Source organism: Alexandromys fortis, unplaced genomic scaffold (assembly GCF_014885135.2).
Source record: "Alexandromys fortis isolate MF-2015 unplaced genomic scaffold, M_Fortis_MF-2015_v1.1 scaffold_144, whole genome shotgun sequence".
Taxonomy (NCBI): domain Eukaryota; kingdom Metazoa; phylum Chordata; class Mammalia; order Rodentia; family Cricetidae; genus Alexandromys; species Alexandromys fortis.
Genome location: NW_026068021.1, coordinates 3153315 through 3221316, shown reverse-complemented (window position 1 = coordinate 3221316; position 68002 = coordinate 3153315). Strand labels below are relative to the sequence as shown.

Genomic DNA, 68002 nt, shown 5'->3' with positions numbered 1-68002 from the left:
AGAGCTTTTCTCTTTGGTGCTAGTGATGGAATAGAGAGCCTGAGCCTCAGCCCAGTGTCCTGTAAGACCCTTCTAGATATGGCAAACCGCAGTCTGTCCAACCACTCTCAGAGTATGTCCATCCAGGGAAAGCCACAGGCGAGAGACCAAGGGCTCCAGTTCTTGCAGACTAGACTAGCAGCACCCATACCTTCTGCCCAGGCAGATTAAGAAATAGGTGTGGGGGAGCCACTGGTTATCTAACACATACTCAGAGACAGGCTATGACTCAGCAGTAGAGCACCTGCCTAGAATTCCCCAGTGAGGGGCTGGGGTGTGGCTCAGTGGTAGAGCACCTGCCTAGAATCCCCCAGTGAGGGGCTGGGGACAAGGCTTAATGGTAGAACACTTACCTAGCATGCGTAGCTGTTAATCCCCAGGACCCACTGCCACTACAGCAAGTCTCTCATACACTAGGTCACACTCACCTTCATGGCCAGCACCCGGGAGGCCACCTGTGAGGAACCCAGACGCCGGAGGAAGTAGTCGAGAACCTCACATGTGGTCTGCTCATCTGCTTTAGGGCCCAGCAGCAGATCCTGCAGGCGGCCCAGAAGCTGCCGCTGTTTCTGCTGCCTCTGTGGACCAAGAAGAGCTGTCAGGGCCAGTGCTTGGCTAGATCCGGTAGGGTAGAGAGCTGCACACCCATACCTGTCGCTTCTTGGCCTTCTGTTCCCGGCTTTCACCCTCCTCATCCTCCTCCCCAGAGGCAGTGGCATCAGCTGCATCGTGTAGCAGGAACTCACACAGGCACTGCACAGGCAGCACATCCAGCGAGCCTTCGCTGGACTGCACCAGATCCGCCAGCCATGGCATGGACTGAGAGGAGGCCTGTGTGGGCAGCAGAGAGACAGCTTATCAACGAGGCCCAGGTACTAGACCCTGAATCCTCCAGCCTGCGGGTGCTCAAGTGTGCCCTCTGTAGGGCAAGTGGCAACCTGCAGCAGTCAGTGTGCATCTGAACCACCCATGGTGTCTGTGCACCAGCAGCATGAATGAACACACTCTGCCTTCCTGGCCTGTGGCCCCCTCCACCATTCTCAAGGCAGGACCTACCTGGCGCTGGATGATGTGCAGGAGGAAATCGGGGTTACGGCTGCGGCACAACAGGTGTCCAAGGCGCAGGGACTGGTTGAGGGCCTTCACCTGGTCCAGGATGTGAGGGGGTGGCCTCCGAGGAGGGCCTCTGTGTGTGATGGGGGACATGAGAGTCAGAAGGCCACACATAGAAAACCAGAGTGCAAGTACAGGAGAGCCATACTTGTCTCCGCCCAGTACGGAAGAGCCATACTGGTCCCCACCTGGCAGCCCAGGGGTGGACACCTCAGATAACCCTAGCACCCTAAGGCCTAACCCCAGAGATCCACACCATGTGGGTAGCTCTGCCTGCTTGCCATCTGTCTTCCCTTACACCTGGGACTGGGACAAGGAGGGCGGCTTACTGGGGGTCCAGGCTAGTGAGCTGGGACAGGAGGAGGCTGCTGCTCTCGGTGATGGTCTGCTTGGTGGAGGCGGCAGCCAGGTGGCCCTCAAAGGCCAGGATCTCCTGCTTCTCCCTCTGAGAGATCTGCAGCTCACGGTTGATCATCTCGGTCCGTGTCTCCTCATCCGTCAGCGTGCACGGTGGGTATGAGTAGTTACTGGAGACCAAACATGCAGGCCTAGTACCCACCCCTGCACATGGGCACCCACAGGCAATGTTCAGGGTCAGGCACGCAAGGCTGCTATTGCAGGAGCACAGTCCGAGCACTAGGCCAGCAATAACACTGTCCAATAACTCCCCAGCAGCCCCAGGCTCCGGGAACTAAGCATAGAAACTTCACACAGCATGACAGCCACCTTCAGCATGGAATCTAGCTAGTGTCAGATTTCCAGCGTCAAGGACACCTGCTCTGCCACACTATGTGACACCATATCACACCTCATGGGACCCTTGTTCATTATGACAGCCTCACAGAGACACAGAGGTTTCTGTGAGGCAAACACTTCCCTTTCTTTTACATGCTCAAAAATTTATCTCCTTGAAGAATCCCTTCCACAAGTTCCCATGCCCCATGTCTCCCAAGCATAAACTACACATCTAGTATCCTACACCATAGCCAGACATCTGTTCCTCAATGCCATGGCCATACACACACCCAGTCCCCAATGTCACAGTCAAACACCTAGGCCTCAACATCACGGCCACACACAAGTCTGACCCCTAGAATGTCACATCCTTAGGCTGAGACCTAACGCCCCTGCTCTGTGTGGTGCCTGCCCGACTGGGCTGGACCAACTGCAGCAATAATCATCACCTTGACTCACACGGGCTTCGGCGCAAGAAGCTCTGTCAACTGTGCTAACCACTGTGCAGGTCAGCATGGCTGTGGACCTGCTGCATTCCCCATGGGCCAAGCCCACATCCATTTTGCTCCCACTGTCTGCCTGGTTTGTCCTCTTCTCAGTGAGCGGTATGCGAGCTGCCCAGCTCGTGTGCACAGGGTTCCCATGGTGATGAACCACATTGCCCAGCCCCAGGGAAGGAACTGAGACCAATGAACAACAGACTTGGCTGCAGAAACTGCACACAAGGAGGCAGACACCAGGGAGGCGGAATAAATAATATTCCTCTGTGCAGCCCACCCTAGGATGAAGAATGCTCACCCACTTACTTGGTCATCACCATCTCCATGAGCATCTTTAGGGTGGGATACTCCTCCCATGCAGCCAGGCCTAGTGAAGGAAAAACAGGAGGCTGCCTACAGCATTTTCTCTGGCCTCACATGTATGCTAGCCGGCACCTTGCTAGGCTCTGGCCCATGATCTATCTCCCATGGCCAGGACAACTTACCGATGTTCTCTGGGTTGAAGGCGGCAACAACCAGTAGTAGTGGCCAGGCCTTCCAGTAGAGGGTAGAGATGGCAAGGTTTGGGGGCTGATACCTGGAAGGCAGGGGCATCAAAAGTGTGAGCTCAGTGCCAGGGCAGTTCTGTTCCCTAGAACCCAAGTAAAAAAAGCCAGACATGCTGAGCAGTGGTGGTGCATGCCTTTAATCCTAGCACCTGGGAGGCAGAGGCAGACAGATTCCTGTGAGTTCAAGGTCAGCCTGGTCTACAGAAAAGTTCCAGGAAAGCCAGGGCTATGCAGAGAAACCCTGTCTTAGAAAAGAAAAAAAAAAGCTAGACATGGCTGTACATGGTTGTAAATCCTAGTGTTAGGATGTGGACACAGAAGGAGCCCTGGGGCCCACTGGCCAGCCAAACCAATGAGTTCCAAGTAAAAAGGTTAAGAGACTTCGGCTCAAGAGGCAGGGAGGAAGATGTAGGAAGCAAGACTGAAGGCCTGAGGCCAATCCCCAGGATACAAATGGTGGAGAGAACTGGTTCCCACAAGTGGTCCTGACTTCCACACACGGCCTTGGCACGTGTATTTTTACATGTACACACACACACAAAATAAGTTAACTGAAATGAAACAGAAACAGAAAAAGACCAGAGTGCATACACACACACACATATACCTTAAAACATACAAACAAAAGCTAGAGAGATGACTCAGCAGGCCTGAGGATCTGCAGTCGAATCTATACACACACACACACACACACACACACGCACGCACGCACGCGCACACACACACACACACTCTTTCTCTCATAAGTAAAACAAAAATGTTAAGTTTAAAGAAAGTCTGGGAATATAGCTGAGTAGCAGTGTTTGTCTAGTACATGCAAAGCCCTGGGTGCTACTGCTTGTTCTGAAAAAATAATTTAAAGAAGCCAGACATGGATGTGTATGCCTTTAGTCCCAGTACTCAGGAAGCAGAGGCAGGTAGAGAGAAACCATCCAAAAGAAAAAAAAAGAAAAGGCCCCAAAGTCAGAGACCCCAAAAAGAAGCAACAGAAGGAATGGCTCACACAGGAATAGTGGCTAGCAGCTGTGGGCCCTGGAAGCCAGCTCCGCCTCAGTGGGGAACAGAGCTACAGTCTTACCCAGGTGGCAGCTGGATATTCTCAGGGTGGTGGTAGGTGCACAAGTTCAAAACCGCATCTATCAACTGGATCCTCTCCACCTTCAGAACTTCCACATCTGAAACCCAAAGGCACTGGATTCTAGAGTCTGGCCCAGCCCTCGGTGGGCAGCGGGGAATAAGTAGGAAGAGAGACTGGGACTTTGCTCCAGGTAAGGTATGAGTGCGACTGGTACCACAGCATGGTGGGCCAAACCAGGGGGAGAACGGACAGGCAAGGCACTGGCCGTGCAGGTGGCAGAACCCTGACAGCAGCCCACCCTGGGGTCTGAGGAGCGGTGCTGTGAGAACCCAGAACAGGAAGCTCCATGCTCAGGGTCCTTTCACCTCCATGCCAGGGTTGTGGGAACACGGGTGAACTGCAGCACCTGCCAGGGCACGGGAGGTGGGGGGGGGGGGGGGTCGGACCCTCTAGATCCTCAATCTGGGCCCCTGACCTCCTGGAGAACAGTCACAGAGGGTGTGAGGCCCAGCTGAGGTGGTGGCACCTCAGACTCGTGTGGAGCGAGGGGCAGAGAGCCAGGAGTGTTACCGTCAGCTTGCACAGCTGCGGCTCGCTTCACAAGGTGGTCAGCCAGTTCCATGGCGTCGGCGGGGCCAAGAGGCAGCTCTCGGGACAGTCCGATGACCAGGATTCTCATCAGGGTGTCCTCCAGAATGGGAACCTCTGAGCAGAGGCGCAGGAAAAAACTACAAGTGATGTTGGGAGACGGCCGGTGAGGGCCACGGCGTCTCCGTGGCCAGTGGCCAGATTCCAGGCCACCTTTCCACAAATGCAATTTTCTTCAGTCGAGGGGCCCATGCGAGGAATGCACACTAGGTCCTGGCCTTTAACGGCTAGACAGCCGGTGGGAGACCACTGCTCCTCTACTCATGGTCACTCATCCATGAGTGGATGGTCAGGCTGTATATAACCCATGGAAAGCAGCTGGGAAATGTAGCAGCTAGGGTAGGAAGAGAGCTTGGGGAACAAGAGGACAGCAGTGTCTACTAGCTGGACTGGATAGTGGGGGGCAGGGCAGATATGCAGGTGACCAGTGGGTCAGAAGGGATAGCCAGTCAGCCAAGGCAGTGCAGAGTGGAAGGGGCTGCCTCAGGCTGTGACCAGGGAATGATGGGAAAGAGGCAGGAATTGGGGCAGACAGCACTGTAGGTGAAGAACAGTACAGGGCTGGCAGGGTGGGCTAAGCAGGTGCCCACAGGCTGCACCCTCTGGCTGCCCTGCCCACCCCAGCTCTCACTTGCGGTCGCTCTCCGGTGGCCAGTTATCCCACTTGTAGTAGGTCTCGGGCTGCTCGGTGAAGAGCACCTTGTGGAGGCTGCGGGGAAAGAGTAGGTGTCGATCAGGATGAGGCTGGGAACCACACGGACAACCCTGGCAAAAGCCAGTGGTGGAAAAGTGCTCGGGGCTTCCTAACTCCAAAGCCACCCGCCCACAGTGGCCACTAGTGAATGAGTGACATTGATGGGGCTCTGTGAGAAAGAGAGCCCCACACGTGGTCTCATGCTCAGGGCCCTTCTGCTGTCGACCCGTGTCGGGGCTCTCAGGTCCACAGTCAGCGGCTGCAGCAGAGGTAACAAAGAGGCACCAAGCAGGTAGCACTGTGAGGCTGACAGGTGACCTGACTCTTACCAATGCACGTAGTCCTTGGGTGCAAGCTTGCTGATGGAGGGGACAACAGTGTGAAGCCACCATACTGCGTCACGCTGGATGGCTGCGATCTGGTTCTGGAATGTGCGTAGCACCTCAAGGTCTAGGAAGGTGAGAGGCTCGTGGGTGCCCTTTGGCCATGGCTTCAAGCAGGCCAAACCACAACGGAAACCACTCCTGTCCCTGTTATGGACATCCCATCCCACTCTGAGCCTCAAAAATCAACAGGATGCCTGCAGTGAGCAGGTCCCAAGCACAGAGTCCTCCCAGCCAGATGGCAGGAGGGCACCGCTGCTGCTGGAAGCCCCTCCACCCCCGCCAGAAGCCGTGCTGAGGCAGGCACCCCGCCCCCCACCCCCATGCTGTCTCCAAGAGTCAGCTCAGCTTCAGGAATGTGCAATTACTCAAGGCTTCCTTCTTTTTTGTTTGTTGTTTGCTTGTTTGTTTGAGATAGGGTTTCTCTGTGTAGCTTTGGAGCCTATCCTGGAACTCGCTCTGTAGTTCAGGCTGGCTTTGAACTCACAGAGATCCACCTGCCTCTGCCTCCTGAGAGCTGGGATTAAAGGCACGCACCGCCACCACCCGGCATGGCTTGGTTCTCATGTCCTTGCCTGAAGACCCCCAGCCCAGCAGGTCTTACTTCTCTTCTCTCCTTTGTCCCAGGCGATGCCAGCCTCTTTCACCTGGGCTGTAATACCCAGCATCATGGACACAGCCAGCACATCCGTGATGTGAACCACAAACCGCTCCTACAGGCAGACGGAGTGGCAAGGCTGGCATGACCAAGGGGCCCTCCCACAGGACCCACATGGCATAGAGATGCATGTGTGCATGTGCATAGCAGACACGAACACACAGACAACATAGAGGCCAGCATGTCTGCACATCTAGAGACCACCATGCTCAGATAACAGCTAGCAGAAGCAGGCCTTGGGGTCGAGGAGTTGGCCAGGCTGACAAAACCCTCTCCCAACAGCAGACTGCCACCAGGGTGGACTGCCAGCCTCCCTGCTTCATCTGCTCAGCAACACCTCCTCCTTCTCTTGCTCTGCACCCCTAGTCAAGCAGACCTCTTACTAGGGTGCCCTGTTCATCCTCCTAGTCATTCCATAGTCCTGCCAACAGCAATGTCCATATCCATGTTGGGGTCACCAGCTCCCCAGCTTGGTCAGCCCCTCCCCATCCTTATGAGGGATGGAGCAACACTTCACACACGGAGCCCGTGTCTGCACACAAGCCTGGCATGTGGCCATCCCTACAACAGGGTAAGCCTGTCAAGGCCAGAAAAGTGCAAAGTGGGCAGTGGTGAGCAGGGACCCCAAGGCACCTTAAATTCCATCTCCAGATACTGTGGCTCCTTGCGCTCCTGCATGAGTCCCAGGCAGAAAGCTTGGAAGTTGATCTCATGCTTGGTCTGTTTGATGATCTCGCGCAGCAGGGCCCTGGAGGCACGGAGGTAGTCGTCCTTGTTGGTTAGCAGATCCTGGAACACCATGGCTAGAAACTGAGGCAGAAAGGAACCACAGAGAGCTGGAGGGTCAATGGCTATCCAGGTCCCTTTGCCATACCCCACATCAACCTGCCAGGACCTCACTGGGACCTGCAGAAAGCCTCCCCCAGGAGAAAGACTCTCCAAAAAACTAGGCAGTTAATGTGGTAAGATTGGGCAGGTTCCCACAGCACATCTTGGGCTGCCTGTCCTGAGAAGAGGGCCAGCCTTCCCTTCATGGATGTGAACTCTTAGGGGAGGATGAACATGTTGTATTTTACTCTCCTGGTAGTTGGCAAGAGAGGGCCAGTCCTCTTCTGATCTGGGAAAGGGTTAACTGGCAGACACAGGGATGGGGACACCACACTGACCAGAAACTTCAGCTCACCCCACCTAACCAACCTGGACTCCAAGAATACCAAACACCAAAGATGCCGACTAGATATGCAACTATCCAATCAATTATCTTAAAACACTAGGAGGGCAGCCTCAGGTGTAGCCGGATGCCAGCATGGTACCACCACAGCCTGGCTCCTTGGCTTCTTGGGTCCGGAGAGATGCCAGACCTGTCACCCATGAGTCAGGACTCCAGACCAGGGCTGAAGATCTGTGGAGATGTCTGTTTGGTTTAGGAAGATCCCAACCAAGGAGGCTGCACCAGGCTGGAGCAGGGGCAGTTGAGAGGCTCACTCAACACCAAGCGCTTCCTCCTCCACAGTGTTAGCTCACAAGGATGGTTCAGAAACCAGGAGCCAGTGGGTCTTCCCACACGAAGCCAGGAGTTCCTCCCTGTGCAGCTCCACAAGTTCCCAGCCTCAGCTGGACATAAACCCATGGGCTGGCCCATGCTAAGTGTCCGCACCTTGGGCGCCAGCTCAGAGCTGTGTTGTAGCACAGTGTAGAGAATCTGCATGTTGTTAGGGTTGCGAGCATTGGAGAGCTCGTTGAAGATCACAAACTTGATGGTTGTGCCCAGGTTGTCCTTGTGTGCATTCAGTAGCTCCCTGGACACAAGAGCCGAGCAGGTGAGAGGCACAGGCCAGGCTCCCCCGCTCCCCACTGGCCTGTCTCCCCAGCTGCTGCCCCAGCTGGCCACACACCTGATGCAGAGCATATAGTGATTGAGGAGCACCTTGGGCTTGAGGCGGATCTTGATCAGGTGGGAGATGGCATCCATGTCTTCTGGCCCATGCGAGTTGCAGTTCATGCACACAGACATCAACAGGTCCTGCGCTGGCCTGGTCAACTGCAGGGAGGCCAGGAAGACCATTGAACACACCACCATGACAGTCCGGACCCCCACGAACTCTGTTTCACCAACACAGCGCACCTTGGGGTTCTGCAGCCACATCTCCAGCCGCTGCACGGCCAGCAGTCGCACCTCCTTGTAGCCACAGGTGGCTGTGAGCAGCCGCAGGAGGTTTCTGGACACGTTGTCGATGGGCTGGCGACGGTTCAGCTGGTCACGAAGCATGTCCAGAACATACTCTTCTACGCTCTCTGTGAGTTCATCGTACCTAGGCCAGAGGGGGGAAAGGGAGGCCAGGAAGGATGCCAGCTCCAGGGCCCCCACTTTGGTCTCCTGAGACTGAGGCTGTCAGCCCACCTACCTTGGCATGAGCTGCCCCTCCTGCTCAGGACTTAGTTTCTCCTCAGCAATCAGCAATTCTGTCTGACTGTCCTCCTCTTCCGTCAATGAGGGATGGGGGCTGCTGCCTGCAGGCACCATGGGAGCCAATGGGTAGCTTCTCCAAGGGATGTGGAAGGCGGTACCCTTGGCACCCACCCAACACCTGACATCTCTTACCGGCGCCAAGGTCACCTCCACCGCGTGCCCCCTCTCCCTGTAGCAGCACACTCTTGGGGGGCATCTTGGTGTTGAAGGCTGTCTGGATGTTATCCACGAAGGTGCGGCAGTGAGGGCTGTCCACCCAGATGCGCTCACCCAGTGAGTCCTCAATGTACACCTGCAGTTGAGTTACGTTGAGTTACGTTTGGACCACACCTGATGTTGGCCAGGTACCCAGAGCAGGGGCAGCTAAGAGGCCCTCATCAACACCCAGGGAGGAGGGCTAGCACACTAGGGGCCTCCATTCGCTTCCCTCGCTTGTATGGGTCTCCAGCATCCTCCTTTCCACAATGCTCTGCCTCCCTGAGTCCCTAGAGGGACGACTCACCTTCACGAAGATCTCAGGCCAGTTCTCATCCTCCTCGTAGGCGGCCATGAGAAGGTTGCAGGCTAGTACAGACACTAGGCTGTTCCCTTTGGCCTTGAAATTAACAGAGGCATCTCTCCGCAAGAGGCTGCACAGGGCCTAAAAGGACGGTAAAGTCATAGCTGTCATGAGATGCTCACACCACACAGAGACAGCAGCAGGTCCAGGGAGGGTGGGGAGAGCAGGCTGCCAGTCTTACCTCAATGACACCTTCGGTGGCAAAGATGTTGGGCTTGATCTTGGCCAGGTACATGAGGCTCAGGTAGAGCGTGCTGTCAGGCTTGGCCCGCGTCACCTTCAGCTGCTTCACCGCCCCACACAGCACTCCCTCTATCCTGTCGTCATTGCCCTCCAGCTCAGCAGCTTCGATCTCATCGAGCAGTACGGTGGGAAGAACTGACCACACGGGAGGTTCAAGTTAGAGCAGGGGTGGGGGCAGAGATCACACCCAGAGCCACAGGGATGAGCAGACAACTAGAGGCAACACAGATGAATCTCACCAGCACATGAGTTCACAGAAGCCACACACCCAGGGTTAGAGTTAGTGCCTTTCTTCCCAACCCACGTCCTCACAAACACTATGCAGGCGCTTTATCATTGAGTCACACCCCAGCCCCTCACCGGGGGATTCTAGGCAGGGGCTCTACCACTGAGCCACACCCCAGCCTCTCACTGGGGGATTCTAGGCAGGTGCTCTACCACTAAGTAGCTGAGGTTGGCCTTGAACTTTCAAGTTACCTGCCTCAGCCTGCTAAGCAGTTTGAGGTCCACCACACCTGGCTACTCTCTGAGCCTTTGAAATGACATCTCAGTAACAAGGGGTAGTGTAGCTTTATGAGACACAGCTTCAAACACCTGCAGGACAGGATGCTTGTCCTTTGGGCTCTCACAGGGAAGTCTCCTAGAAAGTGCTCTGAGCAGGCATGCAGACAGTGGTGCCTGTTACTGGAGTGCTAGGTGCTTAGAGGCTGGCAGAGCTAGTGGGTGACAGGTCTATGCTACAGGCATCATGGACCTGTTATGAGTCCCCGAGCAGGACTGGGCTGTAGTTCAGAGGTAAAACACTTGCCTTGCATGCACCAGGACCTAGGTTCAATCCTGACACCATCAAAGAAGTCACTGGATAAGTGACAAGAAGCAGGGAACAATTAAACAGCTACACATTTACAAGTGTTAGTAGGAACAGGGCAGTGGGCACAGTTATCTCCCTCTAAGGTCTCTTTGGTGCTATCAGGAAATGTTTTCCTGTCCCCGAGGGAGAAACTGTGGGGAAAAGATCTCCTCCCACTTGAGGACCAGGCTAGAACCACCTGCTGGTGCACCCGCCCCCAGCAGGGCTCAGGACAGTGTTGCTAAAGAGGGACATGCCACACACATGCCAGAAAAACATTGGAATGATGAGGCCAGAGCAGTGCGGGGTTGGGAGGCACATCTGTGTGCAATGTCAAGAAGCAAGCCCACAGGAAGCCAAGAGCTCATCACACCCACTCCTGCAGAAGACCCCACCGTGCTAACAGACCCAGGCTTGAAGTGGCCCCAGTGGGCACTTGGGTGATGGACAGGATGAGGGAAGCTCTCTGGGCAAGTTAGCCGTCTCACCTTACCTTCAATGGGTACCACGGACGGCTCTTTAATCGAGGGAGAAATGGCTCGTTTTTCTGCAACCGCAGCCTCAGCCAGACGTCCCAGGGCACTCAGTGGGGGAGTGGAGGACAGTTTGGGGCGCTTGGTGAGGCCAGTCAGTGCGGAGGCACTAGTCAGAGAGGCTGAAGCATCTCTCTTACGCTCTGAAGGCAGCCCCGAAGGGGCTGGCTTCAGCAGCGTGGATGCTGTCTTTGATTCGTTGGCCTGGCCCTTGGATCCCAGAGCGATAAAGTCTCCAGGGGGAGGATGCCCTGCAGAAGAAAAGAACACCCACTTTTGTAATACCCACTCTCAGAGAGGATAAACAAGACCCAGAGGAGACAAAAGTAGAGCTCAAGATTACTCAGCAAGACCACGCCAGGGCCAGCAGTGGCTGAGAGTTATCCAGTGCTGACCACAAGCTAAGCCATCTCTAACTCACAAGTACCAGGACAGGCTCCAAAGCTACAGAGAACCCTTGTCTTGAAAAACCAAACCTGCCCAAAGCAAAACAAAACAAATAAGACCCGGAGGTTAGGTAATGAATCCACTGTCACACAGTGAGCAAGGAGCAGCTCCAGGACCCCAATCAAGATCATCTGGCTTCAGGGTCTGTGATTCTGGTCAAGGCACCCTGTTTTTTTCCAGATGTTCAGCAGAACATGGATGGCCTTGTCCTTCAAGAGCCCCCAGAGTAGCTATCCTGTAGGAATCCTGGGTTGGGTGACCATGTCCTGCAGGAATGCTGTGTTGGATAACCATGCCCTTCAGTACTCTTAGGTTAACTGTGCCCCGCCGCGCGTGGGAACGCACCTGAGGGCTTGGCGGCAGCGCTGGGCCTCCGTACGGTGGTAGGCTTGGCTCGGTTCATCCTGCCCGCGGCCCTGGCGCCTCTCGCCGAAGCGCCGTCACCTGGGAGGAGGCGACGGGAGTCACTCGCTCGCTCAGTCATTCATCCCTCGCGCCGTGGCCACTGAGCTGAGTGCCCAGGGCCGCTCGCTGGAGTCACAGAACGGGACCGGGTGCAGGGCACACGCGGCCGGGCGCGGAGACGGATGTCACCGCAGGGAGTGGAGTTCACTTGGGTGCACGGACCTCTCACCTCCTGCACATCATATTGCAGGACCGCAGTACGGTCGCTCCGGAAGTGGAAGCTGATCGGAGCGCGCTCCCAGCGCCGATTTTTTCACATAACCGGAAGTAAAACAGACCCGAAGGAGAAGAAGAGACAAGAGAGAACCGCAGAACGTGCACAGTGTGTGCACCGCCCTCTGGTGGTAGGAGGCTGGATAGACCGTCCCCGCGCCATTCTGAAAGCGCCGCTAGAGGGCCGTAAATTCTCCCGCTTCTTTTGGAAGGTGAGGCTGGTCCTAGATCAAAAAGTCAGGATCCTACTTTCCTATTGATCCATCAATGACATGCTCTGAAGTCAGAGATGCTAAAGGCCTCCTGCAATGGCCTCTGGATTTGACCTACTTTGGGCACCTCCCTCTACATGGAGACCAGAGCCCAAAATCTCCCTTAAAATAGCTACTTCCAGCCGGGCGGTAGTGGCGCACGCCTTTAATCCCAGCACTCGGGAGGCAGAGGCAGGCGGATCTCTGTGAGTTTGAGACCAGCCTGGTCTACAAGAGCTAGTTCCAGGACAGGCTCCAAAACCACAGAGAAACCCTGTCTCGAAAAAACAAACAAAAAAAAATAGCTACTTCCAGCTTTCCACCTCCATGGAAGTCCCAAGGTCTGACCATGTTTTATTCCCTTGGGCAGGTACTTGGGCAGGCTGCCTAGATACTGAGACAAGGACAAAATTCCAGATCTTTCTTTGGGATCAACATGGTTCTGAGATCATGTTTATATATGTATATGTGTACATTTATATGTATACATATATATGTATATGTGTTGCATGCCTGTGTGTATGTATGTATATACACTCATATAGATAGATAGACGGACAGACAGACAGATAGATAGATAGATAGGTGGATGAATGGATAGGTATTCCAAGGTAGTAGAATTAGGATTGGGAGTCCAAGACCAGGCACCCTTAGTAAGTTGTCCCCATGTTGGCCAGCCTCCTTAGTGCCAACAGGCCCAGAGATGTATAGTCAATATTTGTGGGTGGGGCCGGAGAGATGGCTCAGAGATTAAGAGCATTGACTGCTCTTCCAGAGGTCCTGGGTTCAATTACCAACAATCACATGGCAGCTCACAACCATATATAGTGAGATCTGGTGCCCTCTTCTGATATGCATGCATATGTGCTGGTAGAATTCTGCAATAACAATAAGTAAATAAATAAAATTTTTAACAAAAAAATGTTTGTGGGCAAAGTGAAGAATGTATGTGAACACCCTGGCACTGCCGCAGAGAGCCCGGTTCAGCCGCAGGAACATGCCTCCTGATGCCAGGCAATGCCCACAGTTTGGGGGCTTACTGTCATGTCAGAGCTGCTGTAACCACCGAAGGCCAGCAAGATGGCTCAGTGGGTGAAGGAGCTTGCACAGCCAGCCTGGTGACTTGAGCTGATTCTCCAAACAGACGTGAAAATGGAAGGAAAAAACCAACTCTACAAAGTTATCCTCTGACCTACATATGTGTACCATGCCATGCTTGCCCACACAGACATACCTTGCACACACATACACACAATAACAATTAATAAAATTTAGATAAAAAAGATAAACCAGTGTGGTGGCACAGGCTTTTAATCCCAGCACTCAGGAAGCAGAAGCAGGTGGATCTCTGTGAGTTCAAGGTCAGCCTGGTCTACACGGTGAGCTCTAGGATAGCTGAGGCTGCGAAGAGAAACCTTGACTCAAAACAAAAACAAACAAAATGAAAAAATGAAAGGTCTGTTTACTCTACTAGACCCGAGTGATAATGTGGCTCAGTTCAACCTCTGAGTCCTTCTGAGGACTTCCTTGGGGGAAGGTTGGACAGAGGGGCCCCAGAACCTAGGTAAGGGTGCTGGAAACAACACAGAGAAGACCAGCAGCTGCTGCGGTCTAACTGCCCCAGTGGCAGGAAGCAGCTGTCCCCATCAGCCAGCCTGGGCCTCATACTGCTGGCCTGGCAATGGACAGTGTCCCCAGGGCTCTGTGGCTCCCTGCATGAGCCTAGTGTCTCCAGCCAGCTCTGCCCGCATTACTTACAGTTACTCCGCTCTCCGTGATGCCAGCTTCAATGCCCGCAGTCTTCCTTTCCTCTCATCCCTGCTGGAACTCCTTACCATGTGAGGTTCCATATGGCAATGCCAAGATAGGCCCTGTCAGAAGCCCTCCTAGCAGGGCCAGGGTGCCTAGGAAGCTCTGGCATGTAAGGAGCAGACGTCAGGCCCTATCATCCATGAGAAAATGGGGACATGAGAAGTAGGGACACCTGAAGATGAGGAAAGAATTCAGGAAGTACAGACTTATGTGCTCAGCACCTCACTGAGGGCTTGAACTTCATCCTTTCCATCAAAAGTTAAGCTAATCTCCTCCATCAGGACCACAGGTGATTCCTAACCACGCCTATAGTCTCCCCTTCCTTGCTGGACAGCCAACTCTCTCTCCAAAAAACTTTGGGCAAGTTGGTACATCTCTGCCAATGCAAACCCAACCTTTCAAGGGACCACTAACCCTCATACATCAATCAGCCTTCCCCTGTGAGCTGTGACCATCATCCATCAAACAACCATCTCTTGTGACCTGTGACCATAATCCACCAGGAATGAAGAATTTTCCTTTTTTGTTGTTTTGAGGCAGGGTTTCTCTGTGTAGTTCTGCCTGTCCTGAAAGTCACTCTGTAGACCAGGCTAGCCTCGACCTCACAGAGATCTGTCTGCCTCTGCCTCATGAGTCCTGGGATTAAAGGAGTGTGCCCCCATGCCCAGCTAAAAGAAGACATTTTAAGGAGACTTGTGGCCTTCCTGTTGACTATCAGACTGTTGAAATAACGGGCCCTAAGAAGTTGGAGTTCTTAGGGAGTGATGGATCAGGGATGGGCAGGGACCATGCCTTGATTGGGACTGTTTAGCTACACATAGCCCTGCCCTCTGTTTAAATGTAAACCTCATGGCTGAGGAGATGGCTCAGCCACTAAAATACCTACATGGCAAGTCCGAGGACCTGAGTTCAGATCCCCGGCACCTGGGTAAAAGCCAGAGCAAGAGCAGGGTATGGTGAAGCATGTCTTTAATCCCAGCACTCAGGAGGTAGACACAGAGGCAGAAGTAGGCTGATCTCTGTGTTTGAAGCCAGCCTGGTCTACATAGTAAGTTCCAGGCCAACCAGTGAGATGAAACAAGATGGAGGAGTTAGAGAGATGAAGGATGATCTTAATTTAATCCCAGGACCCACATAGTAGGAGGAGAGAATTGTCTCTAGAGAACTCTCTTCTGGGGCTAGAGATATGGCTCAGTGGTTAAGAGCACCAGCTGTTCTTACAGAGGACCTGGGTTCAATTTCCAGCACCTACATGGCATCTTGCAATCGTATGCAAATCCAGTTCCAAGAAATCTGATGCCCTCTTCTGATTTCTGCAAGCACCAGGCACATGTGATACACAGCCATCCATCCAGGCAATCATTCATACACATAACAAAAATAAATAAATAAATAAATCTTGGAAAAATAAAATTGTCTTCTGATTGCCACATGCCTGTTGTGGCAGCCATTCACAAACACACACATACACACACAATAAATAAGTGTAATGGTAGAGGGGCTGGAGAGATGGCTCTGTGGCTAAGATCACTGGCTTCACTTCTGGAGGCCCCGAGTTTGATTCTCAGCACCTACATGGCTGAGTCACAACTGTTTGTAACTCCAGTTACAAAACAAACACCAAGCAGGAATGTGTTGCATAGACACAAACGCAGGCAAAAAAACAAAAAACAACCCAAAAAAACCACACACACACAAAAAAAACAAAAACACTAAAAATTATTCTAAAAAAAAAGTAGAAAAGTGGGGGCTGGAGAGATTAAGAGCTCAGAGTTTAAGAGCACTGATTGCTCTTCCAAAGGTCCTGAATTCAATTCCTAGCAAGCACATGGTGGCTCACAACCATCTATAACGAGATCCGGTGCCCTCTTCTGGCCTGCAGGCAAACATGCAGACTGAGCACTGTGTATATAATAAATAATTTTTTAAAAAAAGTAGAAAAGTGGAGCTGGAGAGATGGCTTGGGGGTTAAATGCCTGTGCTGCTCTTTCAGAGGACCAGAGTTCAATCCCCAGCACCCACATCAGGCGGCTGATAATCTCCTGTAACTCCAGCTCCTGGGACATCTGACACCCCATGGTGTCTGTTAGCCTCCGCACTCACGTGTACATACCGACACATATGAAAAAATATATATATTTAAAATAATAAAAATTTAAAAATTAAAAGGTAGATGAGCCAGGTGTGGTGACACACGCCTTTAATACTAGTACTCCACAGGAAGAGGCAGGAGGATCTTTGTGAGTTGGGGGTTACTATGGTCTACATAGCAAGTTCCAGGACAGCCAAGACTACATGTTTTGAAAGACACAGATTTAAAAAAAAAAAAAGGTAGAAAAGCAACTGGAGAAGGCACCTAACATGGATCTCTACCTGGCCCCCAACACGCACGTGTACCCACACCTATATGTGCCCATGCTTTTAACCACTGAGCCATTTCTCTAGCCCTTCTAGATTTGCTCTTGAGATAGAATCTCACACCGTATGCTCAACCTTAGAATTCTTTTGCCTTAGCTTCCTATGGCTGGTGGAACACAAGTATGCCAGCACAGCCAGTTTGAAACAATCATCATGTTACTGTCCCCAGGCTACTGGGTCGGTGCAATCGCTATTCTTGGTTGTCAACTTGACTGCATCTGGAACTAACTAAAGTCTGAATGGCTTGGGTATATCAGTGAGGGATTTTTTTTTTCTTAATTAAATCGTTCAATGTGGGAAGAGACACTTTTAATCCAGATCTTTTCTTTTCTCTTTCTTTCTTTCTTTCTTTCTTTCTTTCTTTCTTTCTTTCTTTCTTTCTTTCTTTCTTTCTTTCTTCATTCTTTTTTTGGCAGGGTTTCTGTGTGTAGCTGTCCTGGAACTCACTCTGTAGACCAGGCTGGCCTAGAAGGCAGAGATGCCTCCCTCTGCCTCCCAAGTGCTGGGATTAAAGGCGTGCACCAGCTGGGCGGTGATGGCGCACACCTTTTATCCCAGCACTCGGGAGGCAGAGGCAGGCGGATCTCTGTGAGTTTGAGACCAGCCTGGTCTACAGAGCTAGTTCCAGGACAGGCCCCAAAGCCACAGAGAAACCTTGTCTCGAAAAATCCAAAAAAAAAAAAAAAAAAGGCGTGCACCACCTCTACCACCCCTACCATCCCACCACCACCCTGGCCAGCCAGGATTCTTATAGAACCCAGAACCAGCAGCCCAGGGATGGCACCACCCACAATGGCTGGGCTCTCTCCCACTGATCACTAAATGAGAAAATGCCCTACAGCTGGGTCTCATGGAGGCCTTTCCTCAACTGAGGCTCCTTCTTCTCTGATGACTCCAGCTTGTGTCAAGTTGACACACAACCAGCCAAAAACATTCAAGTTTCATCTTTGGCCTCAGTTTACTGACGTGTCAAATGGATACTCAGGAGTGTTGCTGAGAGGCCCTGGGGGAAACTTCATAGTGGAGAGACCTGGAATCGTGCCCTGGATGTGTGGATCCTTCTCCAGCCTCTCTGTCCATTAAATTTAGAATCGGCTTCTCTGTCTAGGAAGCCTCCTGCTGGCTGGGTCTCAGAGCCTTAATCCAGCAACATGTCTGCGTCCCCCAAGAGAGCAGCTTGGTGCCCATCTGCAGTCCAGGGAAGTGTCCAGGATTTCCTCTGCGGAAGAATGTTCCTAACAGGGGCTAATTAAATTCCCTGCTGCAATGTTCCAGCAGCAGCAGCAGCAGCAGCAGCAGCAGCAGCAGCAGCAGCAGCAGCAGCAGCAGCAGCAGCAGCTTCAGGAAGCCCATAAGCGAGGCATAATGGTGCATGCCTGATATCTCAGCACTGAAGGGGCCGTGGAAGGAAGATTTTGAGTTCTGGTCCAGCCTGGGCTACAGAGCAGGATCTTGTCTCAAAAATCCAAGGGCTGGGATAAAGAGATGGCTCAGTTAGTAAAGTGTTTGTCATGGCCTCAGGGTTCATATTTTTTTCAAAGTATTTGTTAAATGATAAATATGCTCCCAATTCTTCATGATTCTAAAAGTAGAGGAGGCTAGGGGGTGTGACTCAGTGGTAGAACAGCTGCCTAGAATCCCCCAGTGAGGGGCTGGGGTGTGGCTCAGTGGTAGAGCACCTGCCTAGAATCCCCCAGTGAGGGGCTAGGGTGTAGCTCAGTGGTAGAGCCCCTGCCTAGAATCCCCCAGTGAGGGGCTGGGGTGTGGCTCAGCGGTAGAGCACTTCCCTAGAATATGCACAATCCTAGGTTTCTATCCCTAGGACCAGAGGCGGGGGCCAGGCAGCCATGGTCCAGCAGCCTCTGCACTTGACACCTGAGACCTGTCGTGCCGGTAGCCTCCAGCACTGGGCAAACTCTGCCTGACAAGCAGAAGCCCAGAGAGCAACTCTGGCCAGGGACTGAGACCTGCTTTTCAACAATTGTCTGAAAATAGCCCAGGCAGCTCACGAGGAAATGAATCCTCGTCATGATTGTGGGGAGGGACAGTGGGACAGGAAGAGTTATTGACACTGGCAGCACGCAGAGGAGGTACCTCCAGGCCTCCTGACCTCAAAAGAATCTTGTGCACTGGTTTGTCAGCCCTGGATCCCGAATGCTTGGGGGAAAACAACTAAGAAATCAGAGATGGGAGGGAGCGGGCAGTGGTCACCCGGGGAGCCTCTAGGGATGACAGACAATGTGTGACAGGACAGGTAGGCTGGGGGACATTTGGTCCTACCTGACAATGTGTCTATCTTAACTCACCTCTTCCAGGCCTCAGGCTCCCTTTCTGTTTGAGTGTTTGGCCTGCATGTCTGTCTGTGCACACGTGTGCCTGGTGCTCTCAAAGGCCAGAAGGGGGCATCAGATATTCTGGAACTGGAATTATAGACAGTTGTAAGGTTCCATGTGGGTGTTGGGTACCGAAGCTGGGTCCTCTGAAAGAGCAACAAGTGCTCTTAACTGCTGAGCCATTTCTCTACAGCATTCTTTGATTGTCATTGTCATGTATGTGTATACATGTTCACATGTACAGGTGCATGTGTGTACATATGAATGTAGAGACCAGAGATCAACTTCAGGGTCATTCCTCAGGCTTCATATGTATGTATGTATGTATGTATGTACATATACATATATATGTATGTGTTAAGATTTTGTTATTCATGTATTTTATGTATCTGAGTGCTCTGTCTTCATTCACACCAGAAGAAGGAATCTGATCCAATTATAGGTGGTTGTGAGCCACCCTCTGGTTGCTGGGAATTGAACTCAGGACCTCTGGAAGAGAGCCAGGTGCTCTTAACCACTGAACTCCAGCCCCATCCTCCCTTTAAGAAAAAACAAAGGCTTGTTTTGCCGGGTAGTGACAGTGCACACTTTTAATGCCAGCACTCAGGAGGCAGAGGCAGGCTGATCTCTGAGTTTGAGGTCAGCATGATCTACAGAGCGAATTCCAGGACAGCCAGGCCTACAGAAAGAAACCCTGTCTCAGAAACCACTGAGCCATCTCTCCAGCCCTGAGGGATTTTTTTTAAAGTAAATCATTTGAAGTGGGGAGACCCACATTTTTCTCAGGGAGGAGTTCATGACAGATTTTCTCTCTGTAGCCCTGGCTATCCTGGAACTCAATCTGTAGACCAGGCTGGTCTTGAACTCAGAGATCCTGCCTCTACCTCCAGAATGCTGGGATTAAAGGCATGTGCCATCGTGGCCTGGCCTGGGAAGACCCACTTCTTTTTTTTTGTTTTGTTTGTTTTGTTTTTTTTCGAGACAGGGTTTCTCTGTGGCTTTGGAGCTTGTCCTGGAACTAGCTCTGTAGACCAGGCTGGTCTCGAACTCACAGAGATCCGCCTGCCTCTGCCTCCCGAGTGCTGGGATTAAAGGCGTGCGCCACCATTGCCCGGCGGAAGACCCACTTCTAATGCAGATCCTTGAGGTGGGAGGATCCACCTTTAATCTGGACACTTTCTACTGGCAACCTATATAAAGGACGTGTAAGCATACCCCCATTTTACATGCACACACACACACACTCTATAGGCTCTGTTGCCGGAATGACAGGCCTGGCCCATCACACTGAGCACAGGCTCTTTCATCTACTAATAGCTCCAAGGCCACATCACAAGGGCAAACAGAGGTTCAGGTCTCAACATGTGGCTCTGGAAGGTGGAAGACATCAACATTTAGACCGTAGAAAGCCGTGGGAGAGATTCCTGCCAAACTGGACCGTGCAGACCCTAGCACAGCACCCCGGAAGTCAGAGCCAAGTCGAAGAGTTCAGAGGATCTTGACTAGAGTCAGACTGGGAATAGTGGGCATTGGAGGAGCATGTCTGTCATCCCAGCATACAGGAAGCTGAGGAAGGACTGTCTCAAAGAAAAGGACTGGGACTGGGGACATAGCCCAGTCAGTAGAGTGCTGTAGCATACACAGGATTCTGGGTTCTAGTCCCAGCACTGCATAGACCTAGGGTGGTGGCACACACCTGTAATCCCAGAGCTTGGGAGGTAGAGGCAGGGGGATCAGAAGTTCAAGACCGTCCGAGGCTACGTAGTGGATATGAGGTCAGCTACTCGACCTTGTGTGCATGTAGGAAAGATCCGGCTAGGAAAATTGTCTGCCCACCTACCAATCAATCACCCCATAAATGAAATATACTATGCTAGAACTCTCTACATCTTTGACCCTTTGCGGAGTTTTCAGCACTGGCGGCTTCCTGTGTCACCTAGGTAAGGGGAATGTACCTCCCTGGCAGGTACCCATTCCAGATACACTGCTGAGCTACCCAGGGTGAGGAATGTGGTCTCATAATTGTGACCACCTCTGGTCCACCTCCTCTGTGACTCACAAGAGTTGGGCCACAGGTCCTGATAGAAATGAATTTGGACACTTTGACCTCGGTCACTAAGAAGGCGGTGGCCCTGAATAAGTGGCTTTGCCACTAAGATAGGGAAACAGGGCTGGGCATGTGGCTCCACTGTAGAGTGCGTGCCTGACAACCATGAAGCTCTGGGAGCCACCTCAGCACCATGCAAGTCAAACATGATGGGTGGCTCGCACCCATACTTCCAGCTCTCAGAGGAAGAGGCAGGAGGTTCAGGAGTTCAAGCCCCTCCTCAACTGCACGGAAGTTCCAGCTGGCCCTACAATAGACCAAAGTAACGATTGCACCGAAGTCCAACTTGGTAAACTAATCAGTTTTTCGTGGCAGTACTAATGGAAGTGTGTGTGTGTGTGTGTGTGTGTGGCGGAGGAGGGGTTTACTTATGGAGCAGGGATGACCCAAAAGTGGTTGCATCATGGAAAAGTTCACCCCAAACGAAGGAGACAATGCAGGAAAGCTGCAACCCTGGTGCTCTCTGCAAGATGCACAGGCAACTTGACAGCCTGAGAATCTGTCCCCTCCCTAGGGCAGCTGGTCACGTCACCTCACCCAGCAATTATTCCTTTTATAGAACTGGGGAGGGGTCTTCGAGAGCCTTCCAAGTTTCACATTCCTGGACACAGTGGCCCTTTGTTTACCTCCATGAGTCTCCTGGAGGGAATGTCTTAATGCCCAGGAAGCTGCCATACAATGGGTGCAGTGGCTCCCACTCAGCAGGCTGAGGCAGGAGGATTACCTGGAATCACAGGAGAATCGAAGGGATTGTCGTCTTAAAGTGGAGGATGAGGGCACAGAGGTGGGGACTACGTGCCCAAGGCCACACAGCTGGACAAAGGCCAAGGTACTTTTGATAACTAAACTCTCCCCACCCCCTTCAAGCCCGCCATGCTCCCATTTGTCTCGTATATAGCGCTAAGACCCCGTCTGCCGGCAGTCGTAGCCGGTCTGCCTTCCTTACCCCAGAAGCCATCATAGATCCCTGTAGCTCTCCTCCTAGCCTCAGGGAATGCCAGGGATAGGAGCTTACAACCCCTACCCTCCCCGGGAAGGAACTGGACTCAGAGTTCATCCCTGAGGGCACGGCTGTGGCTAGACAAGTGGGTTGTATCGCTCACAGTCTCCATCTGTCCATTCATTGATTCCATCCTCACGAAGATAAAGAGGGCAATCCTGGCTAAACACTACATCCATCATTCGAGCAGGAGGCAGCCGCTGTATTGGCATGAACTTCCGTCTGCCATGACATCCATCTCACAGGCCTCGGCAGCAGACACTGCCCTATCAGCACTGGGAGGGCCATGCTCCCATGTCTAAGGGGAAACCACAGAATGTCCTGGGGTCTGGCCTCTCCAAGGATCTAGTCTCTCTTTTCAGGAAGTCTGGGCTCCTGGGAAAGGGGTGTTTAGGGTCACCAATGTCAGTAGAACCGCTACCCTTTTCCATCAGGCTGGTGCTAGCCCACTCCTGTCTGTAGCTTTATTACTTAATGACCTCTGATGCTAGTAGCTTCATCCCTTTTTCTAGCTTTGCCGGGGCCATCTGAGTTCTTCCCATCTCTTGCTCTCTGTAGGTGGGTTGGAGGGCATTTAATCCTCCCAGGATGCCCAGCCTCCCTACGGAGGTGGATTTCCCTCCCACTAGTACCAGCCCAGGACAGCTGGGATGAAGGGCGTGCCCTGCTTTAGCCTTGGGCACCGGTGGTGGTTACAGGACCCTTCCCAGGGCAACAAGGGATAGATTACCAGGGTGTAACCCACATCACCTCTACCATAAAAGCCATCATAAAAAGGAGCATTTATCTGGGCAAGCCAAGCCATGGCCACCGGTCTCCACAACCACTCAGCAACTGAACCCACGTGACATGGGTCGGGTGGGGCATCCGATGCCCACCATCCCAGCACTCAGGAGGTAAAGATGGGAATCCCAAGTTTAAGGCACATAGCCTCAGGTCGTTCAACTCACGACCCTCCTGCCTCAGCCTTCCAGGAGTTGTTATAACAGGTGCACACCACCACAGCCAGCTGTGACTCTGTGTTTGTGTGTGCATGCGTGTGCGTGCGGGGCGCGTGCACGCACACTAGCATGTTGAGGCCAGAGGGAAAGTTCAGGTATTGTGTCTGAAGTGCTACCCAACTTGTTTCTTCTGACAGGGTCTCTCGCTGGCTTGTCAAGGAAGCCCCAGAGCCTCATCTATCTCCCTCTCTCAGAATAACACAACATGCACACCACCACACTTGCTGTGGTTGTTTTTTTTTTTTGGCCCAATATTTATTTATTTATTTTAAAATATTTATCTATTTATTTATTATGTATACAATATTCTGTCTGTATGTATGTCTGCAGGCCAGAAGAGGGCACCAGATCCCATTACAGATGGTTGTAAGCCACCATGTGGTTGCTGGGAATTGAACTCAGGACCTTTGGTAGAGCAGGCAATTCTCTTAACCTCTGAGACATCTCTCCAGCCCCCTTTATTTATTTATTTTTAATGTGTATGGTGTTTCGCCTTCATGTATGTCTGTGTACTACATGTGTGCCTAATACCTTCGAAGGCCAGGAAAGGGTTTGTGATCCTCTTCGGAATTATAGGCAGCTAAGAGCTGCCATGTAAGAACTGGAAACTGAAGCCAAGTCCTTTGCAAAAATAGCAAATGCTCTTAACCATTGAGTCATCTCTCCAACACCCCACCTTTTTATTTGGGTTTTGGGGTCAAGCTCAAGTCCTCATGTTTGCCCTGCCCATTTTTCTGGATTTTTATTTTTGAAACAGGATCTCCATATGTAGCCCTGGCTGTCTTGGAGCTCTCTGTATAGACTAAGTTTAGCTTTGAACTCACCTCTGCCTCTGCCTTCCCAATGCTGGGGTTAAAGGTGTGAGTCACCATGCCTGGCTTTTCTAGATCTCTTGCTTTGAAGGAACTAAGGAGAATAAATTATCCTAACAAAATCTCCATGAGAACAGAGTTGTGGAGTCAGATAAAGGACAGCGAAACCATCCGACCCCTGGGAGAGTCCTTCAGAGAGGACCAACTGGGACAGGTCCAGCTGTGCATGGGGTCGTGGGAGCACCGGTGAGAATGAAGGGAAGCATCCTCCTGATCTTAGGGGATAGCTTTGAAAATATCTTCGCCAGATGGGCGCTTGTGGTCACTGCTGCTGTAGGCAGATTTGGATGGCTCCCTCTAGTGGTCGGTGCCGGAGGACATTTAGGAGCAAGATTAGACGCGAGGTCAGCTGTCAGAGGTCATGGGGTCTGCAGCAGCATACAGGGCAACAGTGTGGAACTGACGACACAGAAAGCCAAGGAACTTGCTGCCGTTGCCCCCAATATACGTCCTGAGTGCCTCACAACTCACACCAAAAAGTCCTGAGAAGACTCCGTGTGTGGGTTTGAGAGCCTTGGTCACTGTTGCTAGGGCGGAGGCATGACTTGTTCATCTGGTTCTCAGCCCTGGGCATCACTTAGGTCTGAAAGAAGGATGTTAAAATGCATTCTGGGCATTGCCTCCCATCCAACGGTCACAGGACCACCACCCTCCGACTCTGTCCTTCCTCTGGGGCAGGTAGAGGGAGGATGGCTCCTATCTAAGGATATCTTGGTACTCCTAGCATTGGGCTGGAGTACAGGAGGCTCCGTGTGGGACAGTGCTTTTGTCCCTCATCGAGGCCTATAAAGGAGAGCCATATAGCAGCATATTACCACATTGGGATCCCAGCACTCACTCAGGAGGTGGAGGCAGGAGGATCAAGAGTTCCAAGCCAATGCCAATGAGATGGCTTAGTGGGTAAAGGTATCTGCTTCCATGCCAGACGACCTGAGTTTGATCTCTGGAACCCATATAATGTAAGTAAAGAACTGACTCCCCAAAGTTACCCTCTGACTTCCACATGTGCGAGGTAGCATGCATACAACAGTCCACATACAAACATCTACACATATAAATAAGTAAAAAAAATTGGAAGTTTTACAAGCATCCCAGGCCAGTCTGAGCTGCATAGTTATGACCCTACGCTGTCTCAGATAAGTCAAAAGGTGAGGGTGTGGGTCAGAAGAGGATGCTAGGTACCCCTTCCTTCTTTGTAGGGTGCATCTGCCCTGCAGACTAGGTGGTATAACGGATCCACTTCCCAGTGCTCAGCTCCCTTCGCCTCCTTGACCTGGACTTGGTGTTATGTCCGGAACATGGTCAACACCAGTTGGTCTCCATTCCCTCTGCCAAGGCCCCGGGAGGATCCAGCAGCCACGACCCCAGGATCATAGTAGGTAGCACAGACAACAGTGGCCCGACTGAAAGGCCTAGGAAAAATGGGTCACAGACACCCCAGATGTGTGCCACACTCGCCTATCATTCCCCACCTTGGGAAGGGCGCACTGACTCCGCCCCGGGTGTGCAGGAGGTGGACAGGGCCAAGGAACAGCACGTGGAAAGATCTAGGTGGAGTCAGCAACTGGGGAGGCAAGGGGCGTGGCCAACAGGGGCGTGGCACCAACGCTTGGTCGGAGGGGGCGTGGTTTTAGTGTGCGAAGAGGCCTGAGCAACAAGGGGCGTGATCGGATGGGGGCGTGGCCACACGGGGGCGGGACGGTGACGCGCTTTGACGCGCGATCCCGGAAGCGGTGTCAGTACTGGGGAGCCGGCGGCGGGCGGCGGGCGGCGAGCGGCGAGGACTTGTTGTTCTACGCCGAGTGGGAGCGTGGAGTCCTGAGCGCGCAGGCGGAGGCGGCGAATACGGGGGGAGAGAGCAGAAGCGCGCGTGAAGAGTGCGTGTCCACGAGGAGCCGCCGCGCCCGGCCCCGCGCGCGACCCGGGTGAGTGAGGGGCTTCGGGACGGGGTAGGGGGACCCCGAGTTCGCGCACCTGAAGGCGGCGCACCGCGAAGGCCCACCTTGGGCCTCGAGCACGTGCCACGCGGGACCTGGCTAAGGGCCCACGCGGGACCCGCCACGTGCGGGAGAGCAGCTCCCGGGAGCCATGCTCACCTGGCCACTTCCATCGCGCCCCCCACCCCCGCCCCACCAGCCGCGACCCGGCAGGGGCCTGGATAAGTGGTGTCCCTTTATAATCAGCTGACCGGCCAGCGGTGCCGGATGTGGAAGCTGTGGGTGGGGAGCGAGGCAGGTGACCGTCTTGGCCAGCCTATCGCTTCCGCCAGTTTCTTCAGGTGTGGTCAGGGGCCAAGGTCTCTTCCAACTCTGAAGTGTGAGGTCCCCTTGTCGGGTGAGCGGATAGGTGTGTTAAGAGTGTGCCACGAGAAATCGGAAGCAAAATCTAGCAGACCACAGGTGGAGAAAGCCTCGTGGGTCCTAGGTGCCTGGCTTAGCTCCCTTTGCCGGAGAGAGACTCTTCTTACACCCAGAGACGGTAGCCACTCCAGCCTCCCAGAGCTTGCCGTGTTCACAGGCGGTTGATGTTTGGGAGGGCAGGCTGCTTGGTGCTCTTGTTTCTCTTGTGAAGTTTTGCTGTGTCCTGCTTTTCACACAGCTCTATAGCCAGCACAGATGTACTTTAATAATTCACCCGCTAACGGACCGACAGGCACTCAGCTTTCCCTTGCCTGGTGCCCTCAGTCCCAAAAAGCCAGCTTATGCCACAGCTGGTAGTTAACTCAAAGCGTCGCTTTCTGTGGAGTCACCAGAAACAGCTCTGGGACCCCAGGGTTGGCGCTGCTGAGGTCTTACTGTGACAACCACGTTTCGAAAGGCATCTGGTGGCTTGCACGTGGGTACTGTGATGCCTCATTATGGCATTTTCAAGCCTGGTGTTTCTAGGGCCAGGGAGGTTTTTTTTTTTTTTTTTTTTTTTTTTAGGCATTGATCTAAAGCTGTTATATTATGGTGGTGACATATCTGTAATGCCTGCTCGTGCCCACTCGGGAGTCTGAGGCAGGAAGATACTGAGCTTGAAGTCAGTTTGAGTTTGATACTGAGTTTGAACATGGCTAGTTCAAGACCAGCCTTGGTTACATGGTGAGACTCTGTCACCAAAAAACAAACCCAAACAACAAGGTATGGATTTAGGCATGTGGATGGAGCAAGGAAAGCTGTAGATAGGCAGGACATACCTATAGCCTGTGTCACTGTGGACAACCCTTACCACAAAAGCTTCCTCGCTCCTCAGATATATCAGCTGGAGAAATGTCATGAGTTTGACCTTGGTAAAGAAAGTAAGTCTGTTATAACTTAAAACTAAACTTCTTGTGATTCTAAAATAAAACATTTATTGGAGTAAAAAAACAAGCCAGGCTTCTCTGGAGTACATTCCCCTCTTGTTCTTGAACTGAGCTGGGCTTGCAGGGCCCGGTTCCAAGTTCAGGGCTGTGTACTTTCCAGGTAGTTGCTAAAAATGGGAATTGGACAGAGGGTCCTGGGAAGCCATGTTTCCCCCAGAGTTGGCTCTTTCTGTGTCCCAGCCCTTCCTCTAGCCCCTTCAAGGCTTCTAGTGAGACCTTCCTGGTCACTCTATCTCAGGGACCCTCAGTTTTCAGTCCGGCTCTGCCAGCCCCAGGGTTTGTTTACTGCCGCTGGCAATTCTTGATCGCAGTCTAGACCAAGAAGTTGTGTCTGTTTCTGCCCTGGCTGTTCTGAGTCTAAAGGTTTCTTGGAGTGGACTTTCTGGATCTCGGGTCTAGTTAGTCCACACGGGAAATGGAAATCAGGCCGGCTGGGAGAATTCTCTGTGTGGCCGATCTCGGGAGCTATAAACAGTGACTCATTCTCCCGCCCCACCCTCCCTGTCCCTGCTCCACTCCGGGAAGATGCCTGGTCGCTCGTATTTACTTTTGCTTTTTATAAGTCACACATGCGTTATAGTTCCTCTTAACTGCAGTTTCAGGAAACTGAGAGTGTTATCTGAAAATCTGTAGAATTTCACGGGGGTAGCCCTGGGCCTGGGTGATCATGCACTGCCTGGTATAGGGGAGGATCCTGAAGCCTACATTGTTTGCCTGATGGCACGGCCTGAGGTCAGAGGTCAGGGTTAGAGGCTAGGGGCTGTCACGTCTGGTGGTGACACAACTGCTGGTTCTTCCATGAGACCATCTGGTATGGTGGGGCAAGGGCACACACTTTCTCCAAGGCTTCTTTCCCTGTCTGAATCCCCCCTCTGCCTATAAAACAGAACTTTTTTAGTATCTTGATACCCCAAGGGAGCTGGTGTTAGTAACACAAGTTTTCTGCTTGACGGGGAGGGGCTCATTGTACAACAAAACTACTGGAAGAAAATTCTAGAACCAGGTCTAGGACTTTGTGGAAGAAGCAGAAGTTGAGGGTGGCGTAGAGACCCTGTGCCCTCCACATTCAGGAGCACTCACCAGCCAGAGAAGGAAGCCCAGAGCAGGAAGCTGAGAAGGGAACTCCACAACCTGCACCAAGAGCAGCTTGGGAATCTGTTGTACCAAGAGAGACACTGAACCATACTTGGGGCTGGGCAGGAGACCTTGGGGCTGAGGTTAAGAGCTGGTTCTGTGATTTCAGCACTTAGGAGGTAGAGGCAGGAGAAGATCAGTTCTATGCTAGCCTGGGCTGTGTGGACCCTGTCTTAAACAGACAGGTCTGGAGGGAGAATTCAGCCCACAAAAAGATGTTAGGTGTGGCCACACACTCTAATCCCAGTGCTGGGGAAGTAGAGACAGGAGGATCACTGAGCCTCTCTGGCTGGTCCACTGGCCTAGCCTTAGTGGTTAGTTCCAGGCCACTGAGAGACCCTGGTTTGAAAAAGTGAGGTGTGGCCAGTGAGATGACTCAGGGGGTAAAGGTACTTGATACCAAGTCCAATGACCTGAGTTCAGTTCCCCAAGACCCACATCATGGAAGGAGAGAACTGACTCGCACAAATTATCCTCTGACCTTCACATATAATTTGGCAAGTATATATACACATATACATACAGATGTGTATACACACACACACACACACACTCCTTATATAAACCAGGGTAGCTTCACACTCCTGGATCCCAAATGCTAGGATTAAAGGTGTGAATCACCACACCCAGCAAATAAACGTAATTTTTAAGTTTAAAAAGAAAAACAGCAGATAAACAATCTGACGAATGACAGTACACACTTACACACATGTGCAAATCTGGGCTTAGCTGTTCCCACCAGACATCCCCAGCTAAACATGGAGCTTAGAAGGTGGCTGAAACCCGAGGACCACCAGGGACAGGACGGGAACCCTAACAAGGACCTGGTGGCAGAGAGAACCACTCAGCCAGTCAGGGAGGGGAGGTCTGGGTGAGGGGCAGAGGGAGGGCAGCCACAGCTGAGGGGGCTGCGCCATGCAGCCTGCCGTCAGCCTGGAAGCTGCTTGAGTCACCTCTGGATGTAGCTGGGATGACACAGCTTCCTGAGATTGCAAATGCAAGGTGACCAGACGTCCTCTAGGCCAGGCAGACAGTTGTGGCTTATGGGAGGGCGGCCAGCCAGAGCTGGGCGGAGGTGCCCCACCATGCACTGTGGGTGGACGGCACAGTAAAAACTTAGTGGTCTGTAGTGGGAGGAGGCTCATTTGACCGGCTGTGGTGTGGTTCATCAGCATGTGCCCACTGTGTGTGGCAGGTGATGTCAGCCCTATGTACCCTTGGGGTCCTGGAAAGGGTACTTGACTCTGGGTACTTGTCAAAGGCTCCCAAGCAGAGGTAGCCACATCCTTAGTGGCTTTAGGTTCTGTGGCTTGCAGCTGTTAGAGGTTTGGGTTTGGTGTCTGGGGTTGAACCTGTTCCCTTGGACAGAATGGGTCTCCCATCCTCCTCCTCATCCACCCCGCTCCCTGCTCCCTTTCCCCATTTTGGTAGACTGGGAACCTAAAGAGCACATATCCTTTTCAGCTGGGCTGGGCAGTAGGCGCCAGGGTCAGGGAGCTGCAGTTGGTAACACCTTGTGGAACAGGGGGCATCATCTAAAACCCTCAACTGCAGCAGGGAGTGAGGTGGATGATCCAGGCTCCACATTACCTTGAGCAAGATGGAGACCCTTTGATACTGGGACTTTCTTTTCTGGTCCACCATAGGTCTGGTAGCAAGGCCCCCATGGCTTCCTGTCTATTTTTCCATTGGACCTGGGCATGGTCCTTCTAGCTGTGTGCTATCTCCTTCATGCAGGGAGGGAGGTCTGAGGCTGGGCTGAGGGACAGCTAATGGAGGTGAGAAGTGGGTTGGGAGATGTTGTGCTGGCTCGCTCATTCTCTGAGGACAGTTTACTAGACTGCAGTCTACCTGGACTGCCTGCTATTCCTGGGTGCCCAGGCTGGATTCCCACGCTCTGCAGTATGCCCCTCTGCTCTTTATGCATAGGGTCTTCTCCCTCAGTCCATCTTGAAATGGAAGATCTGGCCACCCTGTACCCTACTGGCTAGCTGTGTTTATCAGAAGATCTAGGGCAGATCTTCTTGGCTAGATGTGCCTAGCTTGGATTGGTGACTTAGAACTGCCACCCAGGACCCCTGTCTTGATGGCCTTTCCAAATTGCAAAAGGCAACAGGAATGATGGGAGGGGGTCAGCTGCTTCTCTGGGGGTTCCTCTGCCTCAGCCTGTTGTCCTGTGTAGTTTGACTGTGGCTACTGAATCCCTCACCCCTGGCTCAGCAGGGAGGCCTTGAGGCTCCCCTGAGAGTTCATGGCTTACAGAAGCCATTAAGAGTAGTTTGTTCTTTGTGGGTGGTGGTGGCAAATCTTTAATCCCAGCACTCTGAGGCAGAGACAGAGGGATCTCTGTGAGCTCCAGGCCAGCTTGGTCTACAGAGCAAGTTCCAATACACAGTCAGAGCTACATGATGAAACCCTGTCATGAAAAACCAAGAAAAAAAAAAAAGATTTGTTTTTGTTTAGAAACAGGACCTCAAGTAGCCCAGTCAGGCCAAGAATCCTGCCTTTCCCTCCCCTCTGCTGTAATGGCAGGTGTGGCTGCTTTATTATTATTATTATTATTATTATTATTATTATTATTATTATTATTACAACAGGATCTTCCCCAGATAGTCCAGACTGGCTTTGAAATTGCACTGAGCCTCTTGCCTTTGAGTTCTAAGTGCTGTGATGGCCACCACGTGACTCGATGTTTTGAAATCACATTTGTCTTACAAACTTCTATCACGAATGCAGGGCTCTCTGCTGCCCAGACATAGCTCAGGGGTGGTCCAAGTCCTGGGTTCTTTCCCCAGCACCACCGGAAACCTCCAAACAATACATTCCCCCTTGGGCTCCTTTACATTCCTTAATTTTTTTAAATGATTCTGTGGGTGGATGCATATACTAGGCACACAGTCTGTCACTGAGCTACAACTCCAGCCCTCTCTCTTTTTATTTTGAGACTGGGTCTCACTAAGTTGTCCATAGTGACCTTGAACACACGCTGTAGCCCAGGCGCATCTTGTGATCCTCCTACCTCAGCCTCCCAGGGTACTAAGATGAGAGGCCTGGCTTGATCTGTGATGGATAGGTTGGGACGATACCCATGTGCTTGATGTATTTGGGGCAGGGGCACCTTCCAGCACCATCCTAGCCACATGCTGAGTTGCTGAAGATCTCTGTTCCCTAGATTGTCCCCCATGATTGGCAGCAGGCAGAAGGGCACACCTCTGACCCAGGGTCAATGTGTGCCTCACCTTTCACCCGGACAGACTTCTACAGTGTTGGACATGCAGGATGAAGTTTGAGTTATCTTGACATGGGTCCAAGTGTCCCTGCTGAGCAGGGGGTTCCAGAGGCAGAAACTTAGCTGGGGCAGGATAAGCTGGGGTAAACTTCCGTAGCTCATTGTAAGTGTGCCCCCAGGACTCCTGAGTGGGGCCTCTCAGCCAGCATCACCGGTCATCGCTGGTGCTGGTTCTCTCATCTTTTTCTGAGGAAGAGACCAGAGCATCGGGAGGGGTTGGCATTTGTCCATGGCCTCTTGGCTTCATGTTTCATCTTGAAGCCAGCTGAGGACTGAAGAAGGGTCCCTGAACTCAGACCCCAGCAGAAGCCCAGGAGGTGGGTGTAGATGGAGAGAGCCGGGGAGGGGCCCTTCCTGCTGGCCGCGTGGCCCCATCCAGTGGTCAGTTGATTCTCATGGTGTCACCTGGGGGGCAGGCCCTGCCCTGTGCACATCCTGGCCACCTGGTGTCACAGTCCCATCATCATGGGGTGGAAAGACTCCTGCCCCAAGCTGAGCCCTGGCCTGTGGGTTTCAGCACCCGTGGTCTAAGTTGAGTCCCTCTTCTTCCCCAGCACCTTCCTTTTCCGCTGGCAGTGGCCCCTGGGGCCGTGAGCATGCGGGTGGGAGGGGTGTCCTTGTGTGGGAATGTGAGCCGACTCTGTAAACAGCCCGTGACTCACCACATAGCTATGTCACTGACGCTGGGGTTACAAGTTGGAAGAGATGCCCAACCCCTCCTCCCTCTTTACGGAAAACTTTCTCAGGGCTCCTGGGGCTCCTAGGCGCCTGGTTCCTGAGAGTTCCTAATGGAGTGGCGGAAACCCGTGACTTCCCTAGTGCCACTTAACCCAGCTGGAGCTGGGGGTGATCTGTGATTACAGTTTGCCCACGTCCCCGTGTGGTCTCTTATCTCCATTAGATCACCCCACCAGCTCTGGTCCCACCTCAGGTCCCAGATGGGTACTGTGTCAGGTTTACCTGAGCCTCCTCTAGGATGGCTCTGTCCCTGTCCTGCTCTGCTTACTGCCATTGCCTCTGAGAGTGACCAGTGATGTCACCAGGGTGCTGGGTGTCTATTGCCAGAGTCAATATCTGCCTCTCACTGATGACTTTTTTTGACAGTGAGGGTGGTGGGCACTGGAGACAGGACCCCATCAGAGGTGGGATCATAGGGTAGAGAGATGGGGCCTGAGGGCCCCAGGTCTGTGGGGGAGGGGCAGTGGAGGTCACCCACTGTCTTGTTCATGCCTGTCCTCCACGCTCTCCTTTGTGTGATTTCCCTGACGTCCCTTGTTCTGTGCCTGTCATTGTCACGGTTTAAAATTCAAGAGATGGCTGTGCATCCCTCCAAAGGCCATTCCCATCCCTCTTGCCCCTTCCCCAGTTCAGGGAATGAATGGGTTTGTTTACTGCCTGAGAACCTCGTGTTGTCTTTCTGCACAGGCTTGACCCACAAGTCCCGAATGCTTTTGGGCTTCTCTGTTGCCATGGAGACCATGGGGGGTTGGCTACATCCCAAGGTCGCCATGGCAACTATCAGAGGGGAATCATGCTTGGGATGCTTTGGCTGGCTTTTTCATGAATGATGAGGGTGTGTGACACAATGCAGACTGGAGAATGAGAAGGGCGGGCCAGGGGGCTGGCGGGCCGGCCACAGGGACAGTTCCTTGCCAGACGGCCTAGTGGGGTCTGTCAGGTGGCTGCGGTTCTCTGACTGTGCCTCTGGCTGGATCCTCTGAACCTGCTACCCACCAGTAGCCACCCCACCCCACCCATATGGGCCTTGGGGTCACTCTAAGGGGCTGGGGTGGCCTGGGAGGAGTGGTGATGTCACAGCTGCAGTGTCCTTCACGGCGGTAGGTGTCCCATGGGTTGCTGGAGGGCAGGGCTAGGGAGGAGTGGCAGGTGTTCTGTACCCCATCTGTCTTTAGGGGTGAGTGAGATTTCGGGAAAGGGCCTTTCTGCTCCCTGGTAAGCCATTGCGGAGCCCTTGCTAAGGGACACTGTCCCAAGGCCCTCTTTCTGAGCTGAGAACTGCGGCTCTGCAGCTGGCAGATCCCTCTGGTCTTGAGGATGCAGTACCTGGTTTCCCACGGCTGTAAATATATTGTCTGAATTCAGGCTGTGGGGACCCAGAGCAGAAAGCAGCAATTGCTCATGACCGGCAGATACCCCACAGTGCTGATGGCTTCAGCATGAGCTGGGGTGGGGAACAGGACGGCAGCCCCCATTGACCTAGGGGGCCTGTCTGCTCTGAGGGCTAATGCTGGAGTATGAGGCGTGGTTGGGTCTCATGTCTGCCTGCTAGGCAGATGCAGAATGGCCAGGATGGCCACTCCAGATTGCTTAAGGCAGTGGTTTTCGGCCTGTGGGACACGGCCCCTTAGGGAATCAAACTACTCTTTCACAGGGGTTGTCTAAGGACGTCAGAAAACATAGATATTTACGTTATGATTCACAGCAGTAACAAAACTAGTTACGAAGTAGCATTGAAAATAGTTTTATGGTTGGGGGTCACCACAACATGAGAAACAGAATTAGAGTCACAGCATTAGGAAGGTTGAGAATCACTATTGTACGCCCTTGTGAACTGGATTGGGGGGAACATGTGACTTTGTAACTGAATTGGGCTTGTTCTGAAACATGTAGAGTTGCTGGCCAGACATACTAGGACAGGAACACACAGATTTACATGTGCATCCCCTTTGTTTTAGAGCTGAGGTTCTCTTGTTACTGTCTCGGGTTGTTGAGAGAAGAACTGATTTCAAGTATTGTTACTCAGAGGCAATGCCCGTAGCTTGCTGGGTCCTAACCCACACTGTTTCTTTCTTTCCAGCGACAGTTTCCTGGTGGTTCCGTCCTGGTGACAGGGCCCAGGTTATGACGACTAATCCCAAGCCGAACAAGGCATTGAAGGTAAGGTGGGCTGGGCCAGCATGGGCTGTGACTGGCACTGTCCTGGCATGGCACAGGGAAGACTCACCCTGTCCTGGCAGCCTCACTTGTACAGCACAGCCCCTAAAACGAGGTCAGCTTTGTCCTCAGGAATTGGCGAAGGATCCCAGAAGGAGAGGTGGTACAGTGGCCCAGAAGAGCCTGGCCTTGTTGACCAGGAAGGTAGCTCACAGGTGGAGGGGTGGGTGGTAAGACAGGTGCTGCGTAGATCCTAGCCACCTGGAGCTGCATCCACAGGCCCTTCATCTGCCCAAGCTCATTCCCCCACCTGTGCCAGGTGGGCAGTGTGGTATCCTCAGGTAAGCTGATGTCCCGTCTGCCGGCCCAGGCCCTTACTCCCTTCTGGGCCTTTTCAACCTTTGTCACCAAAGGTGCTTCTGAGTCAGTTTTCTTGCCTTGCAGGCTCTTGAGTACTGTGTGCTGGACTCCCTTGAGTGAGCCCTGACCAGCCAGATTCACGCTTTGCACCAGTGGGTAGACGTCAGGGAAGAGCAGGGCCACTGTATCATCCTGTCCCTTACCTAGAAGAGTATCTGAGGGGAAATAGCCCAGTTCCTTGAGTGTCTAGAAAACTTAAGTTGACCCGAGACCTTACTTCCCAAGGGACTGGCTGTCAGGTCCTCCTGTTCAAAGAGGGGTCACAGCAATAGCAGTGGGGTTGTTTGTGGTACCCTGCCATGGGCATAATCTTCGAGTCCCATGCTGCCACCTTGATGTAGAATGGGAACATTACACAATGTAGATGCACTTCTGGGCCTTTGTTGTACCAGATCCCAATCTTTGGTGACTGTGTCCAGTCCGGTGGACCCAATCTCCCCCGTGCTGACTCTTGCTTATCTGGCTCCTTAGGTTAAGAAGGAGGCGGGCGAGAACGCCCCTGTACTTAGTGATGATGAGCTGGTGTCCATGTCGGTGCGGGAGCTGAACCAGCACCTGCGGGGGCTCACTAAAGAGGAGGTGACTCGGCTGAAGCAACGGCGGCGCACACTCAAGAACCGCGGCTACGCAGCTAGCTGCCGTATCAAGCGTGTGACCCAGAAGGAGGAGCTGGAGCGGCAGCGTGTAGAGTTGCAACAGGAAGTAGAGAAGCTGGCCCGGGAAAACAGCAGCATGCGACTGGAGCTGGATGCCTTGCGCTCCAAGTACGAGGCCCTGCAGACCTTTGCACGCACCGTGGCCCGGGGGCCTGTCACGCCAACCAAGGTGGCCACCACCAGTGTCATCACCATCGTCAAATCTGCAGAGCTCTCCTCCACCTCTGTGCCATTTTCAGCTGCCTCCTAGTGCCTGCCGGGGTCGGGCAGGGCGTGGGCAGTGGCACAGCCCTCACGCCTCTCCTGGGCTCCCTGGTACAGATTCCTCATGTCCACTTGCCCACTGTGGACCCTGTGGGGCTGAGGGCAAGGACAGCAGGGACAGGCGGATGCAGGATAAAAGGGAGGTTCTCATGAGCCAGTGCTACAAGCAACCCCCACTCACATCTCTCCTTCCTCCAGGGGTGTGGTTTTAGTTGCTGACAGGAACCACACGGGCCACCAGCTTGAACAACTCCAGGCCCCCTGTGGGAGGGAGGGAGAACTCGTCTTCCACTTCTCTGGTGCCTGCCTGTCAGCGCCATCAGTGCCATCCCCTAAGGGCCTCCAGCTGGGGTGGACACCATACTGTCACTTTCTGGGCTCTGGCCTTGTCCTTATCAAGGGGCGCTACTACCTGCTTTAGCCCTTAGAGCCAAGTCCACGCCCTGGGAAATAGTTCCCAGTATAGCTTCCTGCAAAGGCTACTTCATGTGTTCCTGTGTGTATACAGGCTGTCACGGCAGCCTGTGTGAAGACAGGAAACCACTGGGCCAGGTGGCCACACAGGAGAGCCTGTCCAGTATGTATAGTGAGGGTTACACGGATGTCCTGGAATGTCCCTGGGGGTGTGTTAGTTAAGGTTGCCCATTGTGGTGCAGGGGCCATCTGTCCATAGAGCCAGCAAACAGTAGGGCCCAGGTTCCCTAGGGCTTAGCAGAGAGGAGAGGCTGGAGGGGAGCCTGTGAAGCCTGAGAGGTGTTGAGGGATACAGAAATGGCTGTTAAGATGTGTCTTGTTGCTGGGGAAAAAAAAAATAGGAATGAGGTGAAGTCAGGGTGAAGTCCTGGCGGCCCAGGGGATGTGGAAGAGGCCTAAGAGGCATAGATAGTATGGAGGGACAAAGGGTGCATCTGTAGGGCCTCGTGGACACGCCCTGTGGGTGTCAGCAGGGGCCCAGGGCAGGCTGTATCTGCAACTTTGGTGCCCAATTGTTACCTGCCTATTCCTCCTTCATAGCGTTCTGGGCCATCGGCCATCTTGTGCTTTCTTACTAAAGGGATTATGTCCTCCAGGCTCTGAGGAATATATGGCGGACAAGGAGTCGGGGGCAGGCTGAGCCAAAGCCAGGCACTTAGGAAGCACTGTTGGAACCATTGCCTTGGTAGGTAATCCATATTGGATATCAATAAGGACCATGGGATATTTAAAGAGAGAGAAGATATATATATATATATATATATATATATAAAATTATATACACATTTTATCGTACAGATTTTTTCATAACAGTTTTCTTTCCCAGTTTGATACTGTAGATCTTTTATTAATGCAGAGTAGGTTGGACAGTGAGGTGGGGAACTGGCCATGGATGGAGGCCCAGAGTGCCAACAGCCTCCCTTAGTCTTTCTGTGGTGGCATTGGGCATGCTTGGGTCACTGGTGAAGCTTGTTCCAGCAGGTATCACACTGAAATGCGTGGTCTCCAGGGTAGTCTCCAGCGGTAGGCAGGTGACCCCTGTCTGTGGGTTGCTGCCCACTGCAGGCCTGTGGTGGTCTCCATGAAGGAGACTCCATACTGTTGGCCTGCAGGCTGGATGGGGCTTTCAGTGCCACCTGGAGCGCCTGTGCAGGGTACCTGCCTGAAGGGGGCTGAGAAGGGTGTGAGCATGCCCCGTGGCTCTTTGTCACTGAAATTTCAGCATCACAATTTAATATATGGAGTTTTTATTTAAGATAAAAGTGAGTTTTCTGTCTTGTTCCTCTGACTTCTCAAAGCAAGCTTTACTTTTTCAAAAGGTGGCAGGGATACATGCTGACCACACAGAGGCCTGGTGTCCCCAGCCACCTACTCCTTGGCAGTTTCATTTCAATATTTATTTTTGTGCTTCCTCCCTCCATGTTATAAATTATTGAGAAGAGATCACAGACTGTTGACCCCCTGTCTGTGCCCCGCCTCATGGCCACTACCTAATTTATTGCTGTACATGTCGCTGTGACTGCTTTTGTATCTTTGCAATAAAGAATTTCCTGTTTGAGATGCTTTCCAGAGTGTGGGTGCTGATTTGGTTGGGAACCCCGTGTCCTGCCCTATAGTCTGGGCTGGCCCTTCCCTGAGGCCTAGCCTTCTACTCTGCAGACCATGGTGTTCTCCCCAGGCCATCTTCTGAGATACAGGGACGAAGTAGCACAAGGTGACACCTTCCACCTGCACTCCTGGTCATTGGCACATATATCTGAATGTCCAGGCTACCCTGGCAAGAAGTCTCTGATGGCCAATGTAACTTGTGCTTCATAGTTGGGAACCTCTGAGACCTGAGCCCCCCTTTCTCATGGGGTGGGTCATACCGGCTGCTTGGCCTCAGCCCCTGAGCAATGACAGGTGGGGTCTAGGATGGACATGCAGGGCACTGCAAGAGGGGCAGGGTCTTAAGTAAGGCCCAGAGCAATGTTCCAGTTTGCTGAAGCTAATGAAATGCTCTCAGAAGTCTGACTAGAGCTTGGGATAGCTCAGTTGACTTGGTGAAGTGCTGGCCTTGCAAGCATGAGAACCTGGGTTCAATCCCTTGAAACCATACAGAATAGCCAGGTGCATATTTGTAATCTCAGTGTTAGGGAGGCAGAGACAAGTAGATCTCTGGGGCTCGCGGGCCGCCTGGGCTAGCCCGCTTGGTGATTTTTCAAGACAGAAACAGTCTCTAGCTAGGCCAGATTATTTCTCTACAGCTGACCCCTGAATCTTCTGGTCTTCCTGTTCCTGAGTAGTAACCAACCTCTGGGCAGAGACTATAAAAGGTCCACTCACATGGCACACCCATACCATGTAGACTGCTTTGGGTTTTACTTGGGCCACCTCACACATGGGGACCAGAGGTCAGAACAGGTTCAAAAATGGCAAGAGCCCTTCATGGTGGTTCATGCCTATAAATCACTGTAGTTAGGAGGATGAGGTAGCGAGATCATTCCAAGTCCAGGGTAGCCTTGGCTACATAAGAGTTTGAGGTTAGCCTTGGCTAAATAGTGAGTTCCAGGCCAGCTTAACTTAAAAAGTAAGACCCTGTCTCAAGGAGTGAAGGCTAGTGTGATGGCTTAGAATAGTGCCTGCCGTGTAAATGTAAGACCCGAACAGATCCCCAACCCCAACATAAAAAACTCGCAGAGCCAGGCAGTAGTGGTGCACGCCTTTAATCCCAGCACTCGGGAGGCAGAGGCAGGTGAGTCTGTGAGTCTGAGGCCAGCCTGGTCTATAAGAGCTAGTTCCAGGACAGCCAGAGCTGTTACACAGAGAGACCCTGTCTTGATAAACCAAACCAAATCCAAACAAAACACCTGTTACGTGTGTGTAATCCCAGCAATTGTAGGGACAAAGACAGGCAGATAGATCTTTGGTGCTTACTGGCAAGCCTAGCCAAAATGATGAAACTCTACATTCAGCGAGAGGTCCTGTCCTAAAAACTAATGTGGAAAATAACCAAGGAAGACACCCAGTATTGACCTCTGACCTCCTTACAAATGTACACACACATGAAATAGCAGAAGGTTGTGCCAGGATCTGCACAGTTACTGCCTGGCAAGCTGTCCCTCCTTGGGCCCTATGGGGTCAGACTTGCAGTTGGTCCTTTCACCAGAGGCGATGAGACCGAAGCCCCCTTCTTCCCCTGGTATTCTGATGACTCCCCATTATTCTTTGACCAGACCACCTTGGCCTGGTCAGATCCTTCTGAGTCAGTCCACAGCCACATTCCATGATAACCATGGCCCAACTTTGCTTGGTGTCAAGTTGGACTGAGGCATGTCTGAAGGGGGGTGGAAGGGGGAGAGGGAAGCAAGGTGCAGTGACCCCTACTGGTAGCATCCCCTACTGGCTCAGTAACTGCAGGCAACTTGTTGAATTTCTTTGGTTGGCACACCTTCCCCAGGACCAGGGTACAGAGGTTACTGGTGCATGTGTGGGTGTTTAGTGATGTCAGTTTGGCCTTCTCTCTAAAGTGCAGACCCCAGATACTGCCCAAGGCCTGGGATCTTTGTGTCTGAGCTCCTGGGAAGCGGATTCTTCCTAGCTTGTCGCTGCTTATGGCCTCTCCAGGGCAAAGGAAGGCAGCCCCCTGCTGGCCGAGCCCTAAGCCTCCTCTCGTATTTGAAGGCCAGTGCTGAGCCTCTACAGTGGAGTATTGAGCCCCTCCCAGTTCTGCTAACTGTGTGGGCTGAGGGGGCCACCCTGTGGGCCTGCCCATCCCAGAAGGCAGATAAGTGGGTGTGGGTGGCTTTTTACAGTCAGGTGCAGGGAGGAACAGAGTCTATCTTATCAACCCAGAAGGACCAGGGAGATGCCACTGGCCTTGACTCCTCCTGTCTCTGGGCCCCGAGAACAAGAAGGCAGGGAAGTGCACCCGCCTTGTCTGATACTGTGGGCTCTGGGAGCTGGCAACTGGGCAAAGCGATGCTGTTCCTGGGTGGTTTCCACCAGGCACTTCTGTCTGGTTGCTTGCCTGGACAGCTGGTCACTGACTCCCTACCTGTTACCTTTGTCCTCCGTGTTTCCAAAGCCAGTCTAGCCTATCCCAGACTCCCTGAGCACTGAACTGGGTACACAGGAAGAGGAAAGACAGAAGGGGGCTCCCAGGCCTGAGTCCCTGTACTCGGGCATGCTAGGCTGTGTGCCACAAGCTTTATAAAACACTTTAGAGCCGGGCGGTGGTGGCGCACGCCTTTAATCCCAGCACTTGGGAGGCAGAGGCAGGCGGATCTCTGGGAGTTCGAGACCAGCCTGGTCTACAAGAGCTAGTTCCGGGACAGGCTCCAAAGCTACAGAGAAACCCTGTCTCGAAAAACCAAAAAAAAAAAAAAAACACTTTAGGGTTGGGCCAACCTGAGGTTCAGAGGGAGGTGACTGTCCCAACTTTTGTTGTGGAACAGAGCTGGTCATCTGGGGACAAGGTCCACACCCTTTGCCCTATACTGCTCTGAGCCACATCATGGCTCACACCTTGGCTGTTTCTGACATCCAGCCTTGCTTTGTGGGCCCCAGCGAACCCACTACTTAGGGATCCATCACTCAGAAGACAAGCCCCACATGAAAAGAAAGCCCAACAAACTCTAAAAAATGCAAGGAGTTTATCTATAAATAAGCAGTCAGTAGCTGGCAGGCTGGCGCCCTGGCAACCCTGTTGTGCGGAATAGGTTAGGCTGCCCCTGGGAGGGCTTGGCCAAGTATCTGTGCTAGAACGCAGGACAAAGGGCCTTCTTCATACATCTAAGATAGCCACAGCCAGGCCGAGGCTATGTGGCTCCCCAGGCCTGAGTGACTGGGCCCATTCTCCCTGGCCATCTCTCTCTGCAGTGACACAGCCTGGGATCTACCATGCGCTGCTTCTGCCTGTGGAAGGAAGCGCCACCTGCAGGCTGTAACTAAGACATCTCACTGGGTCCTTAGGTTTGTCCAATTTGCCCAGGTGACTTCGCTCTGGGCGATATATAGGGAATAGAGAGGCCCAATGCGCCCCCCAGTGAGCTCTCAGAAGAGGCTGGGCCTCTGTCAAAAGAAATGCTGATGGGTGGGTCCCCTGCTAGGTTCCACACACCCCATGCCCCTACAGGTCCTCTGACGGAATCAGCATGCGTTTCTCTATGTTGCGACTCTTCTTACCCCCTCCGGAGCTGCTGGCTGGGCCAGGGTGGGTGCTGGACGATGGGTGCCCACCCTGGCCAGGCCCAGGAGCTTCGTGTGTGGACTGCTGTGTATACTGCTGGTATGCTGGTGAGAAGTTATGGATGGCGTCCTGGACAATGTCCTGTGGGCTGATGGTCTCCTTTAAGCCACTGGATATACTCTGCATAGGTGCTGGCGGGGCTGGAAGGTAGAACATGTGGGCCTGACTCACAGGTCCTCTGGTCCACAGCACCCCGCTTCATTAACCCAGTCCCTCATCCCTGTCTCACCTTGGGCTATCTGGGTCTGAGGATCCAGCATGTCCAGGCCTTGCCATTGGTTAGTAGGTGACCTTAGACTAGAGACCCAGCTCAGCTCCTTCATCCATCTTTCTTTCTTTCTTTCTTTCTTTCTTTCTTTCTTTCTTTCTTTCTTTCTTTCTTTCCTTCCCTCTCTCTCTCTCTCTCTCTCTCTCTCTTTCTTTCTTTCTTCCCTTCCCCCCCCTCTTTCTTTTTTAGTTTTTTGAGACAGGGTTTCTCTGTGTAACAGCCCTAGTTGTCCTGGAACTCACTCTTGTAGCCCAGGCTGTCCTCTAACTCACAGAGATCTGCCTGCCTCTGCCTCCCGAGTGCTGGGATTAAGGGCGCTCCTGTGTCTTAGCCTTGGTCTTGGGCTATCTTTGAATAGACTTCTGCCTTGAGTGGCCAGGAGCCATGCAGTCACCAGCCATGTGGCCAGTCAGCATACTCACTAGGCCAGCCAACTCAGCCACTCTTGACACCCTCCACAGGCACCAAGTATTAACAGAGTAGCTTCCTCTGTCCACATCTTTCAGAGCTCACAATCTCCCCTTGCCTGCCTGGCTAAGACCCCTCCAGGGATGGGCATCATGGCTGAGCCACTGCAGGTGCCCCTCAGTGGTGGGGCCCAGCTCACCTGGCGAGTTCTTCTTCTCTGAGTACACCTGACTGGGAAAGGCATAGCGCAGCGCAAGCGAGGCAAACAGCATCTCAACGCAGATAAGGAAATTCTGGTAGCCAGCGGCGAGGGTACCAGCCCCCACCCTGGTGCCGTCCACGGCCTGGACCTCAGGGATGACCCCAAACCTCTCCAAGATGGCCAGCACCATTCCTAGAGACAGACAACCATTCAGGCCCCATTGTTGGATGGAAGCCGAGCCCTGCCAAGGTTCTTACTGAAGCCGAGGGTATGCAGGGGGAAAGGCTAGCCTTATCCCAGGATTTCTTTGATACTGACCACATTGGTGGAGGGGCTGTGGTTGAGAAGGGCTGGGTACCTCAAAGTCAGGGTTCCTGTTTCTCACCCAGACATCCAACTTGGGCCTGGGGATCCCTGCTTTTATGCTGCTGGCTGTGGGGACTGAGTGAGATCTCATGGCCTGCTGGGGGCTTGGTGGGGACCAGGGTTCTGGAAGCCAAGGCTTCCTATTGTTGACAGATCTCACGGTCAACAGGCTCCCCTCCAGACTCTGCCAGCTCTGAGCTGAGCAGCTGAGTTATTGACTTTTTGTAAGGTTACAGATGCCGAGGCACACAAGGTTGAGATAGAGGTCAGATCTGAACCCAGGTCCCAGGGATGCCAGTCCTGGCCCCACACCCTTGCCCAGGCTCACGCACCCTGCCAGAAGGAGAGGAAGATGACGGCTTTGATGGTGAGGAACTTGAGCATTGGCTCAAAGGGCCTCAGGAGGTCTCTGGTAGCGAAGTAGAAAAGGACCAGAGCATAGAGAGCCAGGCTAACTGAGGCATTGTACACGAGGGTCACGTACAGGTAGCCGCTGTGGATGCTGGGTCAGAGGAAGTGCTGGTTAGAATAGTCTCTCATGACAGACATTCTTTTAGCCTGTCCCCTGGCTGGGCACCACAACCCCCAGGACAGCTCCATCTAGATCCTCCCTCCAGGGCCTCAGACAGTACCAAAGGGAGTAGTGGTTGAAGGCCTGGGGTTACCCCTCAGGAATAGGGCATGGTTCAGGCGCCTCCCCCAGAGCTGTGGCCTGTCCTCCTGGGCCCTCCCACAACCCTAGCAATGTTTTTGTTTGTTTGTTCTGAGGCAGGATTTCATGTAGCCCAGGCTGGCCTCAAACTCCTCAGATAGCCAAGGATGACCTCTAGTTTTTAATCCTCCTCTATCAACCTCCCAAGTGCTGCATGTCAAGTGTGTACCACCACCACACCCAGTTTATATGAAGTTGGGGATAGAACCCAGACGCTCATGCATGCTAGGCACACACTTTACCAACTGAGCTACAGCCCACAGAGAGGGGGAAGAAGGCCGCTTGAGGAAGGGACCTGCGGGGGAGCCCTGCCCCTCAGACACCTGCTCATAGTCCCCCTTACTTGAAGTCCCCATCGTGGTATTTGTCGAAAGCCTGGAGGATGATGGTGGTCAAAGCCATGACAGGTTTCACGATGCAGAACTGTAGTGTGGCCTGGGATGGGTGGGGGAAGGGAGTGAGGTTGGGATGGGGTGGGGCCGGGTGAGGGCATCGGGGTGGGGTGGGCAGGCCCCCTCACCTGTTTGCAGAAACGTAAGAAAGTGATGGAATAGGACATGCCACGGAGGCAGCAGGTCCCATAGAAGCAGCTGGACCTGCAGATGAGGAAGATGCCATTAAGGTCACTAGGAAGATAATTGGGGGTTCTACAGTGTGGCCCGGCTCGGGCCCCAGACGGGGCGGGGCCTGTGGGTGGACTCACCGGATGGGTTTGCCACGGATCTCAGCCATGATGGCGCTCTCTCCCCCCAGATATTGGAAGCACAAGGCCAGGAAACTGTAGATGACAAATGCTGCAGGGGGACAGGAGGTGACAGTGAGGGTCAGTCACAGAACCCCTCTGCATGCAGGTGCCACCAGATCCACTCAGCATACCCCAGGAGAGGGAGCGAGCTTACTCAGACTGTGAGTCCCAGGCATCGAGGTTGCCGATTGCGCAACCCCGGAAGCAGGTCCCAGCTGAGACAGGGCACCTTGGGGATGATGGCAGGGGAAGTGTGTGCAGGTAGGTGTGCATGTGTGAAGCTGAGGGTCCCCGCTGAGCTCCCGCAGGCCCAGCCTGGAGTATCACCTTCGTAGCAGTCTCGCACAGAGTCTAAGTAGACGTAGTATGGATGGCCCCCGAGGAGGAGGAGGCTGAGCCATGAGTCGAAGGCGTAGATGGGCACAATGAACAGGAGGCGGATGACGAAGCGCTGCTCTTGCGGGACGGTGTAGGAACGCAGGTGCGAGTAGATCTGTGGCAGAAGAGTTTCTATGGTGCCTCTGTCCCTGCTCCTGGCCCTGCCGTCCACCACATGGGTGCCAGCCCGAATACAAGAGGAACCGGAGCCGGGCAGAGCTCCAGGCTGCCCTCCGTCTCCTACACTGCCTAATGTTCCACTGAGCACAGGATGAGTAGAGAGTGGAAGCCATCAGAGGGAGGTTGAAGCATATATATTAGAAGAAGAGTCAAATCTGCTTATGACAGGAGCATCGTGGGTGGGTGCAAGACCAGTTGAGCATCCCTGGCTCCAACTAGAAAGTAGGACTGGGGAGGTGGCTCAGTTGCACCTTTGCAAGCATAAGGACCGGAGTTCAAGCCAGACTCATGGACAAAAAACTAGGTACATTAATGCATGCCTTTAATCCCAGTGCTGGGGAGGCAGAGACAGCTGGCTCTCTAGAACTCACTGGTCAGCCAGTGCAGCCAAATCGGGGAACTCCAGGTCTCCGTGGGAGACTGTCCCTTAAAAGTAGGATGGATGGTACCTGAGGAATAACACAGGAGGTAGCAGGGCAGGGTCCTGGCTAAGGTATAGTCCTTACCTAGCAAGAGCAATCCCTAGGACATGCTCCCTCAAAACTGAATACATGCTTAATATATACAAATATATATATTATTTTCAGTATAGCCTGACTTACTATGTAGCCCCGGCTGACCAGGAATTCACTCTGTAGACCAGGCTAGCCTTGAACGAATTGAGATCTGCCTGCCTCTGCTTCCCAAGTGCTGGGATTAAAGGCGTGAGCCACTACCAGACTTTATTATTGAATGTAACCCAAAGTCTTGCGCAGACTAAGTGAGTGGTTTCCCACTGAACCATATCTTCAGCTCTTTGAAACAGTATCAGTGGGCAGGGAGTGTGGCTTACTGGGAAAGCACTTGTCTAGCATGTGTGAAGTCCCAGGTTCAATCTCCAGTACCACCAAGAAAAAAAGCATTTGCAATTAACAAATAAAAACATTATGCATCTATAGCATCTGCACTGAGGATATGCCATTATGTGTGGGTGTCTATGGAGGCCAGAAGAGGGTGTCAGATCCCCTGCAGCGGGAGTTAAAGACAGTTGAGTCTGCAGGTGCTTGGTCCTCTGCGAGAGCCTCAAGTACTCTTAACTGCTGAGCCATCTCCCCAGCCCCTCCTTAGGGGATCTGCAGACACACGCTCTACCACTGAGCCACACCGCTAGTCCTTGTTCACTCTTGAGAAGAGGGACAGAAGTACCTTCCAGGGTCATTCCTCAGACACCATGCTCATACTGTGGGATGAGATCTTGCACTGAACCTGGAGGTCATGGATTTGACTCTACTTACAGCGGCTGGTCAGTTTCAGGGATCTGATTGGTCATCCCTCCTTGGGGTTATAGATGTGTCCTGCTCTGCCTGGCATATTTTTTATGGGTCCCAGAGATGGAGCTCTGGTCCCAGGCTTACACGGCGGCGGAGCCATCTCCTGTTTTGACAGACCATAAAAGGCTGAGACCAGCCAACCTCATGCCTCACTTGATTCTGTGACATGGTATGAAATCTTGAAAAAAAAAAAAAAAAAAAGACTGCTGTTGCTTTTGAGAGAGAGTCACACTCTGTAGCCCAGGTTGGCCTTGAATGCATGATCCTTCTGCCTTAGCCTCGCCCAGTGGTGAAGTGATGAGCCTGTCTGTCACACTAAGCCTAAAATTCATTCCTTAGGCATTTTCAAACTTGTAACATATTTTGATGCCCTGTGGGGTCATCTTGAAGAACATTCCCAAAGTCAGGACATTCACTCATCCAACAAGAGTTTCCTGGGTCCTGCTAAGTGTCAGAACTCAGTAAGGAGACCTAAATGTCCCCTATGGTACAGGTAGGCTCTCAACTTGGGGACCATGGGAAGGCCTCTTGCTCTTTGATCCCTTCTAGGAATCTGTCCCTTTACAGAAATAAAGAGGAAAAAAAAATCTGCGTGTAAAGAGGTTCATCACATGAACCCCAGTAACAACTGCTGGGGCTACGCTCACCATGGGATGCCAGGCTCACCCCATAGAGCCTATGTGTGGAGGAACGCTATATAGTCAGTAAGAACGGGGCTCCAATGCACAGCTCTACGGGAAATCCTCTGACGAGACGAGGTACCCAAGGTCAGAATAGAAAGCCAAGCAGGTTCAAGTGTCATCTCTGCCTAACGAAAATGGAAGGAAAGGGCTGGGGATGTGTTTCAGTCGATGGAGTGCCTGCCGAGCACGAAGGAAGCTCAGGGCTTCCTCCTCAGCTCCATATCAACCGGGAGGTGTGTGATGCACACCTGTAATTCCAGAACTTTGGAAATGGAAGCAGGAAGATCAGCAGTTCAAGGTTATCCTCTGCTACATAGGGAGTTTGTGTACCCTCAGCTGCACTCTACTTCTGAGCCATTCTCTTTCCTCTGTTTTATCTGGGGGTGGGGGTCTTGCTAGCTGTTCAGGCTGGTCTTGAACACATTGTGGACTCCACAGAGGCCTTCTCTTGGGATCTCCTCAGGTCAGCCTGTGCCCCTAAGCCCCTTTGTACAGAGTCTCTAAGAGGAAGTAGGCTAGGAGCTGGGTGCCTCCTCCTGGTTCCAGGACACTTGAGGAAGACTCTTTGGGGAGGTGCCCTGCGGGGCACGGAGGTCATGCTTTTAGAGGGAGCTGTGTGTGTACAGGGGCTGTGTGGGGTGCGAAGGTTGCTGGCGTCAGAGACCAGCTCCTTATCAGTCCCTTCCTCCCTCCCCAGCCGCTGAGGGAGGACAGAACGTGACCAGCCAGCGGGGAGACCTTTCCCAGGCTAGCACCACCTGGCTGGTGACCTTGGCAACTTGCTGCCCTCTCTTGCCTCAGTTTCACCATTTGTAAATGGAGGTGCTGATCCTCTCTCTGTGCCAGCCCCTACTCCTCCCAGAGGTCATCCTGCTGATCCTAACACGTGGCTGACACCTGCCTGGCCTGCCCTCAGGGCCAGGCCTGTATCCTGGTTACTGAGGCACACCTGGCCAGGTACCAGTCAGCAGGTGGTTGTCACAGGCAGAGGTGTTTGCTTAGTTCCTGCACACAGCTTACCTACTGACTCAGGCCCTCCCCTGGTGCCAAATGGGTGTTCCAAAGGGCCTGGGGCTTTCAGCTCCCAACACCAAACTCCAAGTCCTCGGCTCTCTGGCTCCAGCTCCCCAACTGCTCCCATATTCCAGCTGCCATATTCCTCCCCCAGTTCTCCACTCTGCCTGCCCAGCCCCCAGCTTCTTACTTCACAACTCTCCTAGCTCCACCCCCTACCCCTCAGCACCCTTCCAGTTCTTCACTGCCCCAGTTCCCATTCCTCTCAGTCCCCCACTCTCCTAGCTCCTCTCCTTCTCCCATCTTCCTGCCCCTCCTCCCCAAACTCCCGATGTCTGACTTGAGGTTCTCTGTATAGAGCAAAGTTCAAGCCCTGGCCATTCCTGGGGGGGGGGGGCTTTCTCTTCCAATTGTGTGAGCCTGGGGAAGCCTCCAGTCATCTCTGAGCCTTAGTGTTCTTGTTGTCTGGGACCTGGGACCAATCACTGATCTTGGTGAGCAGAGTGAGAGGCCTCAGACATGACTGGGGGTGCCCACCCAGCAAAGTACCCTCTGTCTGGCCGAGACCTCCCACCTTAGGTTTGGCCCCTGCATGTAAGCCCTGGACAAGGGCCATAGACAGACACTATGCCTGGGGTGTCCAGTACTGGAGGCTATGACTGGAGATTTCATGATCCCAGGATCTGTCCATGGGGGTCCATCTGAGCCGTGCCGGGTCCCATAGAGACTGTGAGCCCAGCAGGGTTTTGGGGTGCTTACCTGGTGGCAGGTTAGGAACAGAGCAGTCCATACAAACACGCCTGACACGCCTCGGGCCAATGCACTGGTGAGGAAGAGCTGGGGGGGCCCCTGTGAGCCGTTGTCCACACGCTCCATCTGCGGCCCGGCTGCCACCGTGGGCATTGCCGGAGAGGGGCTGGGTGGAATCCAGGTCGCTGACACCAAGGGAGCTCTGGCTGTTTTCAGAAAGCCTGATGCATTCCTCATCTGCAGAAGCCAAAAGAGGAGTGAGCAGCCAGGGCAGCCCCCTCCCCTCCGTGGGAGTGTGAGGGGCAGGAGGTGGGGCAGGAGATGGGCAAGGCCATGTGGGTGTCGCCCAGGGGCCAGCTCTGCCCACAGCCGTTTCTGCCTGCCTGGCTACCATCCCTAGCACCCCGCCCATATCCACAGAAGCTTCCCTGGGGGCCCACCGTGGCCACCTGTCCCCTTTGTGGGAGTCTGCCCTGGCTTTCCCACCCACTCTCCTGACTCTGGGTAGCCGTGGGATCCCACTTGAAGGACAAGGGACCTGGCCGCTTTGCTGCCTGGGGCTCAGATCCTGGGTGGATGTTCTGGGAGGAAGCCCCCTCAGGTTCCTTTGTGCTCTGGGCTCATTGACAGCTACTTCCTAGGAGTCAAAGACTGTTTCTAAGCAGGTGGCGACGACACGCACCTGTACTCCTAGCAAATATAAAGCCAGCCTGGGCTACCTAGTCACTCAGTTTCAAAATAGAAAAATATCTCCAAATTCAAAGCAAACTCAAATTCAAAGCAAACAATAAACCCCGAAACTTGTTTCTACCAAAGCAAACAATAAACCCGAAACTTGTCTGGGAAGTGGGGATCCACCTGCCTGGGACATTTGGGAGGGATGGCCAGTAATCATACCTTCAGGCAGGAGAAGGTGCTCCACCCCCACCGCCGGTGCTGGTCCGCCCCCACCTGACCCTTGCTTGCCTCTGACTCTGGCCAGATACTCTTTAGGGTCTCCACAAGCTCCAGCCGTAAGCAGTAGTGCATGTGCCAGCTGGGAGCCAACAACCTTGGGCCTCTTTCCTACCCTCAGTTGTCTGCCACGGGGGCGGGAGCCTACCTCGGTGAGCAGGAAGCTCTTTGGCCCAGGCCTGAGAGGCCTAGCCTCATGGGAAGCCTGGCTGGTCATTCACGCGGCCACATGGCCCCCACTGGAAGCCAAGCTTCGGTTTGGGGCAAGGCTGGTCTCTGGAGGGTAGCGCTAGGCCAGGAAAGGTACACAGGGCCTCACCTGGCCAATGGCCCACCTGGGCTGAGGGCTGAGGGAGGGGCAAAGGGAGGAGAAGCTAAGGCTTGTCCCCGCCCCTGTAGACACTCTATCCCTCTGGGGCGGTTTGCTCAGCAGCAGCTGGCTTCCAGGAACAGCCTGGCTGGCAGGTGCCTTCACCTGCTGGCACCAGGTTGCCAGGCAGTTGAGCAGGCAGGGACAAGAGAGAAGGGCGTGCATGAGCTGGGCCAGCTGGAAGAAGAAGGCCATGGGGGATTCGCGGACATAGAACTTCTTTTTTGAGTGGTGAGAAAGATCTAGAACTAGACAAAGTGGGGGCTGCCTATTGTGGGCATCCCTACTACTCCAGAATTGTGCGCTTAAAACTGGGTCGTGCTGAGGATGTGGCTTAGTTGGTGGAGTGCTGGCCTAGCATGCGTAGAGCTCAGGGTTCCACCCGTGTCGCATAAACTATGTGTGCTGGTGTCCGACTGTTTTCCCAGCACTTCGGTTAAAGGCAGGAGGGTTAGAAGTTCAAGGTCATTCTTGCTACAAACTGTTTCAGTCTAAACTGGGCTAGTGAAAGCCTGTCCCACTGAATCAGTCACTATACATATTCATGAATGAATATACAAATGAGCGAAAAAATAAAAATGGGTAAATTTAATCAAACCTCATGGCATAGGCCTGTCATCCCAGCTACTTTGGAATCTGAGGCATCACTGGTAAACCAAGACCAGCCTAGGATACAGAGTGAATTCAAGACCAGCTTGGGCAACTTAGTGAGACCCTATCTAAAAATAAAATATAAAAAGTGTGCTGGGAATGTAGTTCATCTTTAAACTGTCTTCCTAGACTCCCTCAGTGAGGGGCTGGGATGTGGCTCAGTGGTAGAGAACCTGCCTAGAATCCCCAGTGAGGGGCTGGGGTGTGGCTCAGTGGTAGAACACCTGCCTAGAATCCCTACCATGTGACATGCCTGTGGAAAGAGGCTCACCTGCCCTGGCTCCTGGAGTAGGTGGGGGCTCTGGCCATATCTCAGGTCTGTTCTGGATTCATATGGGCTTTACCAGTGTGGGTGTTTTATGATGACACCCATCTGGTCCTTTGTGCCACGTGACCCTACTGATGACTTAGACATGGCTTCAGGCTACTTTTCTTTTGGAGTTGAGACACGGACACTGGAGGCTTAGCACGTATCTGGGATACTCCAGAAGTACCCAACTGTACAAGGCTGAGATCTGTCAACCCCACGATCCCTTACAATCCATGTCTTCAAATCATGTACTTCCCATGACTGCACATGTCCTGGGAGTCATTCCCTGACTGCTTAGGCCACCTCTGTCCCTGACATACAGGCCCTGGACCATGGCTGCTGCACCCTCACCTCCCAGATACTGATGTCCTGGCCTCTGTCACTTCTAGTAATGTCTCCGCATCCCATTGCTAAAAGCTTTCATCTGAGATTTGTTTGGGTGTTTACCTGTCCTTCTTGTTAGGAGTTTCTGGAACCTGATGCTGTGCCTGGGTCCTTAATAACACAGAAGCCTCCCCACCCCATTCTTGGGCCTCCAGATCATGCCTCGACCTCAGCAGGCTCTGCCTCCTGCTGGAAAACTTTGGTCATTGCAGCATCTTCCCAGTGGGTTTTAAGCTGTGAGGTGGGAGAGATCAGGTAGCCATCTCAGGAATGGACTTTAATGGAGGCGATGGCACCCTTCTGGGTAGTGGAGCCCCCTTTCTGGCTCCCCCTTCTGGGCATGTGAGGTGGGGGCAGAGAAGGGTCTCTGCTGGGTGCACCCTGTGGCTTTGGCAAACGCATCCTTGATATGTCTAGGGTTGGGGACCATCTTTGCTGCCTGGCTCTGGAACAAGGGAAGGGCTTGCCAAATGACTCGCCTGCAGAGGGAGTCCACAGTCTCGACAGAGTACCACATCCCGGAAGCTGGAGAAAGAGGGGGAGCCGCTGTGCTGAGCTCAGATACAAGCTTCTCTCTTGCCACCTTCCCCTGTGACCCCTCACTTCTCCAGCTGTATCTGCTTCTTCACACACACACTGCCGAGTGAGGCCTCACCAGAGGCCACAGTCACAGAGGGCTGGACCCGGCCACACCCATATGAGGATAGTCCCACTAGCCTACTGTTCACTGTGACCAGGACACTAGATTCCTGCCAATCCGGAAGACGGTACTGAGAGAACTGGGGGTGGGGGTTCAGGAGAGCCGCTCTGCCTGTTCCTCGCTTCCACCCCTGTCCCATGGCCTCCACCTCTGATAGGGGCTGAGGTTTCCACACTGGGCTTCAGCCTGGTCTGTGGCAAGTCTCTAGCTGGCCATGTGGTCTCTCTAGAGTCAGGGTCAGGGTTTGTTTGCCCCGGGGTAAGTAACCTGCTGGTAGAACTCGCTGGCTGAGCTGGCACATTCAGGGCTGGCCCTGCAGGGTGGACAGTATAATTTTGGCATCCAGTCGCCCCAGGCTGATCTCCAAATCCTCTGGATCCCCTGCTAGCGTCCACTGGGTGTCAGTGAGGTTTGTTTCTGTCAGCGCTCTGGCCCTGATCCAGCTAACACCCACACCTGAGGCGTGGCAGGGCGGAGATGAAGCCAAGAGCTCCCTATGGGTCAAGGTGCTCAGGTAGGTTGAGAGGCCCTGGGTATATCTCTTTGCGGGTTCCAGGAAGTCTGGGTGATGAGTCCCGATTGCTGGCCTTCCGTGTTGGGGATCCCCACAGCCACTCCTTCTCTCTGCCTGTGCCTCCTTCAGCTGAGACTTCCAGCCTACCTGCCTAGAATACAAGTCTAGAATGTGTATGTAGTGCCTTCTGGTGACCGAGATGTGGCCCCTACTTGGATAGATGTAGCCTTGAGAAAGGTGGGGCAGACAAGTCAACATGACCAAGCCTTGCCTCAGTTTCCCCAGGCTGTTATCTTTCTGTTTATGGTTTCACAGAGGGTCTGGACACACAAAGGGGACTCGGGTTGCTAATCTCAGGTGGCTATAGGTTCTCTCACCAGGCCAGTGAGGACCTGGGGCTCAGAGCCAGCTCAGCTGCCTTGGTGTCAGCTGAAGCACAGGTGGATCCCTGAGGATGAGTAGGATCTGCTTGTGCCCAATGGCCCTAGACCCCATGGTGGGTCATCCCCGTGATGTCTGCCAACTGTGCCCCCTCCTGCTCCTGTACCCACCTTCCTCTCTAGACCCGACTCTTCAGCCTTCAGAGAACCTGTCGGGGCCTGTCCGGGCTTGACTTTGCCCCACAGCCAGATGCCAGACTTGGGTGTGGACCTGGGGGCCCTTCCACTTGGAGATGGGCAAAGCCTTGCCTTGGTCCTGAGACCCTTTGTAGTAAGGAGGGAGTCTGGACACAGGTGGAGAAGATGGGCTAGGGGATGAGATTCTCTGATTCTTGGCAGCAAGTGTGTCCCCACCGTGTTGGTGTCGTGGGGCCACCGCTTGGACACCATTCTATTCCTGAGCCAGCCCCACACGCATGCACACTCACTCACACCCACACAGCTCACCTCCATGGTGGCTCTGGGCAGCTGGCAGGGCCCACTGGGCTGGTGCGTTGCTTTGGTTTCTCAGGACACACTCTGCAGTTTCTGGACCTAAGGAGGTCCCTCCTCAGTGTGGTCTCCAGATCTCTGCTGTCCTTCTTCTCAGCAACCAGGGAAGCCCATGCCCCTTGGATACTCTTGCTGCTTCCTGAGCATGGCTTCTCAGAGGGCCCTGAAACTCCTCCCAGTCCTGCCTGGCCTGCCTTGCCTGCCCAACAGCCTTGTAGGAACACACCCTTCACCCGGCCACACCCTCTGTCATCCTGGATTCTGGGACCAGTCTTTCTTTCCCTGTCCTGGTCAATAGTGTCCACAGGCTGAGTCCTTAGAGCTGCGTGGATAGACAGGCTTGTGACCATGAACCCAGTGGGAGCTGGTCTCCACATCCCACATGGGTTCTCAGGTAGGGTCATGATGCCAGTGACTTGTATGGACTGAAGGGCAAGGATGATTTCTAGCTTCTCCCTCTATCCACGCAGCTCCCTTTCCTTTCATCTCTGAAGCGCCTGAAGGCAGACATCACCTCTAACCTCTAATCAAGGTCACTGACATCTGTCCCAGGATGCTGGCATCAGGAGACACAGGCTAAGTAAGTGACTGCCATGGTTGTCCAAGGGCATGGAAGAGCTTTGAAAGTGGGTGGGTCAGGGCACTAACAGAATCTTGGGGATTGGGACCAGCAAGGTGGCTCAAGAAACAAAAGGGTGCTTGCCACCAAGTCTGATGACCTGAGTTTGATCTGATCCTAAGGGCCTGCATGGTAGAAGGAAAATCTTTACTTCCTCACTATCCCCCACATGTATGTAATGGGACATGCATGCCCACACAAAAAAAAGTATAAAAAAAATCTCGTTTGTCCTACATCTTTGGTATGGCCTTGGGGAGCTGCAGCTGGGCCCTAGTTGTGAGGGATGCCCAATGCTTCTCATGTTCTGGGTGGTAGGTACCACCAAATCTTTTTATTGAAGATCTCGCCCCATCTCCCTGCTTCTTCCAAGCACCCTTTATCCCCATGGCTTCATTTGTGTTCGGCCCTCCATCTTGTCGGCAGTCTGTCACCCCCAAAGCCAGTGTCTGGTGGTGGGGCTGGGTTCAGGGCTCCACGAGGCCTTAGGTGCCATGTCCACTCTGCAGTGGGCTCTGAGGCCTGGGACTTTTCAAGCTGTGTTACTTGGGCTTGTATCTAGAGATTTCTCCCACTTGGGCAGGGTTCTGGGGTCTTCCAGCCTGTGGTCCTTGTAGAATCTGTTTATTCCCACTTTCAGCCAAGCCTAGCACTCTCGACCCTTCGGACAAGCCCCGATGTGTGATGGCAAACTGTAAGTCATAGCAGTAATGCCCCTGCAGTCACCCTGTGCATCATGTAGGCCCCTGCTCCAGTTGCTCACTTAAGGGCTTGTCTTTGTCTCTTTTGGTATGTGGCATGTGGCATTTTGGGCAGCTGCTTCATCTGCCTGGCTTTTCCATGGGTTCTGGAGATCGGAACTCCGGCCCTCAAGTTTGGTTAAGTCTTTCATCACAGCTCTGGGCCTCTTGATTTCCCAGTCCTCAACCTCAAGCCAGGACAGTTCACTGGCTTGCCTGTGTGCTGCTTACTTGGCTATAGGGAGCAAGGTAGGGCTTGGTCAAGCTCCTGGAAAGGCTCCTGCAGGGTCCCCTGAGGATTTATACCTTCCTAGGCCTCCCTTGACCTCTTTACTGCCGTCACCTACTGAGCAAGAGCACATTGTCCTAGCCACTGGGGAGGCTGCTTCCTCTCAGCAGAAAACTGCTAAACGACCTCATGGTGGCAAAGGCATGGCCCTTAGGGGGCAGCCTGGCCTGAGCATGTGACAGGCAGAGCAGTTTATGTTTACTTGGGCTAGGAGTTGATTACAGATCTACCCCAGGTGTGTGCCACGTGCAGCGCCTGTGTCCACAGAAATCCTTTCCACCCAGGAATTGCTGGCGCTGTGGATCTCTTTGGGGTGACGTGGGTCTCTCCTGAGTTACAGTGGCAGCGGAGCACAGGGGACGCTCTAGCCAGGTCCCTTCTCCAGTAGAGCCTTGGCTGATTTACACAGCAGATTTGGACTTAGATGATTAAGGCATTTGTTACGGGCCTGTGTTTTACGGCTACCAGACAGCTCCAGACAGCTCCAAGCAGCTGTAAATACTGCCCAGCTTGGAGAGGGAGCCAGTTCAACTACAGGTCAGTTTCAGTACCCCTTCCCAAGCAGGCAGCCTCCAGCCCTGCAGACAAAGTGAATGAAGCTACCTTTACGCCCCCAGCTATCATTTATGTGGAATACACTCTGTCACTTGCGTTTTGGGCTGGTGGAGGACCCAAAGAGATGACTGGAAAGGAAACCGCTTGACCCAGGACCAGAAGCCTGGAAGCAAAACCAGCATCCCTGAGCCTTATTGGCGGATGGAGCTGACATTGATGAAGGAGCTGTTAAAGGGCCTGGTGCCTGGGTGCTCCATCTGGGCTCGAATCCCAGCTCTTTTACCCGGGAGCAGCTGCTGCATAGCCTCTCTGGGGCACAGATGTCGGGAAAAGGTTGGTGAAAGGGAAGTAATGGGTCACCCAATGGGTCATGTGAGTTGTCTGCCTAGGGACCAAATCAGAAAACCAAAGCCACAAACCAGAACTTGGACCTAGCCTTGAGCTCCACCCAGGGTGCTCTCTATCTTCTAAGGCTAGGAAGCTGGGGCTTGCTGATTATTATCCATCTGAATAATCACAGGGCGATACCAAACAGAGACCTTTGGCCAGTGCCGCCACCCTACAGGGCTCACCTGAGCATGCCCTGCCCTGGCTGGCTCTACCAGCTGTTTGTGTTCCACACCGGTCCTTCTCCTTCACGGCCTGTGAGATTTCTGATGGCCCATACTCTCCAGAGGCTGGTGGCAACTGGGAGGATGGGGAAGAGGTTACAGAGGGGACGCCTGGTTGAGAAGTGCCAGACCCCACCATCAGTCTACCCAGGGGACGTAAAGGAGAAGGGAAACCAGGGTCTGGGAAAAGATGGACAAAGGGCAAAGTTGTGTGGGAGAGCTGCCTGCCAGGGATGGGGGTGCAAGCACGGGGCTCTCAGAGGCTTTGGGACACCCCTGTTATAGGCAGCAACATCTCCTTCCAGAAGTTGGGCACAACTCCTCACTCCCACCCCAGCTGAGCTGGTGTCCCCAGCTGTCCCAACCCACTCTAAGTGAAAGTGGCCACCCAAGCTCACCGCCCATCCCCGGACCTGGCAGGCACTTCTGAACCTTTGGCTCAGAGGCCAAGTCAGCAATTCTGTCCTTGTTTCCTGAGCACACAGGTGACATCCTGGGTCCCTGAAAAGGCACTGGCTTGCTTTCCATCCTGGACTTCTACATGGCTTTTCTGTGGCCTCTTCTCCTCTGGTCAGAATGACCGTCAGAATGTCAGAGCAGATTCCCTATCGGACCTGAGAAATCCCCACTCAGCTGTGATCAGGGACCCCATCCTCTGCCTATCTCCTCCCATGGCAGGGGACCCTAGGGGTCCCAGGATGCCAATCTTCAGAGGAATGGGCACCAACAGGCCAACTCTGGGCATCAATGCCAGCCTAATGTCCAGTGACATTAGGCTTGCAGTGAGCCTTGGAAGTATTTCTAATAGCGAATCCCAACTTGATTTAGAAGCCTTCCTCCTCTCTGAGCTGAGGATTGCTCACCCCCCTACTTCCCCCATGGATTTCCCATCTAGCCCATCTTTAGGGACTTGCTCGGCTTCCCACATGTCCAGTCTCTGCACACACTTGTCCCTCACTATATTATGTAATTTGAGGCTCTGGCCCATGCCCCCACATGCCTGGGATCTACCTCACATGCCAGCAACCATGCACCGTGCTTTTGCCAAACAGGAGGTTTTCCTTACAGTGTCCTGAAGCGAACCTTGACACATGACCATAATGTCTCAGCATTATCGACAAGGCTAGCGAAGTATTTTAGATGTATTTTAGATTTATTTTTGATAAAAAAAAAAAAGTCTCCCCACAGGTGCCGCTGCACACTGAGGGCTGCCAGTCCCCAAACTGGGTGATTTCCACTCAGCAGGTGCCTCTGTTGTAGCCCAGAACGGTTCCGGTGCACCAGGCAGAACACAGTAGCCACATAGAGCAAGTCCTGAGATCTGAATGTTGTTCCCAGCTTCAAGGGCTAAAGCCAGAGAATGAGCCTCCACCTGACTGTCTTGGTGCTGGAAACATGGGTGGCATAGACCCTGATGAGTGTCTACCGGATCCGACTGTCATGTACTGTGACTTCAGGTCACCACACCTGGCACATCCGGATCACCTCCTTCAAGGCCTTCAGCCCCTCCATGCTCTTGTCCTTCACAGCCATGGCCAGGAGAACGGCTCTGTTTCCTGCTTCTTGAGACACAAACGCTACCAGGTTCTTTGCAAAGACATGGATGAGCGGCTGGGGAGGGGAGAAGACAGGAAACCTCACTTTTATTCTTCTTCTTAAAGATAGGTTGTCAATTTTTGTAGCCCAGGCTAGCCTGGAAGTCATATAGCCCAAGTTACTGAATTCATGGAGATCTTCCTGCCTTAGTCTCCTGGGATTCCAGGTTCTAGGATTCCAGGCATGTGTTGACATACCCAGGTTTTTTGTTTGTTTGTTTTTTTAAAGAGTGTGTGCACATAAATAGGTATGAGGAGGCCTGAAGACAACCCAGGTATGAGGCATAGAGCACCATCATCTACTTTGAGACAGGGTCTCTCATTGACCTGGAATCCTCCAGACTGCATGGCCAGCAAGCCCCAAGATCCTTCTATCTCTGCCATCCCAGCACTGAGAATATCATTTATTTATTTATTTATTTATTTATTTATTTGTAAATATTGAGACAGGGCCCTCTCTATGGTTGGAACTTGCTATGTAGATGAGGCTGGCCTCAGCCTCACCAATGCTAGAGTTAAAAGTGCTCATCACCAAGCTGAGTCTCACACTCAAACTTAGGCCATGCTTGCAAGGACTTTAGGAACTGAGCTATTTCCTCAGTCTCTATTTTATTTGTTTAGTTAGTTTATAAAGCAAGAGCTCACTATGTAGCCCTGATTGATCTGGAACTTGCTAGAAGGAGTAACATGCCTGCACAGGCGATACACAGATTAATAGAAAGATGTAAGAGTTAGTTAATAAGAAACCTGAGCTAATAGGCCAAACAGTGTTTTAAAATATAGTTTCTGTGTGGTTATTTTGGGTTTGGGCAGCCAGGAAATGAACAAGCAGTCTCTGTCTATGTGTGCATGTGTGTGTTTTTTGTCTGGGAGAGCGAGAGTACAACTTGTGGCAGTTAGCTTTCTCCATCCACCGTGGGTTCAGGGGACTGAACACAGGCTCGCAAGCCAGGTGCTTTACCCCCGAGCTCTCTCATAGCTCCCTGCCTTTTGAATAGAGAGTCTCATATAGCCCACACTGGCCTTATGTAGCTGGGAATGAAACTGAACTCCTGGCCCGGTGGTGGTGGCACACACATTTAATCCTAGCACTTGGGAGGTAGAGGCAGGTGGATCTCTATGAGTTTGAGGCCAGCCTGGTCCCTGTCTCAGAGAACAAAACAAAAACCAAACTAAACCCTGTTTTGAAACAGGGTTTCTTTCTCTGTGTAGCCCTGGCTGTCCTGGAACTCCCCCTGTAGAACAGGACAACTCAGAGATCCACCTGCCTCTATCTCCCAAGTGCTGGAATTAAAGGCATTTGCCACCACTGCTCTGCTGTATGTGTGTATACATACATATTTACATACATATACACATATATACATATATATATATATTGTGTGTGTGTGTATGGATATTTTGCCTGCCTGTATGAGTGTGGACCATGTGTGTGCAGTGCCTACAGCGGGGGGTGCTGGATCCTCTAGGACTGAAGTTATGGATGGCTATGAGCCACCATGTGGGTGTTGGGAATTGAACCCAGGTCCTTTGGAAGAACAGTCAGTGTTCTTATCGGCTGAGCCATCTCTCCAGCCCTTGTTTTTGTTTCTTTTTAAGGGGAGGAGAAGAGGGTCTATCTCTAGCTGGCCTCGAACTCACCACGTAGCCCAGTCTGATCACAAACTCGTAGTAACCATTCTGCTCCAGTCTCCCAAGGCAGGAGTACAGGCATGCACAACCACACCCGGCTCAAACACTCTATTCTCCTGATGCTCTCCTTAAGCACCCATCAGGGATCCAGACCAGCTTCCCACACCTTCCCTAAATCACCTCCAGGGACAAAAAGGCCACAGTGATTCAGAGTGCTGAGTGGACCGCACAGGGCAGACATAACCAACTGCCGACGAGGCATCATTAAGATTTTCCCTGGGTGTCTCTGGGTACCATCTTGTGGTTACCCCTAACCCAGACAGACATGCCTGCAGAGGGGATTGCTGTCAAGACTCAAGAAGCAGACATACACATAAAGCCTTCATTAGCATAAAGCCACACAATGGGGGTCAAATCGAGGAGATGGCTGTGTCACAAAAATCAATACCTCCACTGAGTGTTGAGTCAAATGCTGACACACCAGGAAAAGCATCATTCGGGGCAGCCAGGGCACCCTCAGATCTGAAAGGTCCTGGAGAACGCTTACTGTGTCCTTGGGTGTGTACGGAGGGGCACCTATCAGACACCCCATATCCTTCTGGACAAATGACTCCCAGAAAAAGATTGTTCTCCCAACCCCTTTACCTCGTCCTTCCCGAGGAGGACTTTCGTGGTTAGCATTGGCTTGGTGATGTCATTGGCCACGTTGCTGGGCTCCAAGGAGACTAGCGTACCCATCTTCCCAAACTGGGTCACCACAACCAGGATGTGGCTGCTGAAGGCTGTGCAGATCACCTGGGTGGGCACACCGCATACCACTTCTGTCTTCTGTTTAGATACTACCAATGGCTTGTCTTCCATGGTTGTGTTCTTCAGTGGGGGCTTCAGTCATAAAGGAAAGAAAAAGGGGAGGGAGCACTCAGTCTGGTCCATCCTGGAGCTCCAAAGCAGAAATGCCAAGCAAGCCATTTAAAGTTTTAAGTAGTAGTGCATGCCTGTCATCCCTGCACAAGGAAGGCCGAGGCTGGAGGACCCCGAGTTCGAGGTCAGCCTGAGTTACGTGGGAGAGACACTATCTTAATAACCTACCCCGGCTCAAAACCGAGTGTGCGCATGCTCAGACAGGCTTCTATTAGTGTCTTTGTCCAGCCACACTGCCTGCGATTACAACCCATCGCTCTCCCCGCTGTCACCTACTTGTAGATTACCAGGGAGAAGGGAAACTACCGAGCTCACCGGGGACCCCGACCCCGCAGGGCTGGGGGCGGTTGGGGCACTACCGACTGCAGCCGGGCCTGAAACCGGCAGCAACCAGCGCTCACCGCATCGACCACGCCAAAAACAAAAGTCCGGGCACAACGGAGCCAGCTCACACTTCGCAAACGCGCGGGTAGAGAACTTCCGGTTCCGGTCTTTAGTCCGGTCCGTGGTTCGCCGCAATCCCAGAGCCTTAGGTTCCGCATTGCTACGGAGACCGCTAGGCTTCGAGATAAAAGAACTCTGTGTCGCCTCTGGGTCTAGGCGCTTCTAGACCCTGTGGGCGGTGCTTGAACCCAGTGTAGAGGGCTTCGTGTCCCGGCTGTGGACCCAGCTGTGGAGTGGATGGCAATAATAGTTACTATTTATTTACATTTTTTGGTTTTGGGAGACAGGTTTTCTCTGTGTAGCCTCGAACTCGAGATTCACTTACTTCTGCCTCCCAAGTGCTGGGATTAAAGGTGTGCCCCACCACTGCCCGGTTTATGTTTATTTTCATTTGGTGTGTACCTGACTTTGTCTCTCTCTCTCTCTCTCTCTCTCTCTCTCTCTCTCTCTCTCTCTCTCTCTCTCTCTCTCTCTGTATGTTTGTTTTTTAGAGACAGGGTATCTCTATGTAGCCATGCTGTTGTGGAACTCACTATGTAGACTAGGCTGGCTTCGAACTCATGGGGATCTGCCTTCGGAGTTCTGGGATTATTTTCTTCTTTTTTTGAGACAGGGTCTTAGTAGCCTAGGTTAGCCAAGGTTGGGTGACCTTGAACTCCTGACCCTCCTGCTTCCATCTTCCAAGTGTTGGGATGGCAAGCATGCCCTACCATGCATGGTTTAAGTGTTGTGGGGATAAAATCCAGGAGTTTGGCTGGGTGTTGGTGGCACATGCACTTGGGAGTCAGAGGCAGGTGGATCTCTGTGAGTTTGAGACCAGCCTGGTCTACAGAGCGAGCTCCAGGACAACCAGGGCTACAAAGAGGAAACCCTGCCTTGAAAAACCAGAAACCAAACCAAAAAAAAAAAAAAAAAAAAAAAAAAACCTCCAGGAGTTTGTGCAAACTCACCAACTGAGCTAAACCCCAGCCCCCATTTAATCTCTTTCCTCTTTCCCTCTGTTTTTCATTTCTTCCTTCCTTTCTTTTGGGTATTGAGAAACAAGTCTACTCATTTAAATAGGTATTGCTCATCTGACAGAATGCTTTAAAAAATTAAACAGTATTTGTTTATTTTTTATTTGTGTATTTTTGCCTGCCTGAATGTATGTGTACTATGTACATACAGTACCCTCAGAGGCCAGAAGAGGGAGTTGGATTCCCTGGAACTGGAGTTACAGACAGTTGTGGGCTGCCATGTAGATGCCGGGAACCAAACCTGGTTCTTTGCAAGAGCAGCAAATGCTCATAACATTGAGCCATTAAATTAAAACGATTTTTTCCATAAAAGTATAGATTTCAAATTGAACGTTTTTTCCTTATTCTTTCTACCTCTCCTTTCCTCCTCTTCCTTTCTGTTAATCCTCCTCATTTTCCCAAACAAATTCATTTCTTTCACTTATACACACACACACACACACACACACACACACACACACGTAAAACCTAGGAACCGCAACTGAGAGAAAACATACAATACCTGTCTTACTGAGACTGGCTTAATTTGCTTACCATGATTACCTCCAGTTTCGACTACTTTTAAAAATGACATAACCTCATTCATGTGTGTGTGTGTGTGTGTGTGTGGGTTCCTGTCTGTGTGTGGGGGGGGTGCAGGTATGTGTGGAGGTCAGAGGTCAATTTAGTTACTGTTCCTCTGGAGCTGTATACCCACCTTTTTTCTGTTCTGTTCTGCTCCTCCTCCGCCCCCCCCCCCCACAGGTTCTCACTCTGTAGCCTTAGCTGGCCTGGAACTAATTATGCACGTGAGGCTGGTCTCAAACTCAGAGATTCTTTCACCACCGCTGGGGTTAAAGGTGTGCTACCACACACGGCTACACCTTGTTTCTTGAGCTAGGTTCTTGAGCTAGGTAGGACCGCTGGTCCAGAGCTCACTAGTTAGACTAGGGGGATGCCAGCAAGCTCAGGGATGTATATGCCTGTCTCCACTTCCCCAGTGCTGGGCTTACAGGCTTTTAGACATGGCCTCTGGGGGATGGAACTTTGTTTTTTGTGCTTGCAAGGTAAGAACTTCACTGACATCCATCTTGCTGGCCTCACCTCATTCTTTACGGCCCAGGTTCCACTGTGTATATACTTCATGTTTTCCTTACCCATCCATTTGTTGTTATAGACCTAGATCAGTTCATCTTTTGCAGCCCCCATAGAAATGCCATGAGCCCCTTTGAAAACAGAATGCTCGAATGCGTGGTCTGACCCCACCCTGACCTTCCCTGATGTTCAGCTTGATGCCTGTCCTGGTTTCCTGACGCTGGCTGAGGATACTTGAGCCTGGGCCACTGACCCTCACCAGGTCCCAGCTAATTCCTGGTGGGAATCTCAGGGAAAAGCAGGAGGAAGCTCCTGAACTGCAGTGTGAGTTTTGCATTTAAGCCAGAAAGCTCCCCTGTCACCCTGATGGAGGTTTCACCGACTGGGAACGTCTTGGGCAGACACTGGGAAAAGCTGCAACCTTGAGACCCTTTCCCAGAGTCCTGAAACCCCACCTCGGAAGCTTTTCTGTACACTCTGCTGACTGCCCCCAAAAAATCCCCGTTTCTGCTTACATACTCAAGTCCTTAGACAGCTCAGGCATTCTTCTCAATAAATTCCCTCCCTCCTTGAGTTAATGACTCCTTATCCAAGCTCCGTCGAGCTGTATGAAGCTTGCTTCCAAAATGATTTCTTGGTGGTGTAAAAGAAAAGGCATGCATACAAAGCATGATGGGAATAGACATAGATCGAGAGGAAACTCGTTTCTGAGCATTCTCGCGGTTGGCACGTGAAGGGGGAAGATTAGGGTTTCATGGCACTAATACTCAAGAGGCAAGGAGCGTATAGATTTCTCAGCAAAGTCTTTTTGTCGGTTCTAAATTTAAACACGCATCCGCCCACACACCGCAAAAGCAAATTGCTGGCGTGTTGCTTTGCCTAGAGAAATCTTCAAAAGCTTTTGATCCACCTTGTTAGGCATTCTCTCTCGGAGACAGAGGTCCAGGAACTCTGCTTCCCCAGCACGTGGAAGCCCTGGAAACTTACCGATCACCTTTGCAAAAGGGATATTGGAGAACAAGGTGGACGGCATTCTGGTCACATTGTCGAGCAGCTAGGTGAGGAGTTGACTCAGGGCTGGTTTGGATCTTGATCTGTTGATAAAGAACAAGCCTGAAGGAAAACAGGGGAAAGGTTGTGTCCGGCTGAGGTGCTGTTGTTTCAGGGAGGAGACCTCCCCTTGGCTTAAACGGATGCTCGGACGGGATTCGTACAATCAATCAGGGCTCAGTGGGAAAAACTTTCTGTGCAAGCGTGAGGACCTGAGTTCAAATACTCGGAACCCATGCAAAAGCCTGCTGAGGTAATGTGTACTTGTAATCCCAGTGCGTCTAGGGAGAGATGGGAGGTGCAGACAGGAATGTCCCCGGAAAGCTCAAGGCCCTGGAAGCTCAAGGACCAGCTAGTGTGGTGAGCGCAGCAGCCTCAAACAAGGTTGAAAGCGAGGACCAAAGCCCGAGGTTGTCCTCTGACTCCATCGTGTGCCATAGCATGAGAGCCTCCCAGTCACACATCATCACACACACACACCAGACTCAGAGATAACTTAACAAAAGGAGGAATCACATTTCCTGCTTGGTTGTTCTTCCGTGTGTGTTGGGGGGGGGGGCGATTGCACTGGAAAGAAAGACTCCCTCCACCCTTTTTTATTTTCGAGACAGGGTCTCACTATGTAGCCCTGGCTGTCCTGGAACTCACTATGTAGACCAGGCTGGCCTCAAACTCACAGAGATCTGACTGCCTCTGCTTCCCTAGTGCTGGGATTAAGGCGTGCGCCACTGGGCTGGGCTGGAAAGCAAAAACCCTTAAGTGGACACATTTGAAATAGCCGTTGTTGGGGCTGGAGAGATGGTTTAGTGAATATGAGCACTTGCTGCTCTTGTTCTCCTGAGTGTGGGTCCCAGCACCCACCTAGGGTGGCTCACAACCACCTGTACCTCCAACTCCTGGGAAACTGATGCCCACTGATGGCACACACACACACACACACACACACACACACACACACACACACGCACGCACAATTAATAATAATAATAAAATGACAACTGTAATTTGAGTCTGTACTATCTCCTTTGTGCTCAGTAGGGGTCCTAAAGCCTTAAGGAGGTGAAGCCCAGCTGGAGGAAGTGGGTTGCAGAGGGTGGGTGGAGGTGGAGCCCAGCTGGAGGAAGTGGGTCGCAGAGGGTAGGCCTTGAGGCTTTATGGACAGACTCCACTTCCCCTTCATGCTCTGCTTCCTGAGTACTGAGTATATTGAGACTGGCCAGCATCCTGCTTCTGCCACACCTGCCTACGGCCATGCCTTCTCCCCACAGTGGCCTCTCTTCCTCTGGAGCTGTGAGCCAGAGTTCCCCTTTCTTCCTTAAGTTGCTTCTGTCTGTGTCTTTTATGACAGCAACAGAAAAACCAAACAAGACAACTATGGGATCAATAGTGCCAGCGTGGGAGTAAGGGCGTTGCTGAGGCCAAGTGCAGTAGGTCATACCTGTACCCAGGAAGATGGTGAATTTGTAGCTAGCCTGGGCTATATAATGAGACTCTGACTAAAAAGGAAATTGACTTGAGAGCCTGGGGATGAATATAAGTCAGGTCTGATCCCCGGCCCTTCAGGAATGGAGTGTTAGTGGTGCATACCTGGTATGCTAGTACTGGGCAGTCAAGACAGGAGTTTAAAGACAGTGTGGGCCACAAAGTGAGCTCAAGGCTAGCCTGGGGTACATGACATCATGTACCAAAAAAAAAAAAAAAAAAAGATTGAGATTGAGGTGGCTGGAGAGATGGCTCAACCATTGAGAGATTTTCCTGCTCTTCCAGAGGAACCAACTTTGAATTGCAGCACCTATAAGGCCACTAACAGACATCCACCTGTATTTCCAGCTCCAGGAGGTTCACTGTTCTCTTCTGGTGTCGTCTTTCCCTAGGCAGGCATGTGAATGCTGCACAGACCTGCAGGCAAGACACTCATTTGCATAAAAAGTTAAAAGTACAAAAACAATAAGAATAAAATAGATTGAGAGGTTGCTGTGAGGGTCTGGAGAGATGCCTCAGCAGCTGGGAGTGCTTGCTGCTCTTCCAGGGAAACCAGCTGTGTTCCCAGCACCCATATCCCGTGACTTACAACTTCCTGTAATTCCAGCTCCAGGGGATCCCATGCCTTAATCTGGTCCTTCAAACCACTCACATATACACTGTATACCCTTGCATAGACACATATAAATAAAAATAAATCTTTTTTAATTTTATTTTTTTGGTTTTTCAAGACAGGGTTTCTCTGTGTAGCCTTGACTGTCTTGGAACTCAACTCGCTCTGTAGACCAGGTTGGCCTCGAACTAACAGAGATCCACCTGCCTCTGCCTTCTGAGTGCTGGCATTAAAGGCGTGCACTACCATGGCCAGGCTAAAATAAATCTTAAAAATATTATTTAAAAAATGAAAGTTGTCTTGAAAATGAAAATTCCAGATACCACACATTTGTCTAATGCTCAGCACATTTTGGACTGCGGATGTAGTTCGGGTTAGATGACAGAAATGACAAGGATCCCAGAGCTGATCTGTGTATTGGAAGGGTCACAGTTTTTTTCTAACAAGCTGGATGGTGGTTTGACTATAATCCTCTGGTGTGTGGGATTTTCCAATTCTGTAGTAAAGAGGAGCATGATGGTTTTGTATTTACTTACTTATTTACTGTGTTTTCAAGGGTGTTACATCCTCACTGAATATCAAATCAAATAGCTTCTTATTGGAGTATCATCATTTGGCATCCTGTCCCCTGTTCTTCATGCTTGCCCGGGTGTGCACCGTGCATGCAGAGGTCAGGGGACAATGTCAGGTGTCCTCTCTTGGGTCCCTTACAGGATCTATTGGCCTGGAATTCACTAAGTAGGCTTCTTTGCTGAGTGCCACATCTCCAAAGTCCTCCACAGCATGGCCTGTGTCTCTACTTCCTTCTCCCTGGATCCTGGAGGGGATTAAATGACATCCCATTTGCCAAAAGGCTTCCTTCTGGAGGACCTCGCACACCCAAGAGACTTGCTAGAGCTTTTGTCTCTTCTCAGGTCAATAGAAACCATGGCCACGTGGACACAAGTGGTGAGTCACCGGCTTGCTCTCTGCTCTCTCCCCTCAAGAGTGTTTGCGAGTAGAAGCAGGGCGAGTCAGGCTGGTGGGCACGCCTATGTTCCTGGAACTTGGGAGGCCAAAACATAGGAAGCACAAGTCCTATGGCTACTTGGTGAGACTCTGCACAATGGATGTTCTCGGTTGTTAATGTGAGTGGATCCAGACCCAGCCAACAGGTAAGTCATTGGGCACACAGTGAGGGACCGACCCATTTAATTAAGGTGGAAAGTCCCATCATACCTGTGGGCAGTAGCTTCTGTTGGCAGCTCAGTTAAAAAGAGGTCTGAGAAGGAAATGCTTTTGCCTTTGCTTGTTCGCCTTCATGTCCAGCTGACAGGTGCATCTACACTGTGGCATCTTGCTGCCATGTCATCAGAACCCAGCGTCTTTAGCCTTCCAGCATGGGCCAAAGGCCAGCTCCTCTGCAGGAATCCTCTGCCTTCAGCACCGACTGGGACTGTTGAGACAGCCTGAGAATGGTCCAGGTGGCTACCAAATTCTCAGCTTCTACAGTGTGAGACAGCCATTGCTGGACTACCCAGACCACATCATATAAGTCAATCTAGCAAGCCTCCTTTTAACACAAAGCTAACAAGCCATTCTGTTTCTCTAGAGAACCTTGAATTTTGTTTAAAAAAATAAACATCAAGAAAACCATATCAATAAAAATAATTAAAAAAAAAAGACAAGTTTTGGCAGTGCGGGTAATGTACCTGCCTCTGTAACTCCTGCCCCATGCTTCATAAACCTGAAAGCAGTCTCAGAGACATAAGAGCTCCACCCTCTAGAAGTTCTGGGATGATGGCTTAGAGGTAGGTAACAAAGAAGAAGCCAGGCCAGGGGAAGTGGCTGCCTTTGGAGACTTCCCTACTTTGGC

The 68002-nt window shown here is 52.4% G+C and overlaps 4 protein-coding genes across 10 annotated transcripts in view; 1 reads left to right on the top strand and 3 right to left on the bottom strand.

The window, feature by feature from the left end:
• The window catches only part of Ints1 (integrator complex subunit 1), a 24607-nt gene extending 12415 nt beyond the window's left edge, over window positions 1–12192 (bottom strand). The window contains exons 1-21 of one of the 2 annotated variants that reach the window (XM_050163130.1): window positions 11844–12192; window positions 11012–11302; window positions 9607–9803; window positions 9369–9506; window positions 8999–9158; window positions 8802–8907; window positions 8522–8708; window positions 8292–8437; window positions 8054–8195; window positions 7030–7206; window positions 6343–6451; window positions 5685–5805; window positions 5293–5370; window positions 4584–4741; window positions 4014–4110; window positions 2873–2964; window positions 2694–2754; window positions 1482–1679; window positions 1096–1225; window positions 691–870; window positions 468–617 (exon numbers count right to left, since the gene is read on the bottom strand). In XM_050163130.1, coding sequence (XP_050019087.1) covers window positions 468–617; window positions 691–870; window positions 1096–1225; window positions 1482–1679; window positions 2694–2754; window positions 2873–2964; window positions 4014–4110; window positions 4584–4741; window positions 5293–5370; window positions 5685–5805; window positions 6343–6451; window positions 7030–7206; window positions 8054–8195; window positions 8292–8437; window positions 8522–8708; window positions 8802–8907; window positions 8999–9158; window positions 9369–9506; window positions 9607–9803; window positions 11012–11302; window positions 11844–11982 — 3057 coding nt within the window. In that variant the 5' untranslated portion in view covers window positions 11983–12192. Of the gene's footprint in view, window positions 1–467; window positions 618–690; window positions 871–1095; window positions 1226–1481; window positions 1680–2693; window positions 2755–2872; window positions 2965–4013; window positions 4111–4583; window positions 4742–5292; window positions 5371–5684; window positions 5806–6342; window positions 6452–7029; window positions 7207–8053; window positions 8196–8291; window positions 8438–8521; window positions 8716–8801; window positions 8908–8998; window positions 9159–9368; window positions 9507–9606; window positions 9804–11011; window positions 11303–11843 lie in introns of both variants that reach the window. The other variant, XM_050163129.1, reaches the window with a different exon arrangement.
• A 13504-nt stretch (window positions 12193–25696) lies between these two features.
• Window positions 25697–38006, top strand: Mafk (MAF bZIP transcription factor K). Its single transcript, XM_050163165.1, has 3 exons — window positions 25697–25895; window positions 34558–34637; window positions 35526–38006. The coding sequence occupies exons 2-3, from the start codon at window positions 34602–34604 to the stop codon at window positions 35958–35960; spliced, it is 471 nt and encodes a 156-aa protein (XP_050019122.1). The 5' UTR covers window positions 25697–25895; window positions 34558–34601; the 3' UTR covers window positions 35961–38006.
• Window positions 38007–39137: 1131 nt separating this feature from the next.
• Tmem184a (transmembrane protein 184A) lies at window positions 39138–53636 on the bottom strand. Of its 3 annotated transcripts, none has more exons than XM_050163158.1 (9): window positions 53465–53636; window positions 48704–48931; window positions 44707–44872; window positions 44338–44428; window positions 44155–44230; window positions 43978–44069; window positions 43255–43424; window positions 42554–42748; window positions 39138–41818 (listed from the first exon to the last, which is right to left on the bottom strand). In XM_050163158.1, exons 1-9 carry the CDS (start codon window positions 53468–53470, stop codon window positions 41559–41561), a joined length of 1284 nt encoding a protein of 427 aa, XP_050019115.1. In that variant the 5' UTR covers window positions 53471–53636; the 3' UTR covers window positions 39138–41558. The 3 variants fall into 3 exon arrangements, with proteins under 3 accessions (XP_050019115.1, XP_050019114.1, XP_050019113.1); XM_050163157.1 differs by lacking the exon at window positions 53465–53636 and adding an exon at window positions 49797–49979; XM_050163156.1 differs by lacking the exon at window positions 53465–53636 and adding an exon at window positions 49592–49742.
• A 3824-nt stretch (window positions 53637–57460) lies between these two features.
• On the bottom strand, window positions 57461–60978 carry Psmg3 (proteasome assembly chaperone 3). 4 transcript variants are annotated; one of them, XM_050163171.1, is made up of 3 exons: window positions 60870–60978; window positions 60193–60429; window positions 57461–57931 (listed from the first exon to the last, which is right to left on the bottom strand). In XM_050163171.1, the coding sequence occupies exons 2-3, from the start codon at window positions 60406–60408 to the stop codon at window positions 57779–57781; spliced, it is 369 nt and encodes a 122-aa protein (XP_050019128.1). In that variant the 5' UTR covers window positions 60409–60429; window positions 60870–60978; the 3' UTR covers window positions 57461–57778. The 4 variants fall into 4 exon arrangements, with proteins under 4 accessions (XP_050019128.1, XP_050019126.1, XP_050019129.1 ...); XM_050163169.1 differs by having other exon boundaries at window positions 60784–60945; XM_050163172.1 differs by having other exon boundaries at window positions 60745–60926.
• Between the last annotated feature and the right edge of the window lie 7024 nt (window positions 60979–68002).

Excerpts from the sequence above, each read along its gene's own strand:
- Psmg3 (XM_050163171.1), bottom strand. The coding sequence starts at position 60,408 with ATGGAAGACAAGCCATTGGTAGTATCTAAACAGAAGACAGAAGTGGTA. Across the intron at positions 57,932-60,192 it reads TCCTCCTCGGGAAGGACGAG|CCGCTCATCCATGTCTTTGC; the intron begins GTAAAGGGGTTG and ends TCCCCTCCCCAG.
- Mafk (XM_050163165.1), top strand. The coding sequence starts at position 34,602 with ATGACGACTAATCCCAAGCCGAACAAGGCATTGAAG. Across the intron at positions 34,638-35,525 it reads AGCCGAACAAGGCATTGAAG|GTTAAGAAGGAGGCGGGCGA; the intron begins GTAAGGTGGGCT and ends CTGGCTCCTTAG.
- Tmem184a (XM_050163156.1), bottom strand. The coding sequence starts at position 49,723 with ATGCACTACTGCTTACGGCTGGAGCTTGTGGAGACCCTAAAGAGTATC. Across the intron at positions 44,873-48,703 it reads TGTTCCTAACCTGCCACCAG|ATCTACTCGCACCTGCGTTC; the intron begins GTAAGCACCCCA and ends CTTCTGCCACAG. Across the intron at positions 42,749-43,254 it reads CTTCCTCTCCTTCTGGCAGG|GAATGGTGCTGGCCATCTTG; the intron begins GTGCGTGAGCCT and ends GTCTGTCTCTAG.